Source organism: Triturus cristatus, chromosome 5_2 (assembly GCF_964204655.1).
Source record: "Triturus cristatus chromosome 5_2, aTriCri1.1, whole genome shotgun sequence".
In the NCBI taxonomy this organism is placed as follows: domain Eukaryota; kingdom Metazoa; phylum Chordata; class Amphibia; order Caudata; family Salamandridae; genus Triturus; species Triturus cristatus.
The window spans coordinates 844346299-844418387 of record NC_140588.1 but is presented as its reverse complement, the minus strand read 5'-3'; positions in this window follow the sequence as shown (position 1 = coordinate 844418387).

Below are 72089 nucleotides of genomic sequence, written 5' to 3'. Positions count from 1 at the left end.
GCAGGCCCAGGGGGTCAGGGTGTTTCTACCCTGCCCCCGTTTCTTGTTTTGCTCATTTTGTTTCTGTTTTCTTGTGAGTGCAGAGGCAACAATTTGACCACACTGGGCAGGCAGGAATGGCAGTGGCAGCACAACAGAATATGGAGGGCAGTGGAAAGGGGGCAGGGGCAACAAACCAACAATACAGGACTGGCAAGAGAGGCTGTGGCAATATAATAGACCATTGTGGGCAGAAGGAAGAGGCAGTGGTAGTACAACCATACATGCCAACAGACCCGATTCAGCCAGGTAACGTCCAATGTTTTTAAGCTCAAATGGGCTTTATTTGATCTGTCTCCTGTCTACAATCTCCTCTTTTTCAATGTAACTCAAAAGGGAAAATGAAAACCCCAGTTTTTTTTCAAAACCTCCCTCTTACCAAGTTCAAAATGTTCGCAAGTATGGTACATTGGACAGGAGTGCAGCACAACAATCCATAGAAAGCAATAGGGAGGGGACAGGACCATGCACATGGACAACAGAGAACAGAGGGGAAACAGGCAATGGTAGCTAGCTGACCATAATGGACAGACAGGAGAGAAAGCAGCAGCATAACAGACCATAAAGGACAGGAGGGACGGATCACGGGCATTACAATGGAACAGACAAGCCAGGAGGGAGGGAATAGGGGTCTGCACATGGAAACAGAGGGCTGGGGGCAAGGAGGCATGGCAGGAGCAGCAAGATGACCATGGAGGTTAGGCAGGATGGGCACTAGAAACAAGACACACCATGGAGAGCAACAATGAGACTATGATGGCATACACACAGACCATGGAGGTAGGTGGGAGGGGGTCAGGGGCAGCTAGCTGACCACACAGGGAAGGTGGGAGGTGCCATGGCAGCACATAAGACCATGCATGGCAAGCGGGAGAGTTAGTGGCAGCACAATGGCTATGATGGGCAAGAAGGAGGGTGCAGGGGCATGCACAAAGGACCATGGACGATACAAGGAGGGTCAGGACCTGGGAACAGAAATGAGAGTTCAGGGTAAGGGGCCTCACATCAGACCACGCGGGGCCGCAGGAGGAGCAGTTGCAGCACAACAGAAAAGGGAGGGCATAAGGGTGTGGCAGTAAAATGGACCATGGAGGACAGGAGGAAGGGGATAGGGGTATGGCATGTGGACAGGCAGGGTGGAGGTGGCAGGGACAGGTTACAGTCATCTGACAATGCTAGGCAGGTGGGAGGGGAGTGGCAGCTCAACAGAACACTCAGAGTAGATAGGAGTGGCAGGTCCAGGGCACATGGTGGGCAAAAAGGATGGAGCAGGGGCATGCACAAAGACATCGGAGGGCAGGGGGAGGAGAATAGGGGCAGCAAGCTAAGCACAGAGGCTAAGCAGGAGGTCAATGATGGGCCATAGAATTGGGCAATGGAGGGCATGAGGAGTGGACTGGTACATCATGCTAAATGGAGGGCAGTGGCAGCACATCATACCATGCATGGCAGGAGGAAGGAGGCTAGTCCATGGGTTCAGACAACAGAGGATAAGGAGGAGGTGGATGGGGCAGCAAGCTAACTGTTCAGAGAAGGTGGGTATTAGGAACTTTATTGTTTTTAAAATGTGTGTCTGTGCGAACTATTTAAAATATGAACAAGTATGCAGCATAATCTCACTTTTATTCAGGAAGAAGAGGACGTTTGTGACTGTGACTTCGGGCTCACTTGGCAGAAACACCCCCTGACCCTCCACCCCCCATCGCATAAATGTAATGCCCGTGAAAAGGGTAGGTGGACGCAGTGTTATATAGAGCATAGTCCTGAGAGCACGATTGAAAATGAAAACTAGATATAGTATATGGTATAATCTATGCACCAAAAAGTGTGATATAAGATGAACCGGGGCGTGAAATATAATATGCAATACATTGTGCGCGATGACAGATTCATTGGAGAGCGCGAGATAACACAGGCACTAGCGCGTGCTATGCGATATGCGCCTTGGAGTGTAATATGCACAGGGCAGTGTTGTATAACCTAACTAGTCTCTAAAGTTGTAATATAAAATATGTGCTGGGGAGTGTAAAATTGCATATGCACTGTGACAAAGATATGGATCCCAGATTGTAATATGTAAGGCATAGCGCTGTGCGTTATCACATAGGCATTGAGGAAGGCACATTAGATGGGGCAATATAACCCGTGCAAAGGCAAGTGTGGCATGACATATTCACGGGGTGGTGTTCCAGTGCACATGGGCTAGAGAGTGTCATAGCATACGCCCTACCTGGTGGAATGCAACACAGAGGTGTGTGGCACTCGGTGGGCACTGGTGGGTGCAACATAGCATTTGGCTCAGCCAGGAGCACGCTGTGACTCTCAAGTGAGGTTCGTCTCCTTTCCAGAGAGTAAAATAAAAAGTATTAAACATCCGGCGGTGGATGTGTGTTTTATTAACCTTGAGGGGGGTTTGTTGCACAGTTTGGTCGAATTTTTGTTGAATCCCCTTTGAATGGCTTGGAGTGCATGTGTATTAAATGTGCCCATCAACAGCTACCCATGTTTGTATAAATAAACAACAATGGTGTCTACTTGGAGAGTACCTATGGGCGGGGGCGCCAGGATTAGGCACGGTAGGGCGTCAGACATGTCAGAGCTTCACTAGCGGTGTAAATACATTCCACATGGATTCATTGTATGCATAGTCGCCTTTTAATGAATAGCACGCAAATCGTCATGGTGATAGGTACATACGGTTTGTCCAGCATGTCCTAGGTGTTTCTATAAATATATATTTTTTTAAAATATTAAAAACCAAAGGACGGCCCCGGGGGATGGGGTCCTTGGGGCCATAAGTGGCCTGAGGGTGGGGCAATGCAGCCCACCTCCTAAAGATTTTTTTTTTAAAAAGGCCATGACCCGGGGGTTGGGTTTCCCGGGGCCGATTAAGGCCTTGGGAGGGCCAAATTTATTTTTTTCAACAAAAAAAATTAGGGTGCAGGCCCTGGGAGATGGGGTCCCCAGGGCAAATAAATTAGAAAAAGAAGGGGGGCCACACAGCCCTCCTTCTTAAAAAAATAAAATAAATAAAAGACCGGCATCGCGCCGGAGGCCACTCCCCCTCCTTGCAGCACTCTGCAAATGCGCCCCCTGGCCAGTTGTAAGTTGGGGAATTAATTCCCCTTCAATACTGAGGGTCCCTGAGGGCCAACTAGCCCAACAGGTATCTCCAGTATGCGCCAGGGTGCTGCGTTGCAGACAGGTGTTCTGAGGCCTTGTCCCTTTTTACACCACTATGCAACGCAGCTCTGTGGCGCTTACTGGAGGTACCTAGTGGGCTAGTTTGACCCTAGGGACCCTTAGGATTCAAGGGGACTTAATCTCTCAACTTAGAACGGCCACAGGGCGCGTTTACACAGTGGTGAAGAGAGGGGACGGGGCCTGAGGTGACGTGTGCAAACACGCCCTGTGGCGCGTTTTAAGTTGGGGAAATAATTCCCTCTCAAACCTGAGAGACCCTGGGGGCCAACTTGCCCACCAGGTGCTTCCAGTAAACACCACTGCTCTGCGTTGCAGAGCGGTGTTGCAGGCCGTGCCCCTTATTACAACTCTCTGCAATGGCGCTTAATGGACGTACCTAGTGGGCTATTTTGCCCCTAGGGACCCTCAGGATTCAAGGGGACTTAATCTCCCAACTTAAAAAATGGCCACAGGGCGTGTTTACACAGTGGGGAAGGGAGGGGACAGGACCTGAGGTGACGTGTGCAAACACGCCCTATGGCTCGTTTTAAGTTGGGGAAATAATTCCCATTCAATCCTGAGGGCCCCTGGGGGCTAACTAGCCCACTAGGTGCTTCCAGTAAGCGCCACTGTGCTGCGTTGCAGAGAGGTGGTCCAGGCCGTGCCACTTTTTACACCTCTCTGCAACGCAGCTCTGTGGCGCTTGCTGGAGGTACCTAGTTGGCTAGTTGGACCCTAGGGACCCTCAGGATTCATATGAACTTAATCTCCCAACTAAAAACGGCCACAGGGCGTGTTTACACAGTGGTGAAGGGAGGGGATGGAGCCTGAGTTAACATGTGCAAACAAGGACTGTGGCGCGTTATAAGTTAGGGAAATAATTCCCATTCAATCCTGAGGGACCCTGGGGTCCAACTAGCCCACCAGGTGCTTCCAGTAAGTGCAACTGCGCTGCGTTGCAGAGAGGTGGTCCAGGCCGTGCCACTTTTTACATCTCTCTGCAACACAGCTCTGTGGCGCTTACTGGAGGTACCTAGTGGTCTAGTTGGACCCTAGGGACCCTCAGGATTCAAGGGGACTTAATCTCCCAACTTAAAATGGCCATAGGGCGTGTTTACACAGTGGGGAAGGGAGGGGACGGGGCCTGAGGTGACATGTGCAAACACGCCCTGTGGTGCGTTTTAAGAGGTAGTTTTAATCCCCTGCCCTATTATATACTAGGGGCTTACAGAGGAGGTCATGCTAATCACAGGGGGACCCCAACGCATAGTGTTCCCTAGTGTATGTAGGTGTTTTCACTGTATTCTGAGTGTCTTTTAACATAGCACTGGCTCTAGGACTTGTTAGTCAGACTCAGTTACCACCAGTATCCGTCTGAAAAAGTTGAGGTTACAGGATGATTTTGCAACAAAGCTTCTTTCTGCTCTTCTGTTTGTTTGTTCTGCACGTTATCCTTCTTCCTGCACTTTTCTTTGTCTTTGAGGACTTCTGTTGCTTCTTTCTGCATTTCTTTTTTTCTTTCTGTGCGTTTTTTCTTCTTTCTTCACATGTCCTATCTCGGTAGGCATATTTGGAAATTAGCATTTAAAAAACCTTTGAAATTCACTGAAAAAACCATAGGTTTCAGGCACGTTATAGATTGGAATTAGCATTCAAAAAACCTTAGAAATTCACTGAAAAAACCATAGGTTTCAGGGGCGTTATAGTTAGCTGGACTTTTCACTCGTACAAAAGCATTGAAATCACCCCCAAACTTTCAGGATAGGAGCTGACCTGGATAAAAAAAATTTGGGGAGAATTTTGTGAAGATTCGTCAAACGACACCAAAGCTATTAGCAAATCAAAAAACGCTTTTCATTTGGGAACTAGGTTCTAACTACAACTACCTACATATATATAGACCAAAAGTTTGCGTTATTTTGCACATTTCGAAGTTAGAATTCGCATTTGAGGAATTTAAACCACTATATGTAGCACTCTGCAAAAATTTCTTCCGTTTCCATGATGAAGAAACTTTGTCTTTCCTGAGCACTGTCACTTTAAATAGTGTGAAATGAGCCATGTGATGAATCATGTGACCAAGGCCCCTAGCGGGCTGAAACGTGTAATGGCGGCGGTGCAGGGCATGGAATAAACTTCAAAAGCACTTAACTTGGGTTCCCTTCGTCCTTTCCAACATTCGGGATTGCAGGACGAGTACTGGATATATTTTACCGAGTGGCTTCCTCGGTATTAGCGAAACCCCTCCTTCAAGTTTTGGGTCATGCGGCAAGAAGCTATCATTCTGGCTTTCCAGTCGGGATTGACACAGTCTTCGGGAAGGAGAAACCACGGTACCCCCGTGCGGAGGAACAAGCACCTACAGTAACGTGGGAAGGAGCTGGTATCGGACGAGATCAGCCCAGGAAGCAGAGCGGAGGTAGGAGCTCACGCAGTGCACGGTGAAGGAGTGTGCGGTGATTAAGGCGAGTGACATTCAACCAAGCGCCTGTAATCACCATTTACATTGGCCCGAATTATTTGCACCATGTCCGCAGATATGTTGCGTAGCAGAGAGGCTGCAGCATGTGATATGTTTGATAACTCACCAAGCGGAGAACTCGCACCCAGTCTAATGGTGCACAGCATATTGGATGTTAACTCAGATATACGAGACCACTTTAAAAAAATGGAAAAACTTATGAAATCGGAACAAGCTAAATGGTGGGAGCACAGGTCTCTCAGTAGATATCTTGAAGTTGGACGCATACCTAGGGGGCTTTGCATTATGCTTGCCCCCAGCTATGATAACCCTGACCCTAAGATGCTCTCAGAGTGGGCTGAGTGTAATTTAGAATCTTCACGCAGGTTGGTTGTTCTCCTTGTGAAATATGCTGAGAGTGATCGTGAAGCAATTCAGAGGGAGATTAACATTGAAATCAACAAGGTTGAGGTAACAGCCCTTATTACAAAATACAGAGAGGACATGATTGGCGCCTTGCATGAGAAGAGGAAATAATAAAGAAAAGGAAGGCATACAAGTTCCAACGGGACAAACCTGATTATGAACATGGTCAAGTGTTCACCTTTTCTAAGAAATATGACATTGTAAAAGCCAATAGCAAAAAGGTGACTTTACCAGTTGTAGTTCCTAGTGGTGCTTCGAAAGAACCTATGCCTTCCACCTCAATCTCTGATTTAAGTTCGGCTATTGATAGCGAATCCGACAACAAACTTACAAGGGTTCAGAGGTCGGGGTTTCAGAAGTTTTCCTTGGCGCAGGAAGTGGACTGCCTGCGCCAGGACAGAAGACAAACTCTGCGTCCACGTGTCCAAGATGTCAAAAACAACTCAGAGGCAACAACAAAAGAAGGGAAAGACGACAGAAATGCAAACAACCCATGCTAAAAGTATTACAACAGAAAAGCAAAGAAACAGTGGGTCCGCAAATAGGAAATTCAACCCAGAATTGTGAAGACCAGACCATTATCAATCTCTCTGATATCTCTTTAACCAAAAATGAGACATCCACATTGTCCTTAGGCCTGTCATTCGGTTCCAGAAGTGACTTCAATTACGCAGAATGCCGCATCGATGTGTATAAATGTGTACTCAAATTAAAACTACCCAAGTTTCATCTAATGCAAAGTCCCGCCAGAAAAAAGCAGGTTGAAGTCACAGGCAAAACCTCTTCAGCACTAACAGTGGGTGATGTGGATCTGATGCGTGATATGTATGACCTGCAACAAGAGGCTGGTAATTCCTTGTCATCATTCAGTCAAGAAATAGCAAGGCAAGACGTTGGTGCATTAACATCTTTTAAAGCCAAATCGACATTTTGCCCGATCATGCTTAGGGATAATATTGATTTATTTCATGAAAAGGTTGCACAAGAACTGAAAACTCTATACAAAAGACAAGGGGCCATCAAAAGAAGGTATACTGCCCAGGATAACCTGTATTACCATCTTATGAAGAAACTACAGGATAATAAGAATATCATTATCAGATGATCGGTTAAGGGTGGCAACATTGTTCTCTGGCCACGCAGCATGTACATGTCAGAAGCCTTGGATCAATTGAATATGACTGAGTGTTACAGAAGGAGCGATATGGTACTGGTTAAATCCTTTTGGAATATTTTCTATTCAAATTTACTGGCATGGAAAAGTAAGGGATTCCTAACATCGGACAAATTCTATTTTCTTAAGAACGACCATCCGGTCATGCCAGTACTCTACTTCATACCTAAGGTTCACAAGAATGCCCTAATGCCACCAGGGAGGCCAATCATATCAGCCCGTAATAGTATCTTAGAAAATACGAGTAAAAATGTTGATTTTTTTCTCCAACAATTTGTGAGATCATTACCCTCTTTCATTCTCGATACAGGGGACCTTCTACGTAAATTGGATGATGTAGTGTGGTATGATGACTATTTACTCATTTCTCTTGATGTCTCGTCACTTTATACAAGTATCCATCACAGAGACGGACTTAAGGCTGTTGATCACTATTTGAGCAAACGCCCTATTTGTTTCTTTGAACACAACAAAATGCTAATGTCAATTATTTCTATGTGCCTAGAGAATAATTTCTTTTTATTTCAAAGACAAGTCTATCAGCAGATCAGGGGCGTGGCTATGGGGGCCTGTTTCTCCCCAAGTTACGCCTGTCTGCATATGGGACTGTGGGAGGAACAGGTCCTCAGGTCATCATTTGAAGAAATTATGTCTAACCATATAGTACGCTGGTATAGGTACATTGATGACCTTCTTATTATTTGGAAGCGCCCGGAGATTGGGGCTCTCCAATTCATTGATAACATCAATGAGAACAATTTAAATTTGAAATTCTCAGGTCAAGTTAGCCGTGATAGCATTTGCTTTTTGGATGTTGAACTCTTTATCCTTAACAACCATTTACACTTGAGACTCCATAGGAGGGCAACTGCTGGTAACTCACTATTACATGCTTCAAGTCACCACCCTGCACACTTGATCCACAGTATTCCCTTTGGGGAGATGCTGCGCATCAGAAGAGTGTGTACAATTGATTCTGACTGTTTAAGGGCACAGTCTGAATGCCGGGCCAGATTCCTTAGACGGGGATACACCGCCAGAATGATAGATACAGCCATGTCTAAGGCCAACAAGCAGGGTAGAACACAGGCATTGGCCATTAAACCATCTATCATTCCTACCATTGAACCAGGGACCTCACAACCACCCAGATTAATTCTAACCTATAGTAATCAACAACACACTATAAAAAAGATTATCAATTGAAACTGGGCGTTGGTTAAAAGTGATCTGGTATTGGGCGACACACTTTCTCGGTCACCTAATTTGACTTTTAGAAAGGCACGCTCAATGAGTGATTCCCTTGTTAAGAGCAGCCCGGAGTTGGTTGAGAATACAACGTGTTTATCGACAAGCAAAGGTTTTATTAAATGTGCTAGTTGTAAAGCATGTACACATGGAGTGAATGCAACAGAATATACTACTCCATTGAGCAACAGGATCACCAAAATTGACAAAAAACTCACCTGTAAAACGGAGTTTGTTATTTATGTGCTTGAGTGTCCATGTGGGTTACACTATGTGGGCAGTACAAGACTCCAGGCACATAAAAGAATACTACATCACATTCGAGCTAATAATCATGGTGATCCAACTTATCCAGTAGCTCGCCACTTTGATGAAGTACATGCAAGGAGATCTAGTGAGTTGCGATATTTCTTGATAGACTCAGTTCCTCCCCTGAGAAGAGGTGGGAACCGCGATTCTCTGCTAAGGAAATTGGAAACCAAATATATATTGGAGTTAGATAGCAAAATTCCAAATGGATTGAATTCTAGTGAGGACTTTTTTACTCATTTATGAATTATTAGTTTCTCGACATTTAATCCTGCTATCCCCAAACATATGAGCTGCTAGTTTTTTAACCTATAAAAAATTCTTTTATATTTTAAAAATATTCTATTTAATCACAATTTTGCACAGTAGGTTAGAGACACAACTTTGGGTGACGTAAGGCAGACAACAAACTTTAGGTGCTTCAAGTATTTGCTAGTGAAATAGCCCACTGGGGCAGTTTTGGTCAGTTGTTTGTTATGTTTCTAGCACTTCTAACAGGGTGACAATATGGTACAAGCGTAATCTGTACAACATGAGATTGAATATATTGGGTTTTGATATTGTTACAATTTGATGATATCAAGATATGAATTAGGTATTTTACCTGTATGTTTTCTTCTAATATTCATTCTTTGTCACTCCGTATCAATGGTTCACATATAGATGTTTTTAACCTGTTTTATAATGTGTCCTAAATTTTGATATAATGAGAGTGTTCGTTTAACCCTGTTTGACTTTTAAAAAGTATATTTATTTATTTATTAGTCATATTAAAAATTGCCTGAACATAAGTTTGGTATTTAGACCAAAAGTTTGCGTTATTTTGCACATTTCGAAGTTAGAATTCGTATTTGAGGAATTTAAAGCACTATATGTAGCACTCTGCTAAAATTCTTCCGTTTCCATGATGAAGAAACGGAAGTGTTTGTTTGTCTTTCCTGAGCACTGTCACTTTAAATAGTGTGAAATGAGATGTATGATTTATAATGTGACCAAGGCCCCTAGAGGGCTGAAACGCGTAATGGCGGCGGTGCAGGGCCCGGAATAAACTTCAAAAGCACTTAACTTGGGTTCGCTTCATCCTTTCCAACATTCAGGATTGCAGGACGAGTACTGGATATATCTATATATATATATACATATATTACCTACTGGCGTTTTTTGATTTGGATCTGCTAATAGCTTTGGCGTCATTATATATATATATATATATATTCACTGAAAAAACCATAGGTTTCAGGCACGTTATAGTTAGGAATTAGCATTTAAAAAACCTTAGAAATTCACTGAAAAAACCATAGGTTTCAGGGGCGTTATAGTTAGCTGGACTTTTCACTCATACAAAACCATTGAAATTCCCCTGTTATGGTTAGTTCAGCTAACTATAACTTGCGCGCCCACTATGCACTGCTGATGACGTCACATATTACATCACTCATGACATGGTCAGTGACATCACTCATGACATCACTGATGACATCTCAAATGACATCACTGATGACATCACTGATGACATCATCCTTGTGATAGAGTGGCAGACCTCCTCTCCCCCTAATATAACCTTTGATACACACATTCAAAAATAGAAACTAAAATTTTCAAAACAATGGACATACCAATACCAGTTACAACAACCTATTCAGTAATTCTAAGATACACATACACATCCACTCATTCACCAACAGTCCTATACAGTCACTCATACATGTACTCACTCATCATATGTACTCATACACCTATACATCCTGTTACACAACGCCACTCATCCATAGAGTTACTCACACACATAATCACTCATGCTAATAAAGAATCAAACATCCATTTACTTGCATATACAGTTATACACACACCACCACACTAACTTCTACAGAAACTTACACATGGTTAGTCTTTTAAACAATCACTTATAGAAACACATACTTATTCATACAGGAACTCTTTCAATCTCTCACTCTCACATATACTCACTCATATACACCAATAGTCACTAACACACCCATGCACACACTCATCCACCCATACAGTCCTGCACACATGCTGTCTTCAACACATACAAACAGTGAGTCACTCATTCATGCACCTATGCACTACGTAATACCCCCCACCGAACCATACAGACACTCAGACAATCATACTGATACTCAAAAAAACAACTAATAACCTATATAGAAACTCATGTAGCTACTCACCAACCCATGCAGCCACTTATACACAAAGTGAGAGACTAATACACATATTTACATATTTAAACATTACTCAGTAAGCCATGTATTCACTAAGATATACTTAATCAGTCAGTTATACAATCAATTTTTCAAAAACAAATCATCCATTTAAACACTTATATACCCATTTATTCTTCCATCGACCTTGAGATATACATATATAAAACATATGTAATTTTCATAAAAACACACATTCATGTCATCAGTGATGTTATCAGTGATGTCATTTGAGATGTCATCAGTGATGTCATGAGTGATGACACTGACCATGTCATGAGTGATGTAATATGTGATGTCATCAGCAGTGCATTGCGGGCGAGCGAGTTATAGTTAGCTGAACTAACTATAACGGGGGAATTTCAATGGTTTTGTACGAGTGAAAAGTCCAGCTAACTATAACGCCCCTGAAACCTATGGGTTTTTCAGTGAATATATATATATATATATATATATATATATATATATATATATATATATATATATATATATATATATATATATTACCTACTGGCAGTCGCCAGTAGGTAGTTATAGTTAGGACCACGTTTCCATAGGAAATCCGCAACATTCTATTTTGAATAACTTTGGCGCCGGTCGATGAATCCTCGTGAATTTTTCAAAATAGGTGGGGCGCTACGCTCCGCTCCTACCCTAAAAGTCTCGGGGGGATTCGTCAAGCGGGGGCTGAGATAAAAGGGGGGTCCCAAAACACGTTTTTCCCATGCATTTTTCCATAGGACCTTTAGACACAGCTACAGCCCGAACGGCTGAACAGAATTACTTGAAATTTGGCAGAGAGGTAGTCCTCAGGTCAAGGAAGTGCCTTTTGTATGTTTGGTGTAAATCTGTTCAGTAGATTCTGAGAAAATAGCCTTTAAATCAATATATACATATCTGTGACAGCTTACGGTGCGCTTACGGTGCGCTTACCGTAAGCTTACGGTACGCGTACGGTGGCGTGCGCGAGCGCGATTTTGATTGGCTCTTCGATCTTAGTAAACATTCGAATCGGTCGAAACCAGAAAGCGGCGGCCGCCATTTTCTCTCTCGCTCTCTGAGTTGGGCAGCAAAAACGAAGCCAAATAATGTCTAAAGAGGCATTTTCGTGAGATCCTAACCACCCAGCATTGATATAGGGGTCCCCAAACAACCCCCAAGCCCCAAAAAAAAAATGTTTTTTTTTTCGGAAAATCGCTGATTACGCTTACCGTACGCGTACGGTAAAAATTTAAAAAAAAATTAATTATCCACATTCTCCCCACCCCGTGTGCAAATGGTGCCCGAAGGGCACCATTTGTGCATGGCATATCACTGCGATGAAATTATCAAAGAATACATTTCACAAAGATGCGCCTAATATGTCCACCATGTGCGCACGGTGCGCGAAGCGCATCGTGCGTACATGGCCCATCCCGCATAACGTGGGCACGCGTTGCGCGCAGCGCACTGCGTGACCACCGTGCGTGCACGGCACTAACTGCGTAAAGTGGGCGCGCGGTGCGCGAAGCGCACCGCGTACTCACTGTCGCGTGAGTTATAGTTGCCTGCACTAACTATAACTTGGGAATTTCATTGGTTTTTTACGAGTGAAATTTACAGCTAACTATAACATGTGTGAAACCTATAGTTTTTTCAGTGAAAATATATATATATATATATATATATATATATATATATATATATATATATATATATATATATATATTACCTACTGGTGGTCGCCAGTAGGTAGTTATAGTTAGAACCTATTTTCCATAGGCAATCCGCAACATTCTATTTGGAATAACGTTGGCGCCGATAGATGAATCTTCGCGTAATTTTCCAAACTTTTGTCGAGCTCCGGTCCGCTCCTATCCTGAAAATTTCACAGTGATTCGTCAAGCGGGGGCCGAGAAACAAGGGGGGTCCCAAAACGCGTTTTCCCCATGCATTTTCCAATAGGACCTGTTGACGCTGCTACAGCCCGAACTGCTGAACGAAATTACACACAATTTGGCAAAGAGGTAGTCCTCAGTTCAGACTCGTGTCTTTTGCTTAAATGGTGTAAATCTGTTCAGTAGTTACTGAGAAAATTAGAGTTAAAAAGATAGATATATGTTGGCGGAGCCTAACCACACATCTCATCCTGAGATCTGATTGGCTGTCAGTACTATGAATCATGTTTGAGAGAAAACTATTTTCTCATGCTTTTCCCACAGAGGTTAGGAAGGTGATCTATAAGCTAAACTGAGAGCACATTTTCTGTAAATTCACATTATATTTTTCAGTCATGTGACAATGAAGTCTGACTTTCTCAGTAAAACATGTACATCCAACAAGGGCAGAGACTGTCAGTTGATTCCTTTGTGTTCTACTGCAGCTTCCCAGAGTGTTCTAAAGAACAACTAGGGCGCTAACAGTCCTACTGATGACAAATGTATTGCACACCTGAAGCCATCTTGATTGAAATAAAGTAGTAACTCTTAAAACATTTAATTTAAAAAGGAACAAAATGAGAGGGTTCATTTTGCCATAGAAAGTATGATTAGTGATGCAGAAAGAAAAATTAGGGCACATTTTGAGTGACTTCTCAAATCCTCATTAAAAAATTCTGACATACAGAGTGAAACATGCACTTTCAATACCAGCAGCAGACTTCCCTGGTGAGCAGTAGCTTTACTACAGTGATCTAAGAGCCCAAATGTAGCCCAAACATCACCCATATGTAGCCCAAGTATAGCCCATCGACAGAATGTCCCAGAGTATTCTAATGAACAACTAGAGCGCTAACAGTCTTACTTATGACAACAGTATGGCACACCTGAAGCCATCTTGATTGGAATAAACTGGTAACACTTAAAACATTTAATTTAAAAAGGAACACAATGAGGGGGTTCATTTTGCCATAGAAATTATGATTAGTGCTGAAGAAAGAACAATTAGGGCACATTTTGAGTGACTTCTCAAATCCTCTTCTATTTCATTAAAAAATTCTGATATGCAGACTGAAAAATGCACTTTTAATACCAGCAGCAGACTTCCGTGGTGAGCAGTAGCTTTACTACAGTGATCTAATGAGCAACTAGAGTGCTAACATTCAGAATTTATGGCAAATGTGTGACATATCTGAATACCTTCTTGATGGAATCAAAGTAAAAAACTGAAATCATTTCCTACTGAGGAGACTGCAGTAAATGAGGAAATTAGGAAACGTCATAACAAATAAATCTCCCAAGATGGCCACCAGAGACAAAAGAGCCCAAATGCAGCACAAATATCACCCACATGTAGCCCAATGACAGAAGTGTTTAAACCACTTATTTTTTGTGTATTTGCAGTTTTATATAGTGCAGACTTGTCAGGTATTGGAGTGCTTTACATGAGCATTGGTTACATAACACAAGATCAAATTCATTTTGGTTGTAGACATGGGGAGATTAAGTGATTTGCCCGAATCACAGAATGTTGAGCTGAAGCAGAAACTCCAACCTGGTTCCCCAGTTGCAAAGTCTGTAGCTCTGGAAGAAACACCACATCCTCTCCCCTAGGTGCAACATTTAATCAAGTGGTCAACTGGATAAAAAAACAATTTAAAAGTTCTTTGTCGCTATTTGAAAACTCAGAAAATATGTCCTCATTTTAGTTTTTTAGAGCACTAACCATAATTTTGATGAAAATAAGATGATCTCATATATGTAATTTCTAAAGGAAATACTCTAGGTATTACAGTTTTGATTACATCAAGATGACGTCAGGCGTTCCAGACTTTTGTAATAAGTATAGAATGTTAGCAATCTAGTTGTTCATTGGGATACTGTTGAGAGGCAGAAGCCAGGGGCACAGACTCTGAAAATTGAAGGCAGGTAGGAGAGTGCAGAGGCAACAATTTGACCACACTGGGCAGGCAAGAAGGGCAGTGGCAGCACAACAGACTATGGAGGGCAGTGGAAAGGGGGGCAGGGGCAACACACCAACAATACAGGACTGGCAAGAGAGGCTGTGGCAATATAATAGACCATTGTGGGCAGAAGAAAGAAGCAGTGGTAGTACAACCATACATGCCAAAAGACCCGTTTCAGCCAGGAAATATCCAATGTTTTTAAGCTCAAATGGGCTCTATTTGATCTGTCTCCTGTCTACAGTCTCCTCTTTTTCAATGTAACTCAAAGGGGAAAATCAATACCCTAGTTTTTTTTTTAAATCTCCCTCTTACCAAGTTCAAAATGTTCGCAAGTATGGTACATTGGATCATGGTAGGCAGGAGGAATTGGGGGTAGGGACATGAACTCGGATAACAGAGGACAGAGGGGACTTGGAGAGGTGCACCAAACTGACCCTGCAGGGCAGGCATCAGGAATTGCAGCAGCACAATACACCACACAGGGCATGCGGGACGGGAGTGCAGCACAACAATCCATAGAAAGCAATAGGGAGGGGACAGGACCATGCACATGGACAACAGAGAACAGAGGGGAAAGAGGCAATGGTAGCTAGCTGACCATAATGGACAGACAGGAGAGAAAGCTGCAGCATAACAGACCATAAAGGGCAGGAGGGACGGATCAGGGGCATTACAATGGAACAGACAAGCCAGGAGGGAGGGAATAGGGGTCTGCACATGGAAACACAGGGCTGGGGGCAAGGGGGCAGGGCAGGAGCAGCAAGATGACCATGGAGGTCAGGCAGGATGGGCACTAAAAACAAGACACACCATGGAGAGCAACAATGAGACTATGATGGCATACACACAGACCATGGAGGAAAGGTGGGAGGGGGTCAGGGGCAGCTAGCTGACCACACAGGGAAGGTGGGAGGGGCCATGGCAGCACAGAAGACCATGCATGGAAAGCGGGAGGGTTAGTGGCAGCACAATGGCTATGATGGGCAAGAAGGAGGGTGCAGGGGCATGCATAAAGGACCATGGACGATAGAAGGGAGGGTCAGGACCTGGGAACAGAAATGAGAGTTCAGGGGAAGGGGCCTCACAACAGACCGCGCAGGGCAGGCAGGAGGAGCAGTTGCAGCACAACACACAAGGGAGGGCAGAAGGGTGTGGCAGTAAAATGGACCATGGAGGACACAAGGAAGGGGATAGGGGTATGGCATGTGGACAGGCAGGGTGGAGGTGGCAGGGACAGGTTACAGTCATCTGACAATGCTAGGCAGGTGGGAGGGGAGTGGCACCTCAACAGAACACTCAGAGTAGAAAGGAGTGGCAGGTCCATGGAACATGATGGGCAAAAAGGATAGAGCAGGGGCATGCACAAAAGACATCGGAGGGCAGGGGGAAGGAGAATAGGGGCAGCAAGCTAAGCACAGAGGCTAAGCAGGAGGTCAATGATGGGCCATAGAATTGGGCAATGGAGGGCAGAAGGAGTGGACTGGTACATCATGCTAAATGGAGGGCAGTGGCAGCACATCAGACCATGCATGGCAGGAGGGAGGAGGCTAGTCCATGGATTCAGACAACAGAGGATAGGGAGGAGGTGGATGGGGCAGCAAGCTAACTGTTTAGAGAAGGTGGGTATTAGGAACTTTATTGTTTTTAAAATGTGTGTCTGTGCGAACTACTTAAAATATGAACAAGTATTCTGCATAATCTCACTTTTATTCAGGAAGAAGAGGACGTTTGTGACTGTGACTCCGGGCTCACTTGGCAGAAACACCCCCTGACCCTCCACCCCATCACAAAATGTAATGCCTGTGAAAAGGGTAGGTGGATGCAGTGTTATATAGAACATAGTCCTGAGCGCATGATTGAAAATGAAAACTAGATATAGTATATGGTATAAACTATGCACCAAAAAGTGTGATATAAGAAGATCCGGGCGTGAAATATAATATGCAATACATTGTGCGCAATGACAGATTAATTGGAGAGCGCGAGATTGCACAGGCACTAGCACGTGCTATGTCATATGCGCCTTGGAGTGTAATATGCAAAGGGCAGTATTGTGTAACCAAACTAGTCTCTAAAGTTGTAATATAAAATATGTGCTGGGGAGTGTAACGTTGCATATGCACTGTGACAAAGATATGGATCAGAGATTGTAATATGTATGGCATAGCGCTGTGCGTTATAACATAGGCATCGAGGAAGGCACGTTAGGTGGGGCAATATAACCAGTGCGAAGGCAAGTGTGGCATAACATATTCACGGGGTGGTGTTACAGTGCACATGGGCTAGAGAGTGTCATAGCATACGCTCTAGCTGGTGGAATACATCACAGAGGTGAGAGGCACTGGTGGGTGTAATACAGCATTGGGCTCAGCCAGGAACACGCTGTGACTCTCAAGTGAGGTTTGTCTCCTTTCCAGAGAGTAAAATAAAAAGTATTACACATCCGGCAGTGGATGTGTGTTTTATTAACCGTGAGGGGGGTTTCTTGCATAGTTTGGTCGAATTTTTGTTGAATCCCCTTTGAATGGCCTTGTGTGCATGGGTATTATAGGTGCCTGTCAATAGCTACCCATGTTTGTATAAATAAACGACAAGGGTGTCTACTTGGAGAGTACCCACCGGCAGGGGCGCCGGGATTAGGCCCGGTAGGGCGTCAGACACGTCAGAGCTTCACTAGCGGTGTAAATACATTCCACGTGGATTCATTGTATGCATAGTTACCTTTTAATGAATAACACGCAAATCGTCATGGTGATAGGTACATACAGTTTGTCCAGCATGTCCTAGGTGTTTCAATAAATATATATATTTTTTAAATAATAAAAAACAAAGGCCGGCTATGGGGGATGGGGTCCCCGGTGCCACAAGTGGCCTGAGGAGGGGGGCAACGCAGACCACCTCCTAAAGAATAATAAAAAAAAAAAGGCCATGACTCAGGGGTTGGGGTCCCCGGGGCCGATTAAGGCCTTGGGAGGGCCAAATTTATTTTTTTCAACAAAACAAATAGGGTTCAGGCCCTGGAGGATGGGGTCCCCAGGGCCAATATATTTGAAAAAGAAGAGGGGCCACACAGCCCTCCTTCTTAAGAAAAGAAAAGACCGGCATCGCGCCGGAGGCCACGCCCTATCCTTGCAGCACTCTGCAAACGTGCCCCTGAACAGTTGTATGTTGGGTAATTAATTCCCCTTCAATACTGAGGGTCCCTGAGGGCCAACTAGCCCAACAGGTATCTCCAGTATGCGCCAGGGAGCTGCGTTGCAGACAGGTGTTCTGAGGCCACGCCCCTTTTTACACCTCTATGCAACGCAGCTCTGTGGCACTTACTGGAGGTACCTAGAGGGCTAGTTTGATCCTAGCGACCCTTAGTATTCAAGGGGACTTCATCTCTCAACTTAGAATGGCCACAGGGTGCGTTTACACAGTGGTGAAGGGACGGGCGGGGCCTGAGGTGACGTGTGCAAACACGCCCTGTGGCGCGTTTTAAGTTGGGGAAATAATTCCCTTTCAATCCTGAGGGACCCTGAGGGCCAACTAGCCCACCAGGTGCTTCCAGTAAGCGCCACTGCTCTGCGTTGCAGAGAGGTGGTGCAGGCCGTGCCCCTTTTACTACCTCTCTGCAATGTCGCTTACTGGACGTACCTAGTGGGATATATTTGCCCCTAGGGACCCTCAGGATTCAAGGGGATTTAATCTCCCAACTTAAAAAACAGCCACAGGGCGTGTTTACACAGTGGGGAAGGGAGGGGACGGGCCTGAGGTGACATGTGCAAACACACTCTATGGCGCATTTCAAGTTGGGGAAATAATTCCCCTTCAATCCTGAGGGCCCCTGGGGCCTAACTAGCCCACCAGGTGCTTCCAGTAAGCGCCTCTGAGCTGCGTTGCAGAGAGGTGGTCCAGGCCGTGCCACTTTTTACACCTCTCTGCAACGCAGCTCTGTGGTGCTTACTGGAGGTACCTAGTGGGCTAGTTGGACCCCAGGGACCATCAGGATTCAAGGGGACTTAATCTCCCAACTTAAGACGGCCACAGGGCGTGTTTGCACACATGTCACCTCAGGCTCCCCCCTCCCCTTACCACTGTGCAAATGCGCCCGTAGCGCGTTTTAAGAGGTAGTTTTAATCCCCCTGCCCTTTGATGTACTAGGGCCTTACAGAGGAAGTCATGCTAATCACAAGGGTACCCCAACGCATGGTAATCACTAGTGTATGTAGGTGTTTTCACTGTATTCTGAGTGTCTTTTAACATAGCTCTGGCTCTAGGACTGGTTAGTCAGACTCAGTTACCACCAATATATGTCTGAAAAAGTTGAGGGTACAGGATGATTTTGCAACAAGGCTTCTTTCTGCTCTTCTGTTTGTTCTTTCTGCATTTTATTCTTCTTCCTGCACTTTTCTTCGTCTTTGAGGACTTCTGTTGCTTCTTTCTGCATTTCTTTTTTTTCTTTCTGTGAGTTTTTTCATTCTTTCTTCACATGTCCTATCTCTGTAGGCGTAGTTAGAAATTAGCATTTAAAAAACCTTTGAAATTCACTGAAAACACCAAAGGTTTCGGGCACGTTATAGTTAGGAATTAGCATTTAAAAAACCTTAGAAATTCACTGAAAAAACCATAGGTTTCAGGGGCGTTATAGTTAGCTGGACTTTTCACTCGTACAAAACCATTGAAATTCCCCCGTTATAGTTAGTTCAGCTAACTATAACTCGCGCGCCCGCAATGCACTGCTGATGACGTCACATATTACATCACTCATGACATGGTCAGTGACATCACTCATGACATCACTGATGACATCTCAAATGACAGAAGTCCTCAAAGACGAAGAAAAGTGCAGGAAGAATGATCACGCGCAGAAAGAACAAACAGAAGAGCAGAAAGAAGCCTTGCTGCAAAATCATTATGTACCTTCAACTTTTTCAGACGGATACTGGTAGTAACTGAGTCTGACTAACCAGTCCTAGAGCCAGTGCTATGTTAAAAGACACTCAGAATACAGTGAAAACACCTACATACACTAGGGAACACTATGCATTGGGGTCCCCCTGTGATTAGTATGACCTCCTCCGTAAGCCCCTAATATATAATAGGGCAGGGGATTAAAACTACCTCTTAAAACGCGCCACAGGGCATGTTTGCACATGTCACCTCAGGCCCCGTCCCCTCACTTCCCCACTGTGTAAACATGCCCTGTGGCTGTTTTAAGTTGGGAGATTAAGTCCCCTTGAATCCTGAGGGTCCCTAGGGTCCAACTAGACCACTAGGTACCTCCAGTAAGTGCCACAGAGCTGCGTTGCAGAGATATGTAAAAAGGGGCACAGCCTAGACCACCTCTCTGCAACGCAGCACAGTGGCGCTTACTGGAAGCACCTGGTGGGCTAGTTGGCCCCCAGGGTCCCTCAGGATTGAAGGGGAATTATTTTCCCAACTTAAAACGCGCCACAGGGCTTGTTTGCACACGTTATTTCAGGCCCCGTCCCCTCCCTTCACCACTGTGTAAACATGCCCTGTGGCTGTTTTTAGTTGGGAGATTAAGTTCATTTGAATCCTGAGGGTCCCTAGGGTCCAACTAGCCCACTTGTTACCTCCAGTAAGCGCCACAGAGCTGCGTTGCAGAGAGGTGTAAAAAGTGGCACGGCCTGGACCACCTCTCTGCAACACAGCTCAGTGGCGCTTACTGGAAGCACCTGGTGGGCTAGTTAGCCCCCAGGGGCCCTATGATTGAAGGGGAATTATTTCCCCAACTTAAAATGCGCCACAGGGCATTTTTGCACAAGTCACCTCAGGCCCCGTCCCCTCCCTTCCCCACTGTGTAAACACGCCCCATGGCCATTTTTTAAGTTGGGAGATTAAGTCCCCTTGAATCCTGAGGATCCTTAGGGGCAGAATAGCCCACTAGGTACGTCCAGTAAGTGCCATTGCAGAGAGGTGTAAGAAGGGGCACGGCCTGCACCACCTCTCTGCAACGCAGAGCAGTGGCGCTTACTGGAAGCACCTGGTGGGCTAGTTGGCCCCCAGGGTCCCTCAGGATTGAAAGGGAATTATTTCCCCAACTTAAAACGCGCCACAGGGCATGTTTGCACACGTCACCTCAGGCCTCGTCCCCTCCCTTCACCACTGTGTAAACGCGCCCTGTGGCCGTTCTAAGTTGAGATATTAAGTCCCCTTCAATCCTAAGGGTCCCTAGGGTCAAACTAGCCCACTAGGTACCTCCAGTAGGCGCCACAGAGCTGCGTTGCATAGAGGTGTAAAAAGGGGCGTGGCCTCAGAACACCTGTCTGCAATGCAGCTCCCTGGCGCATACTGGAGATACCTGTTGGGCTAGTTGTCCCTCAGGGACCCTCAGTATTGAAGGGGAATTAATTCCGCAACTTACAACTGGCCAGGGAGCGCGTTTGCAGAGTGCTGCAAGGAGGGGGCATGGCCTCTGGCGCGATGCCGGTCTTTTATTTATTTTATTTTTTTAAGAAGGGGGGCTGTGTGACCCCCTTCTTTTTCTAATTTACTGGCCCTGGGGACCCCATCCCCCAGGGCCTGCACTCTAATTTTTTTTGTTGAAAAAAATTAATTTGGCCCTCCCAAGGCCTTAATCGGCCCCGGGGACCCAAACCCCCGGGTCATAGCCTTTTTAAAAAAAAAATCATTAGGAGGGGGCTGCATTGCCCCCCTCCTAAGGCCACTTATGGCCCACTGGACCCCATCCCCCGGGGCCGGCCTTTGTTTTTTATTATTTTTAAAAAAATATATATTTATAGAAAAACCTAGGACATGCTGGACAAACCGTATGTACCAATCACCATGACGATTTGCGTGATATTCATTAAAAGGCGACTATGCATAGAATGAATCCACATGTATTTACACTGCTAGTGAAGCTCTGAAGTGTCTGACGCCCTACCATGCCTAATCCCGGCACCCCCGCCGGTGGGTACTCTCCAAGTAGACACCCTTGTCGTTTATTTATACAAACATAGGTAGCTATTGTCGGGCACATTTAATATACACGCACACCAAGCCATTCAAAGGGGATTCGACAAAAATTCGACCAAACTATGCAAGAAACCCTTCTCACGGTTTATAAAACACATATCCACCACCGGATGTGTAATACTTTTTATTTTACTCTCTGGAAAGGAGACGAACCTCACTTGATAGTCACAGCATGCTCCTGGCTGAGCCCAATGCTGTGTTACACCCACCAGTGCCCGCCGTGTGGTAAATTTAAATTACCTAGACTTAATTTATGCGGTAAAATTCAATACGAATAACTCAGTAAAAATAAGAGGCAGAATCCGTGGTATTCGAGGGTATAATAGGGAATTTATTCCTTACAAAGGAATGATGATGGTTCGAACCAGGCAATCGAGTTCTGTCACCACGAAGGTTCAGGAAGGGATCAGCAATACATTATTGACAGGTTATAATATATATAGTAAATGCATTACAGTAAAGACAGATGCAGGAGGCGTAACAGCTGATAAGAATACACATACGTAATGAAAAAGGCGTTACAATAGGCGTGCATAAAGGCGTATACTAAAAACGTCATTATGATGATGACACAAGTGGGTGGATCCATAAGAGAATCCTGCAAAGTCAGCAAAAATATATGGCAGAGATGCGCGCGCAGCCGCATGACGTGTGATTGACGTGTAACTAGAGGGTGAAGGGAACTCGACATTTAGCCCTACATGAGGAGACAGAAGTCTGGGATGTCAGGACAACCTAATCCCAAATCATATCTAATATCTTGTGTTTAAGGAACTATATTATCTGGAAGGAAAGGTCTTTCGGACAGAGTCTATTCTATACTGACTGCTAGTGCGTGTACAAGCGCCTAAGTGTCTACATGAGATGCGAGGGGGCATGGGCCTACCATGGTAACGAAAGTCATGAATTACTTGCACGGAGACAGTAAGGCCGGGCCCTTTGCTCTGCAGATGGAGGGATGTTTACCTAAGCTACTAGACAGGAATGCATTTCTTGAGGAGCGGAGCAGATAACTTGAAGGCTGAATACAGTTTTGGCAGGCAACAGGCCGGGCTAGGCACCGTTAGCCGCGCAGGAAGTAAGACAAAGTTCATGGATACAGATGCAGGTCCAGGCTGGAGCATTCAGAGGCAGAAGCAGGAAAAGCTCGATGGCAGAATTCAGGGCCTACCTTGCCAGAGCTGGAAAACGTGAAAAGTATACCATATAAAGACGGTGGCAAGGCATACTTAGGAACGGAATATCTGACCCATTCATGGCAGATCTGAAAGAGGACATATTAACGTTGGACACAATTGTATTTGCGTCTTCATAGCTTGAAGTGGAGGGAACATACATGTACTTGTAGCATGTACATGGAGCCGTTGGGGTCTAGATAGGGGACACAATTGACCATAAAAATTCATACTTCCTCATTCCCTCCTTGTCCCCTACGGACCCTTCATGAAATATCGATCTTCAGGAATCCATCAATCTGTTCATGTAACATCATTTGCTCTTCTTTCTTCTTCCGGGATCTTGAATGAAAACTTGAACGTGGAATACACGATGTGGCACACAGGCCGCAAATCGCTGGTCCACATTGTAGACACAGGCAGCAACTGAATATCATTAGAAGGCCAATACCTAGGAAGGATAGGACTTTCCATCCCCAGGCTGACAACACGCTCCAGCACCAACCGGACCATGTCCAGGTGCCTGGATTCTGATGTATCTGGTTTGCAATCTTGTGAAGACGAGTTATGGCTTTATATACGGATGGCGCGTTTTCTGGGATGAAAACACAGCAACTTGATCCGATGACCCTACAGGCTCCGCCCCTATCGGCTAGGATGACGTCAAGGACAAGACGATTTTGGAGAACAACAATCCGCATCGCAGACTGCTCCTCTTTTAAGTTGCCTAGGGCAGAGGTAGTTTCATTCACTACTGCTTCAAGGGTTGTGGTTAATCTACGTATCAGTTTACTGTTTGAGACAACACCTATGTAAGGAAAGAGACCTTTATTGAAGTCTGTATATTGTTCCCATGCTGTTTCGGTGTAGTCAACAATCGGGATATCTCTCTGGGGTCTATGGTGTACTAGATTGGTATTTCTATGATAATCAGGAGGGGCTAGGAAAACAGGTGGCAGAAGGAATGCAATGTAACAGGTACCATCCCAATCTAGAGGTAGGCGTATATATGCGGTATGACCACATATGAAGTAAGAGTGACGGGAAGCTCTAAATGTAGACTTGCCTTTATCACTGAATTCGATCACAGTAGTACATTTACTATGACCCAGGTGTACTGAACCATTCTTTCTTACACAGAATTCACCTTTGACTGGTAATACGGACATAGCGGGCAAGACTAGTGCAGTTTCAGATTCAACATTCAGAATCATGAGGTTAAGTGTAAAATTACCTAATCCATATACTTCATTTTCTAGGTCAGTTCCTGTTCTTTTGGGAAGTCCCTCCTTGTTAGGATAACAGGCTTTAAGCAAAACTAAGTTCAGGTTTCCCCATACCCAGTTGCTCTGGTAAACTACAGTGTTTGAATCTAAAGAGTTAATCAAACTAAACCATGCTCCACAGGAACCATTGTGTGTGAACGGGTACGGAAAGAGAGGCAGAACTCCTTTGTATTTCTGATAGGGAGGGAGTCGGCCACATATCCAACAATTTGTAGCGTTGCTGGTCTGATGGGAATGATGTAACATACTAATGAATGTGTTGTTGCGCAGCGCAAATCTATAGGACAACTCATGTGGAGGTAATTCACTAAAAGAATGTTCGGCAGTAACATTGTAAGCAGAATAAGCACGCTTGAAAATAGGATAGTACATGTGCAACAGTATACTTGCAGCAATAATAAAAAGGCTTAGAAAAAACATAATCAACAATGTCACTATACAGTGACTATGAAGTGATTTACAGTATGCATGTTTCTTGAGCTGTTTCTGTCTATTTCTCTCTCTAATTCGGTCTAGAGGATACATGTCAAAGACTTAATTCAACCGATTCACCTTGGAGAGGACTTAAACAATCGAATTGTCTGACTTACTAGACCTTAGTTTCAGTTTATAGTTTTGAGATTCAGTCTTTTCAACCAGGGGGAGTTTTGAATCAGTCTCTGGAAGGGGGCAGGGCTGAGAGTTCAGATCAGACGGTAGTCCATGAAATTTCTTGATATGACTCGAGTGTAACCAACCCTTGCGACCCTCGACCTTCACTGCTGTCCTCGTCGTTAGAAGTACCAGCTTTGGTGTTTGCCAGCGAGGCTCCAACGGGCTCCTCCTGTTGAAGTTTCGTATAAAAACAAGGTCTCCAGGAACCACTTCATGGGGCTTTACCTCGGTGTTGTCGGGAAAGGCTGCAGCTACCTGTGAACGGCAAGATTGTAGTGCAGACATCAAGGAAGCAAGGTAATCTGTCAGCATATTACAATCAACATCAGTGATTTTACGAGGTATAGGCGTCCCCCACATATTTGGTGGCCTACCGAAGACCACCTCGTACGGGGATAGCCCTGTGCGAGAATGTGCTACCATTCTCATGTAAAATAGTGCAACTGGTAAGGCTACTATCCAGTCGACACCTTTCTCTCTACAGATATTAGAAAGTCGTATTTTCAGGGTCTGATTATGACGTTCCACGAGACCTGCTGCCTCGGGATGTCGGACACAGTGGAATTTCCATTGATAGCCTAACAAGAGTGAAATGTGTTTCATTAGCTCGGATGAGAACGGCTGGCCATTATCTGAATACACGATACGGGGCAAACCATACCGTGGGAAGAATTCACGAACTAACTGTTTGGCAGTAGTCGGGTCAGTGTAATCTGAGACGGGATATGCCTCTGTCCAACGGGAAAGAGCGCATACAACTACGAGAACATATTTGAATCCTCGACATCGTTCCATCTGGATATAATCCATCTGGAGGACTTCAAAAGGATGATCGGGAGGTTGAAATCCACCCTGCTCTACAGGTACGCCTTTACCTGGATTGAACTGACAACAAATCATACAAGTTCGGACTTTCTGTTTGGCTGCAGCTCGTAAGTGTTTGTTGAACCAAATGTGTTGAATACTGTCTAACATAGCTTTTTCTCCTAGATGTGCTGGACTATGTATTGTGTTAATGATAACTTGAACCATTGAGTCGGGGAGAAACCATATAGATTTTCCCTTCATCATCCATCCCTGATCTGTTTGGATCCCTCCTAATTCAGTCCATTTCTTTATTTCCTCTGGTGTAGCATGTGTCTGTATGTCAATTACATCAAGGGCGGGATCCCTAACTGTCATGCAGTGTGTCGGTGTCGGAACTATTTTCTTTGTCAAGTCAGTTGCAGGAGTCCTATTCTGTGCTGTTTGCTTAGCTGTTCGGTCTGCTAGGTCGTTACCCTGGGAAATGATATCGGTGGCTTTTGTATAGGCTTTGCACTTCATGATAGATATTGAAGTAGGCAGATGTATTGCATCTAACAGAGCTTGAATGAGGGGACCGTGTTGAATGTTGGCACCGTGAGAAGTCAAATAACCTCTCTCTCGCCAAAGGACTCCGAAGTCGTGTACAACTCCGAAAGCATAACGTGAATCTGTGTATATGTTAACTTTTCTATTCTTGGCTTGAATACAGGCTTGTGTCAGAGCAATAAGGTCTGCTGCTTGAGCTGATAATGTGTCAATACAATTTGTTTCAATGACTTCGGTGTCTGTCGTGACTGCATAAGCGGCCACTAACTCTCCTGTACTTGTTCTCATACATGAACCATCCACATAAAGTGTCAGGTCTGGGTCTGGTAATGGGACATCTGTCAAGTCTTGTCTGGGTTTCGTCGTAATAGTAATGACTTCAATACAATCATGTGCCAGTGGGTCTGTTCCACTTAATGGCAAAAGTGTGGCAGGATTTAATGTACTACAACGTCTGATTTCTATGTGTGGCTGAAACAATGTGAGTTCGTAACCTGTCAGTCGTGCTATAGTCAAGTGTTGTGTCTGTGTCCGGTTCAAGAGAACCTCTACTGCGTGTGGTACTTGTACTGTCAATTGATGTCCTAATACTATGGAATCGCTTTGTCTGATCGCTAGAGCTGTCGCTGCAACTGATTTCAGACACGCAGGAAGAGCTTGAGCTACGGGATCTAATGTGCTAGAAAAGTAAGCACATGGCTTGTGTGATCCTGCTTGCTCCTGAGTGAGTACTGACAAAGCAGTACCTTCATGTTCTGTAACAAAGAGTGTAAAAGGCTTACTGTAACATGGTGTCGCTAAAACAGGCGCTTGGCACAAAGCTTTCTTTAAGTCTTCAAATGCTTGTGTATGTTCTGAAGTCCAAGGGAGGACAGTCGATGTCGCTGCCTCCTGGGTTGTCATTTGAATGAGTGGTTTTGCTAAAAATGCATATTGGGGAATCCACTGCCTGCAGTACGAAGTGAGGCCTATGAAGGCCCGTACCTCCTTTTGTGTCTTGGGTGGTGGCATGTTTACAATTAACTGGATGCGGTCAGGTGTGAGCTGTCTCCCCCATTTGGACAGCAAGTGCCCTAGGTACACAACTTGCTGGGCACAGAATTGCAGCTTCGAAGGGGACACCTTGTGCCCCTTGTCGGCCAGAAAATGTAAAACCGTCAGTGATGCTTTTTCACATTCGGGTTCGCTTCGGGCGGTGATCAGCAGATCATCGACATACTGAAGCAGTGCAGTGTTGACTGGCATGTGGATACTGTCAAGTTGTCTTTTCAGTGCTTGGCTGTAGATGCTAGGACTTTCTGTAAATCCTTGAGGTGCGCGTGCGAATTTAAAACTTCGTCCATTTAAACTAAATCCAAACAAATATTGGCTTTCCAGATCGATTGGGACGCTAAAGAAGGCGTTCTTGAGGTCAATTACAGTAAAGAATGTTGCCTCTGAATCAATAGCTGTCAGTAATGAAGAGATATCTGGGACCACGGGATATTGTGGTACAATGCATTTATTCAATTCGCGCAGATCAATAACTAATCGATATACTGGGGGTGCTTTTGGATCAGTTCGTTTAAGAATCGGAATGATCGGAGAATTACATACATTGGAGTCTGTTTCTACAACCACTCCTTGTGCAATGAGCTCGTCAATGATTTGCAGTAAAGCCACTACAGCATCTGGAGGTAACTTGTATTGTCGCATTCGTGGTAATACCACTCCTGCTTTGAGTGTGACTCGATATGGTGTAATGTGCATACAACCTACATCAGTGGGGCCTTGTGCCCATAAATGTGCAGGTAGATTCTGTAACCGGTGATCCATGTCCCTTGACACGTAGTGACCTTTAAAATCACGCAAAAATAGTCGTACTCCGTCCGGAGAACAACATATTATAGCTCCTAGAGCTTTCAATGTTTTTATACCTAACAAGTTTTCTGGGCATGATTTTGTAAGTAATAGATCTGTAGTCCGTGTCAATGGACCGACTGTAAATGCGAGCGGTTGCGATACTTCGTTAATAGTAGGCTTTCCTGAAAAACCAAGGGAAATATTTTGTGAGCCTGAGAGGGGTGCCCCTGGGACTTCGTCGTGACTTATAGTTGTTCTGCTTGCCCCTGTATCAAGTAAAAACTTTCTGTCTTTCCCTAATACTTGACTCTGTACATAAGGACCCTCTTGATCTACAGGAACCTCAATAAGGGGTAAGCCAACTTCCCTCTCTAGGCTATTTCATGTGTATCGCTGATACTCTGGATAGTCATTTTGTGCATACTGGTACATCTGTTGTGTCGTGTTTTGTGTTGCGGCAATAGGTTGTGGCTGTGGTTGTGGTACCACTACGGTCTGTTGTGGAACCGGCATAGGCTGTACATGTTGAGGTGCTTGTTGTTGGATCTGATCCTGTCTAGGCGGACGTGGTCTCTCCTTGGTTTTACCCGTGGAGATATTATGTTTCAGAACTGCACAGTCGTTTATATAATGACCTGGCTGTTTACAATAGTTGCATGTCCCTTTAACGGGAACCGCTGAATTACTGGACTGTGTCGCACCCTTTTTATGACCGTCAGCTGGAACTGACTGAGCGACGAGCATTTTCATTTTCGTGTCTTTCATACGTCTTTGTTCGTGTTCTTGTTCTTCTCTAATTCTATTCTGGTGATACTGTAACATTTGTAACATTTGTGAAGGAATGTTAGCTTGCCAAGTGCTCTCAACTTTCAATACTCTATTTTTAACCTGTGGCAGCGAATTCTCGACTAGTTTTGTTACAAAGAGATGTGGATATGAATCGCTACTTGCTTTCAGGCCACTATTAATACCAAAACATTTTTCAAATCGGGAATAAAAATCACTAGGGTCTTCATCGGGTTTCTGTTTACAAGCTGAGATTGCTCCCCAGTCTTCCTTTTTCGTAGTTAATAAACGTGGCAATACTTGTACTAATAATCCTGGCAATGCTTTTGTTCTCTCCCCAAGCCCTACGCCTGCAGTTCGGGCATTTTCTTCGTTTTCTAATACTGTCCAATCAATCTTTTGGTCTCCCACTTCCCACTCTTTTTCTTTGAGTTCCTCATAAATACCGGCAGGCAATAATACTTTCAATATTTTCATAATGTCGGGATAGGTATAATCACCCATGAGTAACATGTCCTTTAGTTCACGGTGAAAACCTGCTGGATCTTTGTCATGGCTGGGCACTAATTTTTTCATTTCCAATAGTTCTATTTTAGTTATGGGCGTGTACACGAACACGCGTCTAAACGTATTGTCATCATTTCTAACTGGGTGTACTTCGCGTAAGGGATTCTGTCTGTCTATGTAATACGTTTTTCTCTCCATGGAAGGAGCTGGATCATGTTCCGGACACAAAAAGGCACTATATCTATGTCGGTATTCTAGAATTACTTTAATTAGATCGGTACCTAGACCTCTCCATTTATTCATGAATAGTTCTATCAATATATCAGGTAGGGAACCAGGATCGGAGTGTTGGCCTTTATATAATATAAGGAGATGTTGTATCATGTATATACTAGCTAAACGCTGTTCGTCTGGGGCGAGATTCAGAAACGTGTGTGCTAGTGCATCATCACTGTATTTGTCAGAGCTGTCAGCCCATTGTACTGCTGACCTGGCTAATTCTTGTTCATCCATAGAATCGAGCACATGGTACCCCCTTCGTTCTCGAAGTAATTTATCAGTAGCCTGGAATAAGTGTTCAGGGGTCCTTGGATTTGAGATAACTGTTTGAAAAATTCTGTTACATTCTGGACGTATCGGACGTATTGTTTTATTAAAAGATCTTCCTTTTCCTACATAAGCTATCGTTTGTCTAGCTGGTAATTCTAATTGTCCTGTGTTCATTTCTGACTGTTCCTCCTCCTCTTCCTCTGATTCAGTTTTATCTGCTTCTAATCTTGTTTCATGTATTCGTTCTACTTCTTTTCTGATCCTTCGGCACATGACTTCTATACACTTCTGTTTATCATGTTTCCCGTCTGTTATATTCTGACCCCATCTGGTAAGTACTTGCATTTCCTCCGAATCTACCTCAGGCCTATCTCTGTTTCGGATCAAGCAGTTTATGAAAAAGCGTAACAATAATTTTTGCATGTATACTTTCTGGTATTCCATGGCCTCGCCAATACTTTCAGGACCTTGCCCTGTTTGGACAAAGCGATATATTTTGTCTAGATGTTCAACCATTCCTGGTAATGTCATTAAACAGTTTGCAACTCGTCGTAAACGTACTGAAGATAGCAACATTCTGTCGTGTTTACCTGGCACTGGATCATATCTACAATCTGTAAGAGGCTCATTTAATATATTGTCATTAGCTCTTTGGGGTGTACGTTGGTATGCTAAATCCCTATAAGTCAATCTAGTTGATGGCGGTGGCGTGGAAAAACCTCCTGTCGCACCTCCTGCAGTGCCAAGTCCAAAAGGATTTGTTGGGTGTAGGGTAGAGAGTGTGGGTGCAGGAAGGACTGTAGAAACAGATGGAATGTTTAGAACGTGAGGAGGAGTTTGTTGCTGCGGAGGCGGGTGCAGCTGATCTTGGGGTTGAGCGTCGTTAACAGGTGGTGCGCGTGGCTGCGCACCATTAGCATATTCGGGGGCTGCATCATCTAAATAGGAAGAAAGGAAAATGTCCTTTGCGGTCTTCGGAGGTACTTTAATCGGGAGTAATGGAGGTGGCAGATCTTTTGGTACCTCCAAGGTGGCTTTAGGCAAACCCTCGGCCAGAAGAGGATACATACCATTCATAAGAGTGTTTCGTTGTCTGTCTACTTGTTCTGTTTTTACTCGGATACCTTCGTCAATTAATATGTTTTCTCGGGCTCTTTCTGAATCTTCCCTACTTTTCTCTTCCTTTCTGAGCGCTTTCTCTGTGCGTCTATGCGATTCTTTACGCCATAGTTCAATGGCATCTTTCTGTGACTGTCTGGCTTTTTTTTTCCATAATGCTTCTTCTACTCTCATGATGCAATCTGCATCCCATGTTCCAGCAGCGGGCCATCTCTGACTCTCTGCTAAATCCTTGGTGTAGTCCACCCATAGATCAAGATATAATACGGCATCTAGGCCATGTTTATGGTACATAAAGTACCCTGGAGTGTCCCTAGGTGGGATGGGAACAGCTTCCTCGAATATCCCTTTTCTAGTTTTTATCTGTCTTAATTTTGAAAATAACGGCATCTTGAACCTTGCTACTTAATTCTTACTCGGTCTTGAACACAATAATTACAATAAACACAATAATGAAGATCGAACAATCACTCATACCACGACATTTAAAACATATCACAAACTTTTTAGAAACGAACAATAATAATTAGAATAAAACTAGTTAACTGCATAATACTAAATATACTGTATGTACTGCTAAACAGTACAGATACACTGCTAAAACAGTGCAGACCAGGTCTGTGTACCCAAACCCGTCTTGACCGGCACAAACTAATGTGCACGTCTAGATGCGTCCCCAGCAACGGTACTCACCGGGAAGCACGGAACGGAAGGCCTCGGAAGTCTGGACTGGACTAGACCAAACTGGACTGGACTCGACTCGTGACTTAGATACTTCGGAACTTCGGAATCTGGTGGGCCTCTGTATACCTCGGATCTTGCTCTCTCAGCTAGGCTCTGGTCGGGATTCTCCGCACTCCTCATCGCCTCGTCTGGGTGTTGATCGCAGCCTCAGTCGCCCCCGTTGGCCTGAGGGAGATACAGGAAATCCTGCGGGTACACGTAATTGTCCGTCCGGCTGTGGCAGGAGACCGGGTCTGCAACGCACCTCCGGCGCATGGGGTGTGAGAGGTGTCCCTATTCGGGCGCCAATTATGTGGTAAATTTAAATTACCTAGACTTAATTTATGCGGTAAAATTCAATACGAATAACTCAGTAAAAATAAGAGGCAGAATCCGTGGTATTCGAGGGTATAATAGGGAATTTATTCCTTACAAAGGAATGATGATGGTTCGAACCAGGCAATCGAGTTCCGTCACCACGAAGGTTCAGGAAGGGATCAGCAATACATTATTGACAGGTTATAATATATATAGTAAATGCATTACAGTAAAGACAGATGCAGGAGGCGTAACAGCTGATAAGAATACACAAACGTAATGAAAAAGGCGTTACAATAGGCGTGCATAAAGGCGTATACTAAAAAAGTCATTATGATGATGACACAAGTGGGTGGATCCATAAGAGAATCCTGCAAAGTCAGCAAAAATATATGGCAGAGATGCGCGCGCAGCCGCATGACGTGTGATTGACGTGTAACTAGAGGGTGAAGGGAACTCGACATTTAGCCCTACATGAGGAGACAGAAGTCTGGGATGTCAGGACAACCTAATCCCAAATCATATCTAATATCTTGTGTTTAAGGAACTATATTATCTGGAAGGAAAGGTCTTTCGGACAGAGTCTATTCTATATTGACTGCTAGTGCGTGTACAAGCGCCTAAGTGTCTACATGAGATGCGAGGGGGCATGGGCCTACCATGGTAACGAAAGTCATGAATTACTTGCACGGAGACAGTAAGGCCGGGCCCTTTGCTCTGCAGCTGGAGGGATGTTTACCTAAGCTACTAGACAGGAATGCATTTCTTGAGGAGCGGAGCAGATAACTTGAAGGCTGAATACAGTTTTGGCAGGCAACAGGCCGGGCTAGGCACCGTTAGCCGCGCAGGAAGTAAGACAAAGTTCATGGATACAGATGCAGGTCCAGGCTGGAGCATTCAGAGGCAGAAGCAGGAAAAGCTCGATGGCAGAATTCAGGGCCTACCTTGCCAGAGCTGGAAAACGTGAAAAGTATACCATATAAAGACGGTGGCAAGGCATACTTAGGAACGGAATATCTGACCCATTCATGGCAGATCTGAAAGAGGACATATTAACGTTGGACACAATTGTATTTGCGTCTTCATAGCTTGAAGTGGAGGGAACATACATGTACTTGTAGCATGTACATGGAGCCGTTGGGGTCTAGATAGGGGACACAATTGACCATAAAAATTCACATTTCCTCAGCCGAGTGCCTCACACCTCTGTGTTGTATTCCACCAGCTAGTGCGTATGCTATGACACTCTCTAGCCCATGTGCACTGTAACACCACCCGTGAATATGTCATGCCACACTTGCCTTCGCAGGGGTTATATTGCCCCATCTAACGTGCCTTCCTCGATGCATATGTTATAACGCACTGCGCTATGCCATACATATTACAATCTGGGATCCATATCTTTGTCACAGTGCATATGCAACGTTACACTCCCCAGCACATATTTTATATTACAACTTTAGAGACTAGTTAGGTTACACAACACTGCCCTGCGCATATTACACTCCAATGCGCATACCGCATAGCACGCGCTAGTGCCTGTGCTATCTTGCGCTCTCCAATGAATCTGTCATTGCGCACAATGTATTGGATATTATATTTCACGCCCCGGTTCATCTTATATCACACTTTTTGGTACATAGTTTATACCACATACTATATCTAGATTTCATTTTCAATTGTGCTCTCAGGACTATGTTCTATATAACACTGCGTCCACCTACCCTTTTCACGGGCATTACATTTTGCGATGGGGGTGGAGGGTCAGGGCGTGTTTCTGCCAAGTGAGCCCGGAGTCACAGTCACAAACGTCCTCTTCTTCCTGAATAAAAGTGAGATTATGCTGCAGACTTGTTCATATTTTAAGTAGTTCACACAGACACACATTTTAAAAACAATAAGGTTCCTAATACCCACCTTCTCTGAACAGTTAGCCTGCTGCCCCATCCACCTCCTCCCTATCCACTGTTGTCTGAATCCATGGACTAGCCTCCTCCCTCCTGCCATGCATGGTCTGATGTGCTGCCACTGCCCTCCATTAAGCCTGATGTACCAGTCCACTCCTACTGCCCTCCATTGCCCAATTCTATGGCCCATCATTGACCTCCTGCTTAGCCTCTGTGCTTAGCTTGCTGCCCCTATTCTCCTTCCCCCTGCCCTCCGATGTCTTTGTGCATGCCCCTGCTCCATCCTTTTTGCCCACCATGTTCCATGGACCTGCCATTCCTATCTACTCTGAGTGTTCTGTTGAGCTGCCACTCCCCTCCCACCTGCCTAGCATTGTCAGATGACTGTAACCTGTCCCTGCCACCTCCACACTGCCAGTTCACATGCCATGCCCCTATCCCCTTCCTCCTGTCCTCCATGGTCCATTTTGCTGCCACACCCATCTGCCCTCCCTGGTCTGTTGTGCTGCAACTGCTCCTCCTGCCTGCCCCATGCGGTCTTTTGTGAGGCCCCTTCCCCTGAACTCTCTTGTCTGTGCCCAGGCCCTGACCCTCCCTTTTATCCTCCATGGTCCTTTATGCATGCCCCTGCACCCTCCTTCTTGCCCATCATAGCCATTGTGCTGCCCTCCCGCTTGCCATGCATGGTCTTCTGTGCTGCCATGGCCCCTCCTACCTTCCCTGTGTGGTCAGCTAGCTGCCCCTGACCCCCTCCCACCTTCCCTCCGTGGTCTGTGTGTATGCCATCATAGTCTCATTGTTGCTCTCCATGGTGTGTCTTGTTTCTTGTGCCCATCCTGTCTGACCTCCATGGTCATCTTGCAGCTCCTGCCCTGCCCCCTTGCCCCCAGCCCTCTGTTTCATGTGCAGACCCCTATTCCCTCCCTCCTGGCTTGTCTGTTCCATTGTAATGCCCCTGATCCGTCCCTCCTGCCCTTTATGGTCTGTTATGCTGCAGCTTTCTCTCCTGTCTTTCCATTATGGTCAGCTAGCTACCATTGCCTCTTTCCCCTCTGTTCTCTGTTGTCCATGTGCATGGTCATGTCCCCTCCCTATTGCTTTCTATGGATTGTTGTGCTGCACTCCCATCCTGCATGCGCTGTTTGGTGTATTGTGCTACTGCAAACCCTTATGCCTGCCCTGTAGGGTCAGTTTGGTGCACCTCTCCAAGTCCCTCCTGTCCTCTGTTATCTGAGTCCATGTCCCTACCCCAATTCCTCCTGCCTTACATGATCCAATGTACCATACTTGCGAACATTTTGAACCTGGTAAGAGGGAGATTTTGAAAAAAAACTGGGGTATTGATTATCCCCTTTGAGTAACATTGAAAAAGAGGAGATTGTAGATAGGAGACAGATCAAATAAACCCATTTGAGCTTAAAAACATTGGACGTTTCCTGGCTGAAACTGGTCTGTTGGCATGTATGGTTGTACTACCACTGCCTCTTCCTTCTGCCCACAATGGTCTATTATATTGCCACAGCCTCTCTTGCCAGTCCTGTATTGTTGGTGTGTTGCCCCTGCCCCCCTTTCTACTGCCCTCCATAGTCTGTTGTGCTGCCACTGCCCTTCTTGCCTGCCCAGTGTGGTCAAACTGTTGCATCTACACTCTCGTACCTGCCTTCAATTTTCAGAGTCTGTGCCCCTGGCGTCTGCCTCTCAACAGTATCCCAATGAACAACTAGATTGCTAACATTCTATATTTATTTCAAAAGTGTGGAACGCCTGACATCATCTTGATGTAATCAAAACTGTAATACCTAGAGTAATATAGAAATTACATATATGAGAGGGTCTTATTTGCATTAAAATTTTGGTGAGAGCTCTAAAAAACTAAAATGAGGACATATTTTCTGAGTTTTCAAATAGCGACAAAGAACTATGAAATTATTTGTAATCTTTATGTTTTTTTATCCAGTTTACCACTTGATTAAATGTTGCACCTAGGGGAGAGGATGTGGTGTTACTTCCAGAGCTGCAGACTTTGCAACTGGGGAACCACTTTGGAGTTTCTACTTTGGCTCAACATTCTGTGATTCTGGTCAAATCACTTAATCTCCCCATGTCTACAACCAAAATGAATTTGATCTTGTGTGATGTAACCAATGCTCATGTAAAGCACTCCAATACCTGATAAGTCTGCACTATATAAAACTGCAATAACACAAAATATAAGTGTTTTGTACACTTCTGTCATTGTGCTATACTTGGGCTACATCTGGTTGATATTTGGGCTACATTTGGGATCTTTTGTCTCTGGTGGCCATCTTGGGAGATTTATTTGTTATGAAGTTTCCTAATTTCCTCATTAACTGCAGTCTCCTCAGTGGGAATACTTTCAGTTTTTTATTTTAGTTCCATCAAGAAGGCATTCAGATATGTCACACATTTGCCATAAATTCTGAATGTTAGCACTCTAGTTGCTCACTAGATCACTGTAGTAAAACTACTGCTCACCAGGGAAGCCTGCTGCTGGTATTCAAAGTGCATGTTTCAGTCTGCATGTCAGAATTTTTTTATGAAATAGAAGAGGATTTGGGAAGTCAAAATGTGCCCTAATTTTTCTTTCTGCAGCACTAATCATAATTTCTATGGCAAAATGAGCCCCCTTATTTTGTTCCTTTGTAAATTAAATGTTTTAAGTGTTACCACTTTATTCCAATCATGATGGCTTCAGGTGTGCCATACTTTTTCATAAGTAAGGCTGTTAGCGCTCTAGTTGTTCGTTAGATCACTCTGGGACATTCTGTCATTGGGCTATACTTGGGCTACATCTGGGTGATATTTGGGCTACATTTGGGCTCTTTTGTCTCTGGTGGCCATTTTTGGAGACTTATTTGTTATGATGTTTCCTAATTTCCTCATTTACTACAGTCTCCTCAGTAGGAAATACTTTCAGTTGTTTACTTTGATTCCATCAAGAAGGCATTCAGATGTGTCACACATTTGCCATGAATTCAGAATGTTAGCACTCTAGTTGCTTATTAGATCACTGTAGTAAAGCTACTGCTCACCAGGGAAGTCTGCTGCTGGTATTGAAAGTACATGTTTCAGTCTGCATGTCAGAATTTTTTAATGAAATAGAAGTGGATTTGAGAAGTCACTCAAAATGTGCCCTAATTTTTCTTTCTGCATCACTAATCATACTTTCTATGGCAAAATGAACCCCCTCATTTTGTTCTGTTTTAAATTAAATGTTTTAAGAGTTGCCACTTTATTCCAACCAAGATGGCTTAAGGTGTGCCATATGTTTGTCATAAGTAGGACTGTTAGCGCTCTAGTTGTTCTTTAGAACACTCTGGGAAGCTGCAGTAGAACACAAAGGAATCAACTGACAGTCTCTGCCCTTGTTGGATGTACATGTTTTACTGAGAATGTCAGACTTCATTCTCACATGACTGAGAAAGATAATGTGAATTTACAGAAAATAGGCTCTCAGTTTAGCTTATAGATCACCTTCCAAACCTCTGTGGGAAAAGCATGAGAAAATAGTTTTCTCTCAAACATGATTCATGATATCACAGCAGAAGGCTTTTTCACATGGTAAAATCACCTTAGAACACACCACAATTCCTAAAATGGGTATGGTACCATCAACAAATGATTTATAATGTAACTAAAGTATTAAAACCCTATATTAACTGCAATGCTTTTTAATGAGGCACAATCATGTATATTGGTCCCAAGATGGCTGCCAACACTTCTTCGATGAAGTGCTGACAGCCAATCAGATCTCACGATGAGATGTGTGGTTAGGCTCCACCCAGATATATATGTGATTTTACTTTTGATTTTCTTAGGAACTACAGAACGGATTTACACCATTTAAGCAAAAGGCATGAGTCTGGACTGAGGACTACCTATTTGCCAAATTTGGTATAATTCCGTTCATTACTTCGGGCTGTAACTGCGTCAACATGTCCTATGGGAAAATGCATGGGGAAAACGCGTTTTGGGACCCCCCTTTTTTCTCAGCCCCCGCTTAATGAATCACCGTGAAATTTTCAGGATAGGAGCGGAGTGGAGCTGGCCAAAAGTTCGGAAAATTTCACGAAGATTCATCAATCGACGCCAACGTTATTCCAAATAGAATGTTGCGGATTTCCTATGGAAAATAGGTCCTAACTATAACTACCTACTGGCGACTGCCAGTAGGTAATATATATATATATATATATATATATATATATATCCAGTTTTTCTGCTTACTTCGCTCCCCAATCTCAAAAGCAGGCACGGACCACGATTCTGTGCAGATTAATTTATTTTCGCTAGTCGCCCATGACGCGATTCGGTCCCTCCTGTACCTTGAGCACATGACAACGCTTCTTGGCTTCAGCCGCCATTTTATAGTGTTGAAAGTGCAAAGTGCTTAATACAAAAACGGAATAGAAAGAAACAAAATCCTACTGATTATACAAAGTGAAATACTTAAAATATAATATTTGTATATATGCTTTGTTTTTCACTGGACATAGTGCAAATTGATCTAGTTCCAGATTTGGATATTATAAAAACATAAATGCCTAATATCATTCCGTTAAAAAGCATTAAAACCACATTAATAAATAATTGCACAAAAGTGCATAAAATTCAGATGTAATCGATTTGCTCTCAAATTTCATAAAAAAACAAAGTTCTGTAATACAAATCTAAAGATTACGTTTCAAGACTAATGCTGTCAAATTTAAACCATGATTGCATAAATGCATACTAACATTGTTATAAGTTAAAATAACTTGTAGAATACAAGAAACGTTAAACCAACAGATGTTGCTTCGCTTTCTATTAATGCAGATACATAAAGTGCAATGTAACACACGTGCTGGATTAATGAAATAGAATTGAGAATGTATGGACTTATTTATAAAAATATTGAAATAGTAAGTATAGCCTATTTAGCTAGATTTTCTCTTGTTCGTGAGGCATATGCTGAGACTCAGAGGTTGTGAAATCGGGCATCAAGCGACAGTAGTTGGCTAATCCCATCAAGTTGCCATATGTATTGCTGACACGATCTTGCTAAGAAATATAAATACAAGGGGAACTAAAATTATTTATGCCTGAATCTTGTAGCTTATTGGCTTTATACAAAGTATATTGCACATGACTAGTACTTGAAGAGTTGTTCACCCGTATCTATATATATGTATATATGTATATATATGTAATCACTGAAAAAAACATAGGTTTTAGGCACCTTATAGTTAGAAATTAGCATTTAAAAAACCTTAGAAATTCACTGAAGAAACCATAGGTTTTAGGGAAAGTTATAGTTAGTTGGACATTTCACTCGTATAAAACCAAAGAAATTCTCCCATTATAGTTAGTTCACCTAACTATAACTCGTGCCCCTGCAGTGCACTACTGATGACATAACATATTACATCACTCGTGACATGGTCAGTGACAAAACTCATGACATCACTGATGACATCTCAAATGACATCACTGATGACATCACTGATGACATCATCCAGTGACTGTGTGTTTCTGTAAAGTTTAAATATGTTTAAAATATATAGGACAAGGCGTATTGAAGAATGAGTGGGTGTATAAGTGTCTTAATGGATGATTTAGTAGGTGAGTGACGGACTCTATAAGTGAGTGATTAAATGTATCTTACTGAATGCATGGGTTAGTGACTAAACTGTGTGAATGTCTGTATCCGTCTGTCTGTTGGTGTGTAAGCATCTACATGGGTTGTGTTTAGCTACATGAGTGTCTATATGGGTTATTGATTGGTTGTCTGAGTATCTGTATGGGTGCCTGAGTGTTTATGTGGGTGGGGTGTGTGTGCATAGATGTGTGAGTGGGTGATTCACTGGGTGCATGGTTTCTAGAGTGCATCAGTGATGGACTGTATGGGTGGGTGAGTGTGTGTATTGGTGTGTTAGTGAGTGAATGTATATCTTAGTGGTACATGTTCGAGTAATTACATATGTGAAAGGCAGTATATATGTGTGTTAGAGTATATGAATGGCTATAAGTGAGAGTGTGTGATTGTGAGAGTGGCTGTATGGATGAGTGTGTGCTTGTATCAGTCATTGTATAAGAGCGTAAGAATGTGCTAGTATTTTTATGAGTAATTGAGCTGGTGTGTGTATAACTGTATAGGTGAGTAAAAGGCAGTGCGATTAATTATTTGCATGACTGACTAGGTGTGTGAGTGTCTATATAGGTGTATGAGTGCATATGATAGTCCCGTACTGAGTGACCATAAGTATTAGTGACTGTACAAGTGAGTGAGTGGATGTGTGTGTAAACCTAAGAATCAGTGAGTGTGTATGTAGTTATTGTTGTTGGAGTGTCTATGGTTTTGAGAATGGCAGTCTGTAATTTAGAGTGGGTGTATCAAAGGTTATATTAGGGTTTGAGAAGATGCATCAAATTATCACATGGATGATGTCATCAGTGATGTCATCAGTGATGTCACTGACCATGTCATGAGTGGTATAATATGTTACGTCATCAGCAGTGCATTGCGGGGCGCGAGTTATAGTTAGCTGGTCTAACTATAATGGGGGAATTTCTATGGTTTTTTACAAGTGAAATGTCCAACTAACTATAACTTTCCCTAAAACCTATGTTTTTTTCTGTGAATTTCTAAGGTTTTTTAAATGCTAATTTTTAACTAACGTGACTGAAACCTGTGTTTTTTTCTGCGAATTTCAAAGGTTTTTTAAATGCTAAAATCTAACTATAACGTGCCTAAAACCTATGGTTTTTTGAGTGAATTTCAAAGGTTTTTTAAATGCTAGTTTCTAACTATGCCTACAGAGGTAGGACAAGTGAAGAAAGAAAACAAAACGCACAGAAAGAAGCAAAAGAAATGCAGAAAGAAGCAACAGAAGTCCACAAAGACATAGAAAATTGCAGGAAGAAGCAGGACATGTGCAGAAAGAGCCAACAGAGGAGCAGAAAGAGGCCTTGTTGCAAAATCATTCTGTGCCCACAACTTTTTCATACGGGTACTGGTGGTAACTGACTCTGACTAACAAGGCTATGCTGAAAGACACTTAGAATACAGTGAAAACACCTACATACACTAGGGAACACTATGCATTGGGGTACCCCTGTGATTAGCATGACCTACTCTGTAAGGCCCTAGTACATAATAGGGCAGGGGGATTAAAACTTCCTCGTAAAACATGCTACGGGGCGTGTTTGCACAGTGGTGACATGTGTGCAAACATGCCCTGTGGCCATTTTAAGTTGAGAGAATAAGTCCCCTTGAATCCTGACGGTCCCTGGGGTCCAACTAGCCTACCAGGTACCTCCAGTAAGCGCCACAGATTGCAGAGAGGTGTAAAAAGGGGTGTGGCCTGGCCCACGTCTCTGCAATGTAGATCAGTGGTGCTTACTGGAGGTGCCTGATGCGGTTGTTGGCCGTCAGGGACCCTCAGGATTGAAGAGGAATTAATTTCCCAACTTAAAACGCACCACAGGGCGTGTTTGCACACATGACACCGCAGGCCCCGCCCCTTGCCTTCACCACTGTGCAAACGCGCCCCGTGGCGTGTTTTAATTTGAGGGATAAAGTCCCCTTCAATCCTGAAGGCCCCTGGGGGCCAACTAGCCTACCAGGTACCTCCAGTAAGTGCCACAGAGCTACATTGCAGAGAGGTGTAAAAAGGGGCGTAGTCTGGACCACCTCTCTGCAACGCAGCACAGTGGCACTTACTGGAAGCACATGGTGGGCTAGTTGGCCACCAGGGGCCCTCAGGATTGAAAGGGAATTAATTCCCCAACTTTAAACATGCCACAGGGCGTGTTTGCACACATGTCACCACAGGCCCTTCCCACTCCCTTCACCACTGTGCAAACGCGGCCCGTGGCACGTTTTAAATTTTGAGATTAAGTCCCCTTGAATCCTGAGGGTCCCTGATGACCAACTAGCCCACGAGGTACCTCCAGTAAGCGCCACGAATCTGGCAATCTGGTTTGAATATCGGAAGAGAGAGCAGGATCTCTTCCAAAATCCAAACCAGAGTTTGTTATGACAGGGCAGAAGCCGCAAAGCTCCCGCCCTGCCATCGCAAACTGCAGTGTCCTGGGGTTAGGCACCCTGGGACACAGCAGGAGCCGGCCCTGTGGGTTGGCGGTCCCCATGGCCATCACAGGCTCCAGGAATGGGGGCCATGCGGCTCCCGTCCCAACATCTGAACAGTCCCGAGGTGGTGGTCTCCGGGGCTCGGGGGTCCGTTACGGACCCCCACATTTAAATATTATTGCCCCGGGTAGGTGGCGGTCACCAGGGCGTTTTGGGGGGCACGAGCCCCCTCACAGAGGTATATTTTTTTTTTTTAAAAGAAGCCCCGGAGGGTGGCGGTCCCCGGGGCTGCGAGGGGGCAGTGTGCCCCCCACGATTATAATTAATGAGAGCCCCAGGGGTGGTGGTCCCCGGGGCTTGGGAGTGCCTTAGAAACCCCCAACTTTAAAAAAACAGGCCTCGGGCTGTGGCGGTCCCCGGGGCTGCAGGGGGCTGTGTGCCCCCGCAAATATTTATGCAAAGCCCCGGGGGTGGGGGTCCCTGGGATAGTGTGGGGGGATTGAGGCCCCCGCACATTTTTTTACTGCCCCTGGGACCTGGCCCACCTGGGGCCTTCAATTAAACAAAGAACGGGAGCCAGTGCTTGTTATTTTATGTCATGCTTTTGTGGGCCCTGGGGGTCCTTGTGGGACCCCGAGACCAGTCCTAGGGTGTCAGGGTGTTTATACCCTGCCCCCTTTTCTTGTTTTGCGTGTTTCTTTTACTGTTTTCTTGTGCCTCAGTTCTACCAAGGCACAAGATGGCTGCCAACACTTCCTGGTTTGGAGTGTTGACAGCCAATTAGAATGCAGCTCATGATCGGTGGGTGTGAGGATCCACCACGGCCATAGATGTTGAAACTTTTATTTTTTATCTTCTCAGCAATTAGTGAACGGATTTACACCATTTAAGAAAAAGAGTGCTTTCTGAACCAAGCAATACCTTTTTGCCAATTTGGCATAATTCCGTTCAGCAGTTCGAGCTGTAGCAGTGTCTAAAGTTTCCTCTGGGAAATTGATTTTTTCACCTCTTTTTCTTGAATTTCTCTGCAACTACAGAATGGATTTACACCATTTAACAAAAAGGTCTCTTTCTGAACCAAGGGCTATCTTTTTGCGAAATTTGGTGTAATTGCGTTCAGCAGTTCGGGCTGTCGTCCTGCTAAAGTTTCCTAAGGGAAATAACATGGAGAAAACACGTTTCGGGACCCCCCTTTTTCTCGGACCCCGCTTGGCAAATCACCCCAAAACTTTCAGCATAGGAGCTGACCGGAACGGGCCATAAGTTTTGATAATTTTGCGATCCACTGCTGATGACGTCACATATTACATCACTCATGACATGGTCAGTGACATCATTCATGACATCACTGATGACATCATCCTTGTGATAGATTGGCGGTCGCGCGAGTTATAGTTATCTGAACTAACTATAACGGGGGAATTTCAATGTTTTTTTACGAGTGAAATGTCCAGCTAACTATAACATGTGTGAAACCTATGGTTTTTTAAGTGAATTTGCAAGGTTTTTTAAATGCTAATTCCTAACTATAACGTGTGTGAAACCTATGGTTTTTTAAGTGAATTTGTATGGTTTTTTAAATGCTAATTTATGTATGTATTATTATTATATTTTTTATATATTTATTTTACAATAAACTACCTATGTATATAGTTATAGATTGATCCTGTAATATGGAATGGCTCAGCTCTTTTTTTTTTTATTTGGATAAAGTTGAACAGCATAGTTAATATCTTCTATAAACTTATAAACAGTTTTAAATGTTTTTGTTTTTTTAAGTTTTTTTCATTTGCGCGCACCCTTCGGGGTCCTTCAGGGACCCCCTGACAAAGGCTAGGGGGTCAGGAACTCTCTACCCTGCCCCCTTTTCACGTTCTCCACCTTTCTTTTTCACTGTCACACAGAAAATGGCGGCCGAAATTTCCTGATTTCGACCGATTCGAATGTTGACTGACATGTAACCACGAATCAGAATTACGCTCGCGCACGGTGCGTGCACGGTGCGTGCCTATAGATATTTATGTACTTTTAACTGCAATTTTCTCAGGAACTACTGAACAGATTGACACCATATAAGCAAAAGGCACACCCCTGACCTGAGGACTACCTCTTTGCCAAATTTCAAGTAATTCTGTTCAGCCGTTCGGGCTGTACCTTCGACTAAAGGTCCTATGGGAAAATGCATGCGGAAAACGCGTTTTGGGACCCCCTTTTTTCTCAGCCCCCGCTTGACGAATCACCCCGAGACTTTCAGGGTAGGAGCTGAGCGGGGCACCCCATTAGTTTTGAAACGTTCGCGAGGATTCGTCAACCGGCGCCAAAGTTATTCAAAATAGAATTTTCAGATTTCCTATGGGAACTCGGTCCTAACTATAACTATCTACTGGCAACCGCCAGTAGATAATATATATATATATATATATATATATATATATATATATATATATATATATATATATATTACCTACTGGCGGTCGCCAGTAGGTAGTTATAGTTAGGACCACGTTTCCATAGGAAATCCGCAACATTCTATTTGGAATAACTTTTGCGCCGGCTGACGAATCCTCGCGAATTTTTCAAAATAGGTGGGGCGCTACGCTCCGCTCCTACCCTGAAAGTCTCGGGGGGATTTGTCAAGCGGGGGCTGAGATAAAAGGGGGGTCCTAAAACGCATTTTTCCCATGCATTTTTCCATAGGACCTTTAGACACAGCTACAGCCCGAACGGCTGAACAGAATTACTTGAAATTTGGCAGAGAGGTAGTCCTCAGGTCAAGGAAGTGCCTTTTGTAGGTTTGGTGTAAATCTGTTCAGTAGATTCTGAGAAAATAGCCTTTAAATCAATATATATATCTGAGCCAGCTTACGGTGCGCATACGGTACGCTTACCGTACGCGTACGGTGGAGTGCGCGAGCGCGATTCTGATTGGCTCTTAGATCTTAGTAAACATTCGAATCGGTCGAAACCAGGAAGCGGCGGCCGCCATTTCGTGTGTTTCACTCAAAAAAAAAAAGAGTGATATCTTGAAAAGGGGGCAAGGAGGAGAGTTACAGACCCCCTTACATTTGTAAGGGGGTCAAAGAAGGACAGAAAAGTACAAAGACAACATTTATTGATTTTAAAAAAAATCGCGGGGTACGCGTACGGTAAGCTTACCGTAAGCGTACGGTAGAAAAAAAAAATAAAAAAATAAATGAAATTCAGATTTAAGTGTTTAGATATTAGGGGGCTCTAAAAAGAGCCGTTGTGTTTATGAAATGATTTTTTAGTGGTACCTACAAGTAAGTACCGATGCAGAGTCTAAGGTTCAAGAGGAAGACTCTGTTCCCTTCATCATTGAAGTGCACACCATCTCCTCTATAAATGTCTTGCATGTCGTAACGCAAGTTGTTGTGGTAAATGGAACCCATACCATAGTCACGGAGGAAAGCAGAAACAGATTTGTTGACGTGCTTTCTTGCTTTGTCAATCTGCGGACAGAAATGATTGGACCAGTTCCATTTTTGCCTTTGGCATATGTTAGAAAACACAAAGGCAGTTTTAGGGAAAAGTGAAAACAGTTGTGCAAAGGTGTCCCTCATAAGCATTTCCAGACCTACCCCAGTCAAAGTGCCTAGGTCATTGCCACCACAGTGCACTATTATGAGGTCAGGGTGTTGGATGTGCATGAAGGATTTCACCAATGGCATCAATTGGTGCCACTTTAACCCTCTCTGACCAATCCATTTAATGTCTACATTTGGCAAAGCAAGGTCTCTCACCATATCTGTTTTCTCTGCATACTTTTCACTCCAGAAGACATAGCTGTGCCCTACAATCCACACTGTGAACATCTTCAAAGGAGAACTGGATGCACTCAGGAGGTGCCTTTCAGTAGAATGGCAATATGAAAAGAAAGACAGTTTGGAAATGGAGGCATACATATTTTTTTCATAAAAAAAGAGAACTGATTGGCTGTTTCATACCATTCTACAATAAAAACTAGGCTGTATGTGTAAATTAATAGAAGCATGTTTTGTATTGGTACAGAAAAATGTATTACCAAAGAACAGTACTATGGATTTGCTGTTAGGTTTGAAAAGTCAAGCACTCTTGCTCTGTGGAATTGAAACATTGTTTGGTGAACTTCTGACCTAACTCCACACAGCAGTGTTCCATGAGCTGTTGCTATGGTAGCAGGCAGAAGTCAAGTTGGGGGAAGGGTACTAGGCAGAAGTCAAGTTGGGGGAAGGGTACTTTTGGAAAAGGGTTGGTTTTCAACCAATAGAAATGTGTGATTACATTTGAAAAAAAGGGGGAAGCACTGAGATTTGAAACTAACATGTATATGTGTGGAAAAAGAGAGGGAACCTTTGCCATTATCTGGTTCTGCTGAGAGGAGAGAGGTGTAAAGAACAGAGATCCTGGCTCTGATAATCTGCTGTTTGAGTGCCACATTTCTTTCACAACTAACTAATTTTAAAGGTGAGTTTAGAGTTTGAGAGGGGATGTATATGGTAAATTAAGAAATGAATAATAGAAATGGGATTCCTTTTGTTGAAGTTGTGTTTATTATTTTCTGTTTTGGGAGAAATTTAAATGTGAAGAACATGTAAAATAATATGGACTATGTTTTCACCATAAATTAAGGTGTACTGGTAAAAATAAAGAATACTTTAAGGGTTTGAGGTTTCAGTCAGTAATGCAAATACATTCAGCATCACTAAGGCTGGTTGACCTTGCTGGAGTGTAGGCAGACAACCAGGTTACACATGGTGCTGGTCTGAAAAAGCAGTTTGGACATGTGCTTTTTTAAGAATCTGAAAAGTGGATTCATAATGTGTCAGTCTGTAAAAGTGTTTATCACTTGCCAAAAAAAAGAGTAGTAAGTGTGCTTTCAAATTGGCAAAGAAATTTCGTTTTGTGACTAATGTGAAAACATGACTCTGTGTGCATATAGGAATTACAGGCAGAGATTTATTGCGTATTGCTCTGGTGATTTCACAGTTGCATTAGATGGAAAGGGGGAGCCATTTTTTGGTGCAGAAGCAGACTCTTAGCACACACCCAGCTGCTTACCCTGTGGAATCATGCACAGTATTCACAAGCGAGTGGGGTTTGAGGTTTCAGTCAGTAATGCAAATACATTCAGCATCACTAAGGCTGGTTGCCCTTGCTGGAGTGTAGGCAGTCAACCAGGTTACACATGGTGCTGGTCTGAAAAAGCAGTTTGGACATGTGCTTTTTTAAGAATCTGAAAAGTGGATTCATAATGTGTCAGTCTGTAAAAGTGTTTATCACTTGCCAAAAAAAAGAGTAGTAAGTGTGCTTTCAAATTGGCAAAGAAATTTTGTTTTGTGACTAATGTGAAAACATGACTCTGTGTGCATATAGGAATTACAGGCAGAGATTTATTGCGTATTGCTCTGATGATTTCACAGTTGCATTAGATGGAAAGGGGGAGCCATTTTTTGGTGCAGAAGCAGACTCTTAGCACACACCCAGCTGCTTACCCTGTGGAATCATGCACAGTATTCACAAGCGAGTGGGGTTTGAGGTTTCAGTCAGTAATGCAAATACATTCAGCATCACTAAGGCTGGTTGCCCTTGCTGGAGTGTAGGCAGTCAACCAGGTTACACATGGTGCTGGTCTGAAAAAGCAGTTTGGACATGTGCTTTTTTAAGAATCTGAAAAGTGGATTCATAATGTGTCAGTCTGTAAAAGTGTTTATCACTTGCCAAAAAAAAGAGTAGTAAGTGTGCTTTCAAATTGGCAAAGAAATTTCGTTTTGTGACTAATGTGAAAACATGACTCTGTGTGCATATAGGAATTACAGGCAGAGATTTATTGCGTATTGCTCTGGTGATTTCACAGTTGCATTAGATGGAAAGGGGGAGCCATTTTTTGGTGCAGAAGCAGACTCTTAGCACACACCCAGCTGCTTACCCTGTGGAATCATGCACAGTATTCACAAGCGAGTGGGGTTTGAGGTTTCAGTCAGTAATGCAAATACATTCAGCATCACTAAGGCTGGTTGCCCTTGCTGGAGTGTAGGCAGTCAACCAGGTTACACATGGTGCTGGTCTGAAAAAGCAGTTTGGACATGTGCTTTTTTAAGAATCTGAAAAGTGGATTCATAATGTGTCAGTCTGTAAAAGTGTTTATCACTTGCCAAAAAAAAGAGTAGTAAGTGTGCTTTCAAATTGGCAAAGAAATTTTGTTTTGTGACTAATGTGAAAACATGACTCTGTGTGCATATAGGAATTACAGGCAGAGATTTATTGCGTATTGCTCTGATGATTTCACAGTTGCATTAGATGGAAAGGGGGAGCCATTTTTTGGTGGAGAAGCAGACTCTTAGCACACACCCAGCTGCTTACCCTGTGGAATCATGCACAGTATTCACAAGCGAGTGGGGTTTGAGGTTTCAGTCAGTAATGCAAATACATTCAGCATCACTAAGGCTGGTTGCCCTTGCTGGAGTGTAGGCAGTCAACCAGGTTACACATGGTGCTGGTCTGAAAAAGCAGTTTGGACATGTGCTTTTTTAAGAATCTGAAAAGTGGATTCATAATGTGTCAGTCTGTAAAAGTGTTTATCACTTGCCAAAAAAAAGAGTAGTAAGTGTGCTTTCAAATTGGCAAAGAAATTTCGTTTTGTGACTAATGTGAAAACATGACTCTGTGTGCAAATAGGAATTACATGCAGAGATTTATTGTGTATTGCTCTGGTGATTTCACAGTTGCATTGGATGGAAAGGGGGAGCCATTTTTTGGTGCAGAAGCAGACTCTTAGCACACACCCAGCTGCTTACCCTGTGGAATCATGCACAGTATTCACAAGCGAGTGGGGTTTGAGGTTTCAGTCAGTAATGCAAATACATTCAGCATCACTAAGGCTGGTTGCCCTTGCTGGAGTGTAGGCAGTCAACCAGATTACACATGGTGCTGGTCTGAAAAAGCAGTTTGGACATGTGCTTTTTTAAGAATCTGAAAAGTGGATTCATAATGTGTCAGTCTGTAAAAGTGTTTATCACTTGCCAAAAAAAAGAGTAGTAAGTGTGCTTTCAAATTGGCAAAGAAATGTCGTTTTGTGACTAATGTGAAAACATGACTCTGTGTGCAAATAGGAATTACAGGCAGAGATTTATTGCGTATTGCTCTGGTGATTTCACAGTTGCATTGGATGGAAAGGGGGAGCCATTTTTTGGTGCAGAAGCAGACTCTTAGCACACACCCAGCTGCTTACCCTGTGGAATCATGCACAGTATTCACAAGCGAGTGGGGTTTGAGGTTTCAGTCAGTAATGCAAATACATTCAGCATCACTAAGGCTGGTTGCCCTTGCTGGAGTGTAGGCAGTCAACCAGGTTACACATGGTGCTGGTCTGAAAAAGCAGTTTTCTGCCTAATTTCAAAGCATGACTTTGTGTGCACACAGGAATTATTTTTAGAAATTTAATTTGTGAAGGTGTTATTGTGATTTTCATTTATAGGAAAGGGGTTTATAGTATTTTAAGATTTCTAAAGAACATAAAAAATGTAGTAATATATTTAAATAAAATAAAGGAATTTTTTTTTAGTTTTTTTCAGGTATTGCTGAAGAGCAGTGAACAAAATTTAAGATGCCTACAAAATCCAGAGTAAAGAAAGACCACAAAAAAAACCTATATTTGAAGACAACTGGAGGACCTAAGTTAGTTGGAGATGCTCATGTTGGGAAAAAGAAAAAATCTTCTGGTAAGCAAACAAAAGATTTTTTAAAGAACATATTCAAAAAAAGGAAAAATGTACAAAATGTCTGTACTGGAAAAAATGTTTTCAATAGAAAAGGAGAGGAAAAAATTGAGCATTTAGTTAATGCAAATATACCTTCTGCAACTAAAAAGATAAACTTAAACAGAAAAACAGCGTTTAAAGAGATGCGTAGAAAAATGTTTCAGAGAAGAGATGTCCAATTTGATAAAGGATGTGAAGAAATATAAGCAAAAGGCTAAGTTTTATAAGAGAAAAAAAGAAATTGAAGCCATTGCAGCAAAGGCATTAGAATTAAAAAGGAAACTATTCATTTTAATTTTGATTAGGATGTGTACATTAGATAAAATGGTTAATGTACTGAAATCACAAAGCAAAAGGAAAAGAGTAGTGAACAGAACAAACTTTTGTAAAGTGTTTTTAGGAAAATGGATGCATAGTTCAAGTAGTGAACCTTTTTTTAATGAAGAGAGCTATTTTCAAAGTAATAGTTTGCTGCATGCAGTTGACACCAGAGGTCGTGCTTACGAAGTGAAAAATGGTTGCATAATGGAGAAGGAGATAATGGTTCCAAGAGATGAGGTACAAGTGATGGCGGATGAGGCTATGGGGAGACGTCCTAAAGCCCCAGTGTACACTTGGAATTGTAGTAGTATTTGCACTGTGCGTCAGGAATCTATTGATACATTTTGTGAGTTTCTAAGAGAATATAGTAAAAAAAGTGTAAAACAGAAGATTAAGGTGCTTCAAAGTCTGGATCCATGCAGATTGAGAGAGAATACTGGTTTGCAGGGTCATTCTCTGGCTTGTCTATCTAGAAAAGTGTGTAATACTGTTTTCCATCATTTTAGGATGCTGGCTGTTCATCATACTGATATGAGAAAGTTTGTGAGACGGTTGTATTTTGCTAAAAGTCCAGCAATAAAGTTAGATGAATTGAATAGGGCTCTGTTCCGTGGATCGGTATCAGATGTAGAGAAGGTTGTTGATGAAATTCAGTTTTGTTACTTTGGTCCTGAACAAAACAGTGCAGAAAAGGACACAGTAAATGAGGAAGAAGTGGAAGAGAATGTAGAACCCTCTGTAAGTAAGACATTTAATGATCACATAACAAAATTTGCAATAATCTCTAATGAAAGACCAAATATTACTTGTATTTGTTGCCGCAGAACTCATTATAGAAAACAAATCAGGTATGTTGATCTCTATAGAAAAAGTGAAAATGAAGATAATTATAAGTGGAAGGATTTTGCCACATATATATTTCTTGAAAATTATTTTGAATTGGGTGAAGTTCAGCGTATTTGTAAATACTGTTATAATAAGTTAGAAGAAAATAGAATGCCGACCAGAGTTGTACATAATAATTTAGAATTGGATGCAATTCCTGCTGAACTTTCTGAATTAAATACATATGAGTTTATACTCATTCAATGTGTTCATCCGTTCCAGACCATAGTACGTATGGAGCCCAAAACTGGTAAATTACCTCCTTCAGATTTACTGAGAGGTTTAAAAGATAGAGTGGTGTATTTGCCCTTGGATTTGAAAAAAAATATGGAAACTATTGATGCGGATACTTTGGAAACTGAACCATTAATTATTCTGGTTAATGGTGTACCTACAAAGAATAAGAAGATTTGGCAGGAGCTGGTAGATGTACGGAAAGTACAAAGAGCAAATTTGTATTTGAAAAGGAATAACAAATGGTATGAATCAATTTATATAGAAGAAGAAGAAGATTTACAAGAAGACACAGAAACACCAACTGGACAAATTGAAAAAGTGGACAAGTCACAGGAAGAAGAAATTTATGAACATTTTAGCATACATCCTCTTCATTCAAAAGAAGTTATGGGAGACAATATTGATCTGTTTCAGATGAAGAAAGCAAAAGGAACTCACGTGAGTGTATGGGAGGAGAGCTTGGAAGCTCGATGTTTTCCCCAGCTGTTTCCTACAGGAAAAGGAGGACGATACAATGAACGTCCAGAACAGATTCCAGCTTCTGAGTATCGGACTACAAGACTATATGCCGAAGATCCCAGATTTCGACAAAGTATTCCTTATTTGTTCCATCTTTTATTTGAAAGTGACTTGTCTGCACTGTCTTATGCAGTAAATCACATTTTAAAAAGTGGAGTACATTTACAAAATGTGTCTGCTAAGGATTTTATGGAGAAAGTGCAGCACCGAGATGATCATTTGGAAACACAACTGATCAATCTGATGGCTTGTCAGCGTGGGACAAATGAATATTGGTACCGACGTCATGGTGAATTAAAATGCATGTTACGGAATTTAGGAACACCAACATGGTTCGTTACTCTAAGCTGTGCTGAGTACGCTTGGGATGATTTACTGGATTTTCTACGAGAGGCAAATTCAAACATTAAAAACATCGAATACAAGACAGCAGGAGAACTGTGCTCATTGGATCCGGTTAATGTTTGCAGATATTTCAATCATAGATTTGAGGCTATGATTTCGTTCATCTGCAATAAAAAAAATCCACCTCTAGGAGAAGTAGTGGATTTCTTTTGGAGAAAAGAGTACCAGGCAAGAGGTGCTCCTCATATTCATATGCTATTGTGGATCAAGGATGCCCCAAAGTTTGGAACAGATGCTGATGAAGCAGTGTTATCTTACATTGAAGAATATGCAACATGTGCTATACCAAAAAGCACAGAAGATAAAAAGTTAAAGGAGCAAGTTTTACGTTTCCAAAGTCATCGGTGTGGAAAATACTGTCGACGGAAATACAAGAGCAAAGATAAATACTACACTAAATGTCGATTTGGATTTCCTAGACCTGTTCTTTCAAATGGAAGAGTAAACAGTTTTATGTCATCTGTGAGACATACTATCACAAGAAAATCACCTAAGAATACCTACAACCTTAAAAGAAAAGAAGAATCAAAAAATATAAATGACTACAACCCAGTCATTTTATCCATGTGGAATTCTAACATGGATATACATTATGTAGCTGACAATTCCAATGCTGTTGCTCGATATGTAACGTCTTACATTACGAAATCAGAAAAAACAGAATTGAAGGAAATGTGGGAAGAGATTTCTCACGAGAAGACTGTCAGTAAGAAGCTGTACAGTTTCAGTTTGAAGATGTTATCGCATCGAGAAATTGGATCCTACGAATGTTCAGATAGGTTATCTTCTGCAAGTCTCTACTCGAAATCAAGAAGAATAATTTGGGCAAGTTTAGGCCTTGCAGCAATGAGAAATCGGGTACTGAAATCTGTTGGAGAAATTGAATATTTGGCCGAGAATGACCCAGAAAGTACAGATATTTTGAAATCAAACATGTTGGACACATATTACCCAAAGAGAAGTCATCATCTGGAGAACATGTGTCTGTATGAAGTGCTGCAGAACTACATTTATTCACGGAAAGCCGCAGAAGACATCAACAATGGAAAATATCAAGTCATTGGTGAGGAAGGATGTATGGTGAAGCAAACAAAAGGAAGTTTGATAAATCACAGGAAGCTGAGTTGCGACACTACTGACAAAAAGGAATTTTACTACTTGGCTCTTTTACAGCTGTTTAAACCATGGCGTACAGAGGATGAACTACTGGGAGAATTTCAAAGCTATGAAGATTCTTTTAATGCTTGCAAAGACAGCATACAATGCAGTACATTCTCAACTTATCTGCAAATGTTAAATGAAGAAATTGAACAGGAAACTACAATTGCATCAGAAGTAGCTAGAGACAGTTCTCAGGACAGCCAAAGTTCAGGAACACTCAGTCAAGATCCCCTAGGACAACCAATCGTTGAAAATGAAGCATCAAGAGCCATGAATGAAGTGGAAACAGCTATGAATCAAGCTCAAGAAGAATTTATAGACTTACAAAATTTGGAAAGACAACTGAACGAAGAGCAGCAACAAATTTATGAAGAGATCAGAAACAAAATTGATCACGGATTTCTACATGAAAAAAAAGAGTGCTCATGCACATCATTTCATCCAATCAGGATGTATGTAAGCGGACAAGCTGGAACTGGAAAAAGTTTCCTTATAAAAGTCATCAGAAGCTACCTACAGCAAAAAACGGATTCTACTTTGTCTTGTGTGGTTACTGCTCCAACTGGGTTAGCAGCATATAACATAAAAGGAATCACTTTACATCATTTGCTAATGTTACCAGTGGAGCATGAGAACAAAATACAATACAACAAGCTAACTGGAGAAGCATGCTTGGAAGTTTCAAGAGTATTGAAGAAGATGCAAGTTCTCATTATTGATGAGGTGAGCATGGTATCAAACTTAATGCTTGCCTTTGTGCATTTAAGAATGCAGCAAATTCTGAAGACAGACTATGACGTGTTATTTGGAGGAAAACACGTCATAGTTTTTGGAGATCTTTTGCAACTTACTCCAGTTAAAGGACAACCAGTGTTTAATACTGTGACACATGAAGACACAAAGAAGTCATTGGGAAGCATCGGTAATGCAAATATTTGGTCCTTCTTTGAGTACAAGGAACTAACTACTAATATGAGGCAAGCAAACGATGAAGAATATGGAAGTATTCTGAAAGATATCAGAATTGGACTACTCACTGAAGCTGGCAAAAAAGCATTACAGAGTTGGCTGCTACATAATTTATTTCCAAAGGAAGAAATAGTTGCAGAGAAGATATACAAGAACATTGCAGAAAAGAAAAGTGTCATCTGCTTAATGCCAACTCTACGTGAATGCTCAATATTCAATGAGGAGCTTTTGAAATTGGAAAAGGAAGATATCAGGAAATTGGAAGCAGTGGACAAAATTGAGGATGGAAGAATTACTGTCACATTAACAGGCACACTGAAAAATAAATTGGATTCACTAGAGAAGAACATTTCCAAAACAGCTGGATTAGAAAAAAATCTATATGTTTGCATGAACTGTAGAGTATTTTTAAGGAGAAATTTGGATGTTGAAAAAGGTTTAGTTAATGGAGCTATGGGAAGAGTTGTGGGTTTTATTAATTATCAGAAAAAAGATGGAATTGAATGTTTAAAAATAAAATTTGATCAGATAGAAGAAGTTAAAGACATTTGTCGTTGTTCAGTTCATTTCATGCTTGTGAAAGATTTGTATGTACGTAGGAAGCAGTTTCCGTTTTCTCTAGCATATGCTGTAACTATTCACAAGTCTCAAGGATTGACTGTAGATTGTGCATTTGTGAACATTGGTTCAACTGTGTTCAAAGAAGGTATGGCATATGTTGCTTTGTCACGAGTGAAAACATTATCAGGTTTATTCATGATATACTTTGATGACTCAAAAGTTAGTGCTGATGCAAATTGTGTAAAGGAGTATAATAGATTAAGAAGAAGCTATGCTCCTCATTTAGGTCAGTATCCTGTGTTGGAGAAACGTGTAGTTTCTCGTAAAAGGAGAAATGAGAATATCTGTAATGAAGATGTAGAGAGGAGGAAAAAAAAGAGGAGTGATGTAATTGCAAGCAAAAAGAAAAAGGAAAATGAAGAACAGGTTGTAGGATGTCATTTTGAAAATAGCTCTGGTGTCAACTGCTACGCTAATGTAGTGCTGAATGTTGCATTTTATCTGGAAAGTGTGCAAGAGCAGATAATAGTAAATCAGGGAAAAAGATTCTGTTCTGAGTTGAGTCTCCTTTTTCAAAAGCTGAGTAATGATAAAACTCAAATAGAAAGTGCCACTGAAATTAGAAAACTTTTAGATGTATGTTCAGGACGAACACAGTTTTCTCAAAATGTACAGCAAGACGCACAGGAATTCTTGATGTTTTTTCTTCAGGTACTGGAAGAAGAAGGGGTTCCCATTAAAAATGTATTTGGTCTCTCTTATAAATGGGAACATAGTTGTGAAAACTGTTATAATATATGTGGCTCTAATGTTGATTCTGAAAGGTTTATTTATTTAACATTGCCAGAAAGTAAAACAGTCACTTTTGCTAAATTAGTTAAAGATGCTAATCGTAGCATGGAATGCAGTGAGTGTCAATCTGACATGTTTTCAACGTTAATTTTAAAGGAATACGGACAGTATGTAATTTTAATGATGCAACGCTGTAAAGCTGATGGTTCAAAATTAGATACTTTAATAAAGAAGTTTACAGGACAGCAATTATCAATTTCAGGAAAAACTTTTGTAACAGTTGCAATAATTTTCCATGATGGACCTACTGTAACTTCTGGACATTACACAGTTTATCTTAAATGTGAAAAAGGCTGGACACTGTGTAATGATTCCCAATTGATTTTTAAGCAATGTTTGCCTTTTGATTTAGCAAATTCCTATCTAATCTTCCTGAAACCTAAATTTTAGAGAGATTTGGCAATATCTGGACAAAACAATTTTACAATTTTATTGGATTACCAGTGGAATTTTCAAAAAAATGATTTTACAAATTACCATTTGGCCTAATGGAAAGGTAACCAATTGTAATGTGGACTTTTTTAATTTTTAATGAAACTTTGGAAAAACAAAAATTTAGACAAAATCGGTAACATCTGCACAATTTAAATTTTGGAATGTTATTGGATTGCCATTGGAAATTTATTCAAAAAAGATTTTTAAAATTACTATTTGGCCATGCGGAAAGGTAAACAATTCTATTGTGGACTTATTTAATTATTAATAAATCTTTCGGAAACCAAAATGTTACAGAGAATCGGTGAGATCTGTACAATTTAAACTTTAGTTTTTTATTGGATTAACATTGGAAATTTAATCAAAAAAGAATTTTAAAATTACTATTTGGCCTAAAGGAAATGGAACCAGATGTATTGTGGAGTTATTTGAGATATATTTTTGGGATTATACTTCTGAAACAAAAATATCAGACGGTATTTTAAAGAAATAAGTATTGATATTAGTTGATATTTTTTAGAATATTATGCATTTCTATAAAGTTGTCTTTAAGTTAAAAGAGATTCTGGGCTTTTTTTATACAATCTTTGAGATTGTTATTTTTTTTTGCCCGCTGTTAAATGATGAATGCAATTGCTTTCTCAATGTATAGTGAAATGCAATATATTCTGAAAACAGCAAAAAAAAGGCAAATTTTTTTTTTGAAAAATATGTAAATATGTGTACTGTATTATAAAATGTTTTATTAAATATTAATACTTTTTTCTTTTTTTTCAGATTGAGATAGATAATTTTCGAAAACTAGAACCATTTTTAAAGCAATTAAAAAAAAATTTAAATGAATAAATATTTTTTTGAGTGGGTATGGTAAGTCAAAAATATCATGGTCCCTTTTTTCCACTTCTCCACAATCACATTTTCAGTTTTTCTTTGTAGTCTCTCAAGGACCTTGTAATGTGATAATTGATTTTTAGTGTTTTAAAAAAAAATAATAATAATTACGCGTACCGTACGCGTACGCTAAAAAAAAAACAAAAAAAAGTTTTAAAAACATATATAAAAAATAGATGAAAGGTAAGGTTGGCTCTTAAAAGAGCCGTTGTGTTCATGCAGGGACAGAGGAAAGAAAGAATGGGAATATTAGACGGTACGACAAGTGTGCTGATCTATTTTATTGTTCACTTGGGAAATACTGGTCTCCCTATAACAAATTAGATCATGACAAGTGGCGCACCGTATTTCAACCCTCAGAAACCGAGGGTTAATTTCCTGAGGAGAAGAAAAAGGAGATGCTCCCCCCACAGATGAACGGCTCACCTGACCTGCAGAAGAAGGACTCGGCACTGCAGATGATGGTCCAGGCTGAGCTGCTGTGGATGTGCTTGGTTGATTTACTGAAGGGTTACCTTCAGTAAGTCGAGCATGTGTCCTTCTGTGTACATCCTTAAGGTGTCTCATCATGGTGTGATTCCCGAAGGAATACTTCCTGTCGGGATTCCCTCTTGAAAGTACACGGCCACACAGCTTACAAGTCACTAAGGGTGCATTTACCTTTTGCTGGCCCTCTGGAAAAGTAAAATACTCCCATATGAAAGAGGTCTTTTGTTTCGTCGCTCTCTGCCTCAAGGTAGTGCTGCTAGCCTCACTCTCAGAAGGGCTCTGCTGTTCTGCCATCGTATCACAAAGACAACCCAGCTCCTTCTCCTAAGGGATCACAAGCAGAAATGAGGGGAATGTTTGTGGTGTAGGAGAGTTCTAGAACTGAAAGTAGTTTCAACCAATCAAAAGTTGTGTTTCATGATCACATGACCAACCGTACGCTTACGGTGCGCTTACGGTGCGCTTACGGCAAAAGTACGCATGCGCGTAAAAAGACACGCGCTCGCGCGCATGCGCATAACAGTCACTCCCCAACACTTCCACGTAACGTGCGCATGTAGCATACACGCGTACGCGCCCCACGCGCAGTACGCGCAGCTACGCAAATTGCGTAACTATACGCAAACAGCGTAGATAAATTACGGACATTGCGTAAACCGTACGCTTACCGTAAGCTTACCGTACGAGCACTAAAAAAAAAAAAAAAAAAAATAATAATATTTTCAAAGTTATACTAATATATCTTACCTGGTTGGTAAAAAAAAAAAAATCTTGCAATATTGCAGATTTTAAAGTAAAAAAACATAGTGTTTTAACCCCTTCGCTGCTGCGGACATTCCGCTGCAGCGCTGGGGGGGGCAGGGGGGCAGCGCGGCGGGCCTGTGCTCATGACGGAGCCGCTCCGTCATGAGCCACAGTTGAGCTGTGCTCATGACGGAACGGTTCCGTCATGACTCCGCCCATTTGCGTTGTCGCCCCGCACAGGCGGGGAAACAGCGCCGCGCAGGCGGAGCGGCCGCCGGCAGGATTGTCATGACGGAACCGTTCCGTCATGAGCACACGACAACCGTGGCTCATGACGGAACGGTTCCGTCATGAGCAGGGAAGGGGTTAAGAGAATAAAAAGTTTTTAAAAAAACTTGTTTTTTTTTTTAAAAAAACACATTTAATATAAGAATTTATAAAAAAAAAAAAAAAATCAATAAAACAAAATATGGGAATCACATATGTTATAGCTAAGAATTAGCATTTAAAAAACCTTGCAAATTCACTGAAAAAACCATAGGTTTCACACACGTTATAGTTAGAAATTAGCATTTAAAAAACCTTGCAAATTCACTGAAAAAAACATAGGTTTCACACACGTTATAGTTAGGAATTAGCATTTAAAAAACCGTACAAATTCACTGAAAAAACCATAGGTTTCACACACGTTATAGTTAGGAATTAGCATTTAAAAAACCTTGCAAATTCACTGAAAAAACCATAGGTTTCACACATGTTATAGTTAGGAATTAGCATTTAAAAAACCTTGCAAATTCACTGAAAAAACCATAGGTTTCACACATGTTATAGTTAGCTGTACATTTTACTGATAAAAAACCAATGAAATTCCCCCGTTATAGTTACTGTAGGCAACTATAACTCACGCGACCGTAATCCTCTGCTGATGACATATGTTTCTTTATGAAAAAAAAATATTTGTAATATATGTATAGCTAAAATTTAATGGAAGAAGACATGGGCAAATAAGTGTCTAAACAGCCCCTTTATATGTTTACAGAAGAGGGTCGGGCTTAATATGTACTCCACTTTTTAAAATGTGATTTACTGCATATGATAATGCAGACAAGTCGCTTTCAAATAAAAGATGGAACAAATAAGGAATACTTTGTCGAAATCTGGGATCTTCTGCATATAGTCTTGTAGTCCATGAATGGCGCAAAGTAAGTTAGCATTTAAAAAACCGTACAAATTCACTGAAAAAACCATAGGTTTCACACACGTTATAGTTAGGAATTAGCATTTAAAAAACCTTGCAAATTCACTGAAAAAACCATAGGTTTCACACATGTTATAGTTAGGAATTAGCATTTAAAAAACCTTGCAAATTCACTGAAAAAACCATAGGTTTCACACATGTTATAGTTAGCTGTACATTTTACTGATAAAAAACCAATGAAATTCCCCCGTTATAGTTACTGTAGGCAACTATAACTCACGCGGCCGTAATCCTCTGCTGATGACATATGTTTCTTTATGAAAAAAAAATATTTGTAATATATGTATAGCTAAAATTTAATGGAAGAAGACATGGGCAAATAAGTGTCTAAACAGCCCCTTTATATGTTTACAGAAGATGGTCGGGCTTTATATGTACTCCACTTTTTAAAATGTGATTTACTGCATATGATAATGCAGACTGCGTTAAGTGGGCGCGCACGCCACGAATGGCGCAAAGTAAGTTAGCATTTAAAAAACCATACACATTCACTGAAAAAACCATAGGTTTCACACACGTTATAGTTAGGAATTAGCATTTAAAAAACCGTACAAATTCACTGAAAAAACCATAGGTTTCACACACGTTATAGTTAGGAATTAGCATTTAAAAAACCTTGCAAATTCACTGAAAAAACCATAGGTTTCACACATGTTATAGTTAGGAATTAGCATTTAAAAAACCTTGCAAATTCACTGAAAAAACCATAGGTTTCACACATGTTATAGTTAGCTGTACATTTTACTGATAAAAAACCAATGAAATTCCCCCATTATAGTTACTGTAGGCAACTATAACTCACGCGACCGTAATCCTCTGCTGATGACATATGTGTCTTTATGAAAAAAAAATATTTGTAATATGTGTATAGCTAAAATTTAATGGAAGAAGACATGGGAAAATCAGAGTCTAAACAGCCCCTTTATATGTTTACAGAAGAGGGTCTGGCTTAACATGTACTCCCCTTTTTAAAATGTGATTTACTGCATATGATAATGCAGACAAGTCGCTTTCAAATAAAAGATGGAACAAATAAGGAATACTTTGTCGAAATCTGGGATCTTCTGCATATAGTCTTGTAGTCCGATACTCAGAAGCTGGAATCTGTTCTGGACGTTCATCGTATCGTCCTCCTTTTCCTGTAGGAAACAGCTGGGGAAAACATCGAGCTTCCAAGCTCTCCTCCCATACACTCACGGGAGTTCCTTTTGCTTTCTTCATCTGAAACAGATCAATATTGTCTCCCATAACTTCTTTTGAATGAAGAGGATGTATGCTAAAATGTTCATAAATTTCTTCTTCCTTTGACTTGTCCACTTTTTCAATTTGTCCAGTTGGTGTTTCTGTGTCTTCTTGTAAATCTTCTTCTTCTTCTTCTTCTATATAAATTGATTCATACCATTTGTTATTCCTTTTCAAATACAAATTTGCTCTTTGTACTTTCCGTACATCTACCAGCTCCTGCCAAATCTTCTTATTCTTTGTAGGTACACCATTAACCAGAATAATTAATGGTTCAGTTTCCAAAGTATCCGCATCAATAGTTTCCATATTTTTTTTCAAATCCAAGGGCAAATACACCACTCTACCTTTTAAACCTCTCAGTAAATCTGAAGGAGGTAATTTACCAGTTTTGGGCTCCATACGTACTATGGTCTGGAACGGATGAACACATTGAATGAGTATAGACTCATATGTATTTAATTCAGAAAGTTCAGCAGGAATTGCATCCAATTCTAAATTATTATGTACAGCTCTGGTCGGCATTCTATTTTCTTCTAACTTATTATAACAGTATTTACAAATACGCTGAACTTCACCCAATTCAAAACAATTTTCAAGAAATATATATGTGGCAAAATCCTTCCACTTATAATTATCTTCATTTTCACTTTTTCTATAGAGATCAACATACCTGGTTTGTTTTCTATAATGAGTTCTGCGGCAACAAATACAAGTAATATGTGGTCTTTCATTAGAGATTATTGCAAATTTTGTTATGTGATCATTAAATGTCTTACTTACAGAGGGTTCTACATTCTCTTCCACTTCTTCCTCATTTACTGTGTCCTTTTCTGCACTGTTTTGTTCAGGACCAAAGTAACAAAACTGAATTTCATCAACAACCTTCTCTACATCTGATACCGATCCACGGAACAGATCCCTATTCAATTCATCTAACTTTATTGCTGGACTTTTAGCAAAATACAACCGTCTCACAAACTTTCTCATTTCAGTATGATGAACAGCCAGCATCCTAAAATGATGGAAAACAGTATTACACACTTTTCTAGATAGACAAGCCAGAGAATGACCCTGCAAACCAGTATTCTCTCTCACTCTGCATGGATCCAGACTTTGAAGCACCTTAATCTTCTGTTTTACACTTTTTTTACTATAATCTCTTAGAAACTCACGAAATTTATCAATAGATTCCTGATGCACAGTGCAAATACTACTACAATTCCAAGTTTACACTGGGGCTTTAGGACGTCTCCCCATAGCCTCATCCGCCATCACTTGTACCTCATCTCTTGGAACCATTATCTCCTTCTCCATTATGCAACCATTTTTCACTTCGTAAGCACGACCTCTGGTGTCAACTGCATGCAGCAAACTATTACTTTGAAAATAGCTCTCTTCATTAAAAAAAGGTTCACTACTTGAACTATGCATCCATTTTCCTAAAAACACTTTACAAAAGTTTGTTCTGTTCACTACTCTTTTCCTTTTGCTTTGTGATTTCAGTACATTAACCATTTTATCTAATGTACGCATCCTAATCAAAATTAAAATGAATAGTTTCCTTTTTAATTCTAATGCCTTTGCTGCAATGGCTTCAATTTCTTTTTTTCTCTTATAAAACTTAGCCTTTTGCTTATATTTCTTCACATCCTTTATCAAATTGGACATAACTCTTCTCTGAAACATTTTTCTACGTATCTCTTTAAACGCTGTTTTTCTGTTTAAGTTTATCTTTTTAGTTGCAGAAGGTATATTTGCATTAACTAAATGCTCAATTTTTTCCTCTCCTTTTCTATTGAAAACATTTTTTCCAGTACAGACATTTTGTACATTTTTCCTTTTTTTGAATATGTTCTTTAAAAAATCTTTTGTTTGCTTACCAGAAGATTTTTTCTTTTTCCCAACATGAGCATCTCCAACTAACTTAGGTCCTCCAGTTGTCTTCAAATATAGGTTTTTTTTGTGGTCTTTCTTTACTCTGGATTTTGTAGGCATCTTAAATTTTGTTCACTGCTCTTCAGCAATACCTGAAAAAAACTAAAAAAAAATTCCTTTATTTTATTTAAATATATTACTACATTTTTTATGTTCTTTAGAAATCTTAAAATACTATAAACCCCTTTCCTATAAATGAAAATCACAATAACACCTTCACAAATTAAATTTCTAAAAATAATTCCTGTGTGCACACAAAGTCATGCTTTGAAATTAGGCAGAAAACTGCTTTTTCAGACCAGCACCATGTGTAACCTGGTTGACTGCCTACACTCCAGCAAGGGCAACCAGCCTTAGTGATGCTGAATGTATTTATATTACTGACTGAAACCTCAAACCCCACTCGCTTGTGAATACTGTGCATGATTCCGCAGGGTAAGCAGCTGGGTGTGTGCTAAGAGTATGCTTCTGCACCAAAAAATGGCTCCCCCTTTCCATCTAATGCAACTGTGAAATCACCAGAGCAATACGCAATAAATCTCTGCCTGTAATTCCTATATGCACACAGAGTCATGTTTTCACATTAGTCACAAAACGAAATTTCTTTGCCAATTTCAAAGCACACTTACTACTCTTTTTTTTGGCAAGTGATAAACACTTTTACAGACTGACACATTATGAATCCACTTTTCAGATTCTTAAAAAAGCACATGTCCAAACTGCTTTTTCAGACCAGCACCATGTGTAACCTGGTTGACTGCCTACACTCCAGCAAGGGCAACCAGCCTTAGTGATGCTGAATGTATTTGCATTACTGACTGAAACCTCAAACCCCACTCGCTTGTGAATACTGTGCATGATTCCACAGGGTAAGCAGCTGGGTGTGTGCTAAGAGTCTGCTTCTGCACCCAAAAATGGCTCCCCCTTTCCATCTAATGCAACTGTGAAATCACCAGAGCAATACGCAATAAATCTCTGCCTGTAATTCCTATATGCACACAGAGTCATGTTTTCACATTAGTCACAAAACGAAATTTCTTTGCCAATTTGAAAGCACACTTACTACTCTGTTTTTTGGCAAGTGATAAACACTTTTACAGACTGACACATTATGAATCCACTTTTCAGATTCTTAAAAAAGCACATGTCCAAACTGCTTTTTCAGACCAGCACCATGTGTAACCTGGTTGACTGCCTACACTCCAGCAAGGGCAACCAGCCTTAGTGATGCTGAATGTATTTGCATTACTGACTGAAACCTCAAACCCTTAAAGTATTCTTTATTTTTACCAGTACACCTTAATTTATGGTGAAAACATAGTCCATATTATTTTACATGTTCTTCACATTTAAATTTCTCCCAAAACAGAAAATAATAAACACAACTTCAACAAAAGGAATCCCATTTCTATTATTCATTTCTTAATTTACCATATACATCCCCTCTCAAACTCTATACTCACCTTTAAAATTAGTTAGTTGTGAAAGAAATGTGGCACTCAAACAGCAGATTATCAGAACCAGGATCTCTGTTCTTTACCCCTCTCTCCTCTCAGCAGAACCAGATAATGGCAAACTTTCCCTCTCTTTTTCCACACATATACATGTTAGTTTCAAATCTCAGTGCTTCCCCCTTTTTTTCAAATGTAATCACACATTTCTATTGGTTGAAAACCAACCCTTTTCCAAAAGTACCCTTCCCCCAACTTGACTTCTGCCTAGTACCCTTCCCCCAACTTGACTTCTGCCTGCTACCATAGCAACAGCTCATGGAACACTGCTGTGTGGAGTTAGGTCAGAAGTTCACCAAACAATGTTTCAATTCCACAGAGCAAGAGTGCTTGACTTTTCAAACCTAACAGCAAATCCATAGTACTGTTCTTTGGTAATACATTTTTCTGTACCAATACAAAACATGCTTCTATTAATTTACACATACAGCCTAGTTTTTATTGTAGAATGGTATGAAACAGCCAATCAGTTCTTTTTTTTATGAAAAAAATATGTATGCCTCCATTTCCAAACTGTCTTTCTTTTCATATTGCCATTCTACTGAAAGACACCTCCTGAGTGCATCCAGTTCTCCTTTGAAGATGTTCACAGTGTGGATTGTAGGGCACAGCTATGTCTTCTGGAGTGAAAAGTATGCAGAGAAAACAGATATGGTGAGAGACCTTGCTTTGCCAAATGTAGACATTAAATGGATTGGTCAGAGAGGGTTAAAGTGGAACCAATTGATGCCATTGGTGAAATCCTTCATGCACATCCAACACCCTGACCTCATAATAGTGCACTGTGGTGGCAATGACCTAGGCACTTTGACTGGGGTAGGTCTGGAAATGCTTATGAAGGACACCTTTGCACAACTGTTTTCACTTTTCCCTAAAACTGCCTTTGTGTTTTCTAACATATGCCAAAGGCAAAAATGGAACTGGTCCAATCATTTCTGTCCGCAGATTGACAAAGCAAGAAAGCACGTCAACAAATCTGTTTCTGCTTTCCTCCGTGACTATGGTATGGGTTCCATTTACCACAACAACTTGCGTTACGACATGCAAGACATTTATAGAGGAGATGGTGTGCACTTCAATGATGGAGGGAACAGAGTCTTCCTCTTGAACCTTAGACTCTGCATCGGTACTTACTTGTAGGTACCACTAAAAAAAAATTTCATAAACACAACGGCTCTTTTTAGAGCCCCCTAATATCTAAACACTTAAATCTGAATTTCATTTATTTTTTTATTTTTTTTTTCTACCGTACGCTTACGTTAAGCTTACCGTACGCCTACCCCGCGATTTTTTTTAAAATCAATAAATGTTGGCTTTGTACTTTTCTGTCCTTCTTTGACCCCCTTACAAATGTAAGGGGGTCTGTAACTCTCCTCCTTGCCCCCTTTTCAAGATATCACTCTTTTATTTTCTGAGTGAAACACACGAAATGGCGGCCGCCGCTTCCTGGTTTCGACCGATTCGAATGTTTACTAAGATCTAAGAGCCAATCAGAATCGCGCTCGCGCACGCCACCGTACGCGTACGGTAAGCGTACCTTAAGCGCACCGTAAGCTGGCTCAGATATATATATTGATTTAAAGGATATTTTCTCAGAATCTACTGAACAGATTTACACCAAACCTACAAACGGCACTTCCTTGACCTGAGGACTACCTCTCTGCCAAATTTCAATTAATTCTGTTCAGCCGTTCGGGCTGTAGCTGTGTCTAAAGGTCCTATGGAAAAATGCATGGGAAAAACGCGTTTTGGGACCCCCCTTTTATCTCAGCCCCCGCTTGACAAATCCCCCCGAGACTTTCAGGGTAGGAGTGGAGCGTAGCGCACCACCTATTTTGAAAAATTCGCGAGGATTCGTCTGCCGGCGCAAAAGTTATTCCAAATAGAATGTTGCGGATTTCCTATGGAAACGTGGTCCTAACTATAACTACCTACTGGCGACCGCCAGTAGGTTATATATATATATATATATATATATATATATATATATATATATATTATCTACTGGCGATCCCGCTAACAGTCTTACTTATGACAAAAGTATGGCACACCTGAAGCTATCTTGATTGGAATAAAGTGGTAACACTTAAAACATTCAATTTACAAAGGAACAAAATGAGGGGGTTCATTTGGCCATAGAAATTATGATTAGTTCTGCAGAAAGAAAAATTAGGGCACATTTTGACTTCTCAATTCCTCTTCTATTTCATAAACAAATTCTGACATGCAGACTGAAACATGCAATTTGAATACCAGCAGCAGACTTCCCTGGTGAGCAGTAGTTTTACTACAGTGATCTAATGAGCAACTAGAGTGCTAACATTCAGAATTTATGGCAAATGTGTGACACATCTGAATGCCTTCTTTATGGACCACTGAACAATGTCTGAACCTTGAACTCTTAATTCGGAAATATATGAAGGCTAAGAAAGGCTCTCTCTATCTCTATGGGCTAAATTGCTTGAAATGGGGGCACCCGAGGGCATTGTCTATTTCCTGGCCCGACTCTATGCCAACCAGTGTTCGTTATGGTCTGGGTGGGGAGAGCACCCCAAAGTTTAAGATTAGGCGTGGTATAAGACAAGGGTGTGTCCTTTCCCCCCTACTCTTTACCCGTTTTATCAACGATGTTGATTCCGCTCTAAAGACGGTTGCGGCAGATGCCCCAAAAATCAATGATTTTAACGTCCCTGTATTACTTTACACGGACGATGCCGTGATCTTGTCCAGGACCCCTATAGGCCTACAACGCCTGATGGACAGGTTTTCACAGTTCATCAAGGATAGAAAGCTGTTGATCAATAAATCCAAAACTTACATCATGGAATGTGGCATGGGGCGTAAAAAACCCCACCCCTACTTTATTGATGGGCATAAGGTGCAAACGGTGGATTCCTTTAACTATCTTGGCATTACTTTTTCTAAGACCTGTAGCTGGACTAGTGAGCTTACTCATGTCCGGGCCAAGATGGCGAAATGTGCCCATGGGGTTTTCAAGTTTGCTACCAAAATAGGGGACAAACGGATTAAAGACATGTTAAAAATATATCAAATGAGATGTCTTTCAATTGCCCTCTATGGTGCTGGGGTTTGGGGACACGCCACGGCAGGGAGCCTACAAGTGGAGGAAAATCTCTTTTTCAAGAGACTCCTGTGTCTGCCTAAATCAGCCTCTAACGACCAGGGGGACAGAGAGCTTGGGATTCAACATCTTTCAGACTTGATCACCCTAAGACCATTAATGTTATGGCGTGCTATCTGGTCGAAGGAAGAGACTTCCTTATATAGAGCCATCATTAGAGATTGCTTTTCTACTGATGACCACTTAAAGATTCCCTTTATCAAATTTGTTATTAATAGTTTTTTAGAGATCTATGTTTTCGATATAAGAGAGGACTGTTACGTTGCTTCCAGTCTGTCTAAAGTTGAGATGAAGACTGTCTTCATGAGCCATAAGTTAGAGAGGCGGGGGAGGGACGGTGACAACCTTACTACATGTAGGCTCTACGGAAGATATTGTGAGACTTTGGGCTATCAACCGTATTTGAGTTTTGTCACCAGAGCTTCCCACCAGTTTGTTTTAACGAGATTAAGGTTTGGGATTGTGCACCACTTGGTGGCCTTACCCTGCATTAAAAACACCCGATTGGTCCGTGCCCATGTGATAATACCTCAGCACAAAGCACTATGCACTTTCTATTGCTGTGTAAACTTTATGGTAACTTTCGCTCAGCCTTTTTAAAACCTATTTTTATGAAGTATGGAGTTAGAAATGTACATGATTCTATGAAGTTGTTTTTAACCCACACCCTGATGTTTGTTTTTTCACTGCTACCTTTCTTCTTCAAGCTATTAAAGCAAGGACTAGTATGCTTTTTTAATTGTTTTTTTTAACCTTGTATCCTGTACCGTATCTTCAACCATGGTTTTTTATGATTGTTGTATTTGCAGTGTAAATGTATGTGCTTTTATGGACTTTGTGTTTAAGCTCCAACTAAAGCCTTATGAAATGAAATGCCTTCTTGATGGAACCAAAATAAAAAACTGAAAGTATTCCTACTGAGGAGACTGCAGTAAATGAGGAAATTAGGAAACTTCATAACAAATAAATCTCCCAAGATGGCCACCAGAGACAAAAGAGCCCAAATGTAGCCCAAATATCACCCAGATGTAGCCCAAGTATAGCCTAATGACAGAATATCCCAGAGTGTTCTTAGGAACAACTAGAGCGCTTACTGTCTTACTTATGACAAAAGTATGGCACACCTGAAGCCATCTTGATTGGAATAAACTGGTAACACTTAAGACATTTAATTTAAAAAGGAACACAATGAGGGTGTTCATTTTGCCATTGAAATTCTGATTAGTGCTGAAGAAAGAAAAATCAGGGCACATTTTGAGTGACTTCTCAAATCCTCTTCTATTTCATTAAAAAAATCTGATATGCAGACTGAAACATGCACTTTTAATACCAGCAGCAGACTTCCGTGGTGAGCAGTAGCTTTACTACAGTGATCTAATGAGCAACTAGATTGCTAACATTCAGAATTTATGGCAAATGTGTGACATATCTGAATACCTTCTTGATGGAATCAAAGTAAAAAACTGAAAGCATTTCCGACTGAGGAGACTGCAGTAAATGAGGAAATTAGGAAACTTCATAACAAATAAATATCCCAAGATGGCCACCAGAGACAAAAGAGCCCAAATGTAGCCCAAATATCACCCAGATGTAGCCCAAGTATAGCCTAATGACAGAATATCCCAGAGTGTTCTTAAGAACAACTAGAGCGCTTACTGTCTTACTTATGACAAAAGTATGGCACACCTGAAGCCATCTTGATTGGAATAAACTGGTAACACTTAAGACATTTAATTTAAAAAGGAACACAATGAGGGGGTTCATTTTGCCATAGAAATTATGATTAGTGCTGAAGAAAGAAAAATTAGGGCACATTTTGAGTGACTTCTCAAATCCTCTTCTATTTCATTAAAAAAATCTGATATGCAGACTGAAACATGCACTTTTAATACCAGCAGCAGACTTCCGTGGTGAGCAGTAGCTTTACTACAGTGATCTAATGAGCAACTAGAGTGCTAACATTCAGAATTTATGGCAAATGTGTGACATATCTGAATACCTTCTTGATGGAATCAAAGTAAAAAACTGAAAGCATTTCCGACTGAGGAGACTGCAGTAAATGAGGAAATTAGGAAACTTCATAACAAATAAATCTCCCAAGATGGCCACCATACACAAAAGAGCCTAAATACAGCACACCCAGATGTAGCCCACATGTAGCCCAATGACAGAAGTGTGCAAAACACTTATTTATTGTGTATTTGCAGTTTTATATAGTGCAGACTTGTCAGGTATTGGAATGCTTTACATGAGCATTGGTTACATCATACAAGATCAAATTCATTGTGGTTGTCGACATGGGGAGATTAAGTGATTTGACCACAATCACAGAATGTTGAGCTGAAGCAGAAACTCCAACCTGGTTCCCCAGTTGCAAAGTCTGCAGCTCTGGAAGTAACACCACATCCTCTCGCCAAGGTGCAACATTTAATCAAGTGGTCAACTGGATAAAAAAACATAAAGATTACAAATAATTTAAAAGTTCTTTGTCGCTATTTGAAAACTCAGAAAATATGTCCTCATTTTAGTTTTTTAGAGCACTAACCATAATTTTGATGCAAATAAGACCCTCTCATATATGTAATTTCTAAAGGAAATTCTCTAGGTATTACAGTTTTGATTACATCAAGATGACGTCAGGCGTTCCACACTTTTGTAATAAATATAGAATGTTAGCAATCTAGTTGTTCATTGGGATACTGTTGAGAGGCAGAGGCCAGGGGAACGGACTCTGAAAATTTAAGGCAGGTAGGAGAGTGCAGAGGCAACAATTTGACCACACAGGGCAGGCAGGAAGGGCAGTGGCAGCACAACAGACTATGGAGGGCAGTGGAAAGGGGGGCAGGGGCTAAAAAACAACAATACAGGACTGGCAAGAGAGGCTGTGGCAATATAATAGACCATTGTGGGCAGAAGGAAGAGGCAGTGGTAGTACAACTATACATGCCAACAGACCCGTTTCAGCCAGGAAACGTCCAATGTTTTTAAGCTCAAATGGGCTTTATTTGATCTGTCTCCTGTCCACAATCTCCTCTTTTTCAATGTAACTATAAAGGGAAAAATCAATACCCCAGTTCTTTTTCAAAATCTCCCTCTTACCAAGTCCAAAATGTTTGAAAGTATGGTACATTGAATCATGGTAGGCAGGAGGAATTGGGATAGGGACATGGACTCGGATAACAGAGGACATGAGGGACATGGAGAGGTGCACCTAACTGACCCTACAGGGCAGGCATCAGGGTTTGCAGCAGCACAATACACCACACAGCGCATGCGGGACGGAAGAGCAGCACAACAATCCATAGAAAGCAATAGGGAGGGGACAGGACCATGCACATGGACAACAGAGAACAGATGGGAAAGAGGCCATGGGAGCTAGCTGACCATAATGGACAGACAGGAGAGAAAGCTGCAGCATAACAGACCATAAAGGGCAGGAGGGGTGGATCAGGGGCATTACAATGGAACAGACAAGCCAGGAGGGCGGGAATAGGGGGTCTGCAAGGTGGCAGGGCAGGAGCAGCAAGATCACCATGGAGGTCAGGCAGGATGGGAACTAGAAACAAGACACACCATGGAGAGCAACAATGAGACTATGGTGGCATACACACAGACCATGGAGGGAAGGTGGGAGGGGGTCAGGGGCAGCTAGCTGACCCCACAGGGAAGGTGAGAGGGGCCATGGCAGCACAGAAGACCATGCATGGCAAGTGGGAGGGTTAGTGGCAGCATAATTGCTATGATGGGCAAGAAGGAGGGTGCAGGGGCATGCACAAAGGACCATGGAGGATAGAAGGGAGGGTGAGGACCTGGGCACAGACAAGAGAGTTCAGGGAAAGGGGCCTCACAACAGACCGCGCGCGGGCAGGCAGGAGGAGCAGTTGCAGCACAACAGATCAGGGAGGGCAGAAGGGTGTGCCAGTAAAATGGACCATGGAGGACAGGAGGAAGGGGATAGGGGCATGGCATGTGGACAGGCAGGGTGGAGGTGGCAGGGACAGGTTACAGTCATCTGACAATGCTAGGCAGGTGGGAGGGGAGTGGCAGCTCAACAGAACACTCAGAGTAGATAGGAGTGGCAGGTCCATGGAACATAGTGGGTAAAAAGGATGGAGCAGGGGCATGCACAAAGACATCGGAGGGCAGGGGGAAGGAGAATAGGGGCAGCAAGCTAAGCACAGAGGCTAAGCAGGAGGTCAATGATGGGCCATAGAATTGGGCAATGGAGGGCAGGAGGAGTGGACTGGTACATCATGCTAAATGGAGGGCAGTGGCAGCACATCAGACCATGCATGGCAGGAGGGAGGAGGCTAGTCCATTGATTCAGACAACAGAGGATAGGGAGGAGGTGGATGGGGCAGCAAGCTAACTGTTCAGAGAAGGTGGGTATTAGGAACTTTATTGTTTTTAAAATGTGTGTCTGTGCGAACTACTTAAAATATGAACAAGTATGCAGCATAATCTCACTTTTATTCAGGAAGAAGAGGACGTTTGTGACTGTGACTCCGGGCTCACTTGGCAGAAACACC